Raw genomic sequence first — 72,089 nt, forward strand, 5'->3', positions numbered from 1 at the left:
GTGATTTGGACCAATAATACCATTGACTAGAACAAATAATTCCTGTGATATTGAGGTGTTTGTGTCGCTTATCTTAGCTGTCCAGCGACCACAGTGCACCTCTCTTTCTCTTTTCTTTGCATAGTGTGCTGTTTGGGGACAATTTTTTTTTAAGTGCCATCCTTTCTGACACTGCAGTGCCACTCCTAGATGGGCCAGGTGTTTGTGCCACCCTCTTGGGTCGCTTTGCTTAGTCATCCAGCGACCTTGCTGCAAATTTTAGGACTAAAAATAGTATTGTGAGGTGTGAGGTGTTCCGAATAGAATGGAAATGAGTGGAAATTGTGGTTATTGAGGTTAATAATACTATAGGATCAAAATTACCCCCAAATTCTATGATTTAAGGTGTTTTTGAGGGGTTTTTGAAAAAAAACCACCCGAATCCAAAAAAAAAATTTCAGGGAGGATTTGCCAAAACGCGTCCAAATCCAAAATACTGCCGCGGAACCGAATCCAAAACCAAAACCCGAAAAATTTCCGGTGCACACCTCTAATATATATATATATATATATATATATATATATATATATATGAGGTGGAAATCAGTTTCAAGCCTCTATACTATAGAAAATAATACATACTGTATCAGCAGACCCTAAAAGTAAGCAGCATACAGGCATATTAAATTACCCTCAGGTTTACCCCACAGCTAGTTGCCAGCAAATGACTCCTCTATGCTGGGAAAGGTTATTCAATTAAATAGCCTTTTACCCGAGCACAAAATTGGGAATTACCGTGCGGAAACCCACTGATTTAGTGTAAACTGTGAAATAAATGGGTTTTCCTGGCTGTTAACCCTCGATTGTGCCATTTTCTCGTGGACTTCACCTCTCAATTGGTCCAGCGCGGCAATTAACCGCGTGGTATGCCTAATAAAGTGAGAATCACCTGTGTGTAAGTGCTAAACATTGCATAAGGAATACTCATATTACAAAAACAAACTGTGCAAATGTGGTAAAGCTGACATTTTTCCAGCACTAACTTTGTTTTTGTAAAGAAGGTGCAATCCCCATGAGCAATTCGTATACTGCTCCCACTACCATCTAAATGGCAGCAGAGGTACTAGATGCATATGAAAGCAGGAATATTTATGCTTCCACACAACACGTCATTGCCTACAGTTGTATCGACATGCCCTCACTGGACATATGTGATAATGCCCCATTAAAGCCCTGACTTAGGGCCTAATTCAGACCTGATCGTAGATGTGCGAAGAAACGCACATCTATGATCAAAATCTTAGGCATGCGGGGGAACACCCAGCACAGGGCTAGTCCGCCCCGCATGTCAGGCACTACCACCCCCTGCAGATGTGTGAATGCATCGCACAGCGACGATGCTTTCACACCTGCCGAGTAGCTCCCTGCCTATGCAGCCTAGCTGTTTTTGACCACAGCGGCTGCGTGTGATGTCACACAGTCGCCGCAGCCCACCCCCAAGTGGTCTGGACACGCCTGCATTGTATGGACCATGCCCCATAACGCCGCCGCAACACCGTCCCAACGCCACCAACACGCCCATGACCGCACCGCGACCGCCTCTGCCTGTCAATCATGCAGAGGGGATCGCACAAGTGAGATGCATTTGCCTCTCACTGTGTGCGCAAGCGCAGTGTGAATGTTGTGCGTGCGCACACGGCATTGGGCTTCACCCTGCGATCGCTGACGCTGCAGTGACCAGGTCTGAATTAGGCCCTTAGTCATAAGTGGAGATACACATTAAAAGCATACATGGCTAGATCACCTGCAGTTACATGTGCATGGCTCCAGAGCACGCACAGCGTGAGAACACACAAGATACACTATGCAGACGGACCTGTGTTAAACTCTGCATTGTCCCCACTATGTCACATAGCTATATTCTAGGGGGTAGCTTTACTAAAGCTTCTACAACAGAAAAGTGGTAACCCATCAGATTGCAGCTATCATTCCTCTATTGCATTCTACAAAATTATAGAATCTGATTGGTCACTATGGGCAACACCACTACTCGCCTGTTTCAGAAGCTTTAGTAAATCTACCACTAGAAATTCACCCGTTTGCAAATTGCCATTTTTTATTACATTTGGTGAGAACTACCTAGAAAGAGTCCAGGAAGTAAAGCTCATATTGTATCTCAGCTGCCACAAGCAGATCACAGCTGGTACTTCTGTTACATTATGTCTTCTGGTTGCATAACTACAGGATTATGGGTGTGAGTTTTGTGATACATTGATGCTGTCTACTTGGACATTTTGCAGTGTAGTTTCTGAAAAGTATTGTTTGCCTGTGAGCAGGGGTGTAGCGAGGGTGGCTCCGGTGGAGCACAAGCTCTGGGCACCGGAAAAGTTAGAGGGCGCGCTGCCATCTGACTCTCCCCTCTCCTCACCCGCTAAACCGCATGCCACTTTACAGACAGCCGCAGAGCAGTAGCAAAAGAAGCAGAGGGGCGCACACTGACTCAGACTCAGAGACTAGGTGGGGAACAGGGCAGGTCAGAGGCGACAGCAGGAGACACTGACAGCTAGCACATGCTGGAACTCTGCCGCCCTCTTTACATGTCTCATAGTCTGCTTGTAACTGTGAAGCAGGGTTAAGTCTGTCCTGCTACACCACTCTCTGCAGCACCTCTTTCTGCCCCAGCTGCTGCAGCACCTCTGTCTATGTCCCGGCTGCTGCAGCATCAATCCCTGCCATGGCTGTTGCAGCACCGCTCTCTGCCCCGGCTGCTACAGCATCTCTCTGTGTTGTGTAACAAGTATAAGGGGCTCTACTGTGTTGTGTAACGTGTAAAAGGGGCTCTACTGTGTGATGTAATGTGTATAAGAGGCTCTACTGTGTGGCATAAAGTGTATAAGAGGGGTACTACTGTGTGGTGTAATGTGAATAATGGACACTACTGTGCGGTGTAATGTGAATATCAGACAAAACTGTGCTGTGTAATCTCATTTGGTACTATTCTGTGGCCACGCCCCTTCCCCATGAAGCCACACTCTTATATTTTTAGGCGTCCCTATGATAATCATAGGGGTGCCAAAGAAAACTTTCACCCTGAGCTCAACAAAATCTAGAACCGGCCCTGCCACCAATTTAGGATTTTTTAATATTTCTTCTTTTCAAATGTAACATTCACCCAATTTAGTAAAGGGGAGGGGGTCCCGTAACATACCCTTGCTCCAGGCACCATGGCACCTAGCTACATCTCTGCCTGTGAGAAGCTGCCTTCTTAGACCACTGAAGTAAAGACTGAAGTAAATGTATATGCAACTTCCAGAGTGCCACACATTCGATGTCATTTTCAGAGTTAACCCACGAGATTTACTATCCTGCGCTTTTCTCCCATCCCTGGATGATTTTTCTGTTGTGCCTAGTGAAGCATGTCCTCCAACATTTTACACATGAAAAACCGGTACAAATTAGGAAAAGGGGAGTGGCCACACCCCCTTTCCTATACTTTCATTGTTAATTTGGGGAGTCAAGAATCGGTACAAAGCCCTTTTTGGCAGATGCAGACCATAAAAAAAGGTACTGATTCCTGCCAAAAAGGTACAGTTGGAGTGTATGGTGAAGCTGCCTGATGATTATACTGATCACAAGGCAATAATGTATATAGGGGCACCTAGTTTTAAAGAGTGGACTATTAACAATCTCTTCCAGGGTTGGACTGGCCTATAGGTGTACAAAGAAACCCCCGGTGGGCCCCTCGAACCACCACCACCATCCCAGCCAGCAGCTCATATCATGACAATAGTAGCAGTAGTATATCACACAATTTTATTAGGATTGTGGCCAGAACATGCAGTATAAGGGATGGAATGGAGCTGCTGTGCATGCCTACTGGCAGCAGCTTATATTGCCAAGTCTGTGGTGTACGAACAGGAGCAATCAATTGGTGCACCGGACCAAAAAGCTCAGACAGCAACTGCCAGTAAGAAGAGACAAGCATCTTACCATGAAATGGGATAATGTGGTAAATGTAATAGGGTCCAGGTTGCCGAAGGTCTGGGATTTCTTCCGAGAATACATGTATTTTTAAAGCGGCAATCATTTACAAGGCAAACCGAGGTTGGTTTTGCCTTGTAAAGGATTGCCGCTGTAAAAACAATGCCATTCTCAGATGAAGTCCTGGACCTCCTGTAACTCAGACCCTATTACACAGGTTCTCAAACTCGGTCCTCAGAAGCCCACACAGTGTATGTTTTGCAGGTAAGCCAGCAGGTGCACAGGTGTATTAATTACTCACTGACATTTTAAAAGGTCCACAGGTGGAGCTAATTATTTCACTTGTGATTCTGTGAGGAGACCTGCAAAACATGCACTGTGTGGGGTCCTGAGGACCGAGTTTGAGAACCTGTGCCCTATTACATTTACCCTAATATGTGCTTAGAAAGCTAAATTCTGTCTATTGCTGGTTATGTTATGTATGCATATTTATTATGGGGTATTTAACCTTTTCTTGAACACTTATGCCATTTATATGAGCTAAAAAATGTAGACTTTATCCATTACCGGATATACTATATCTATGGTGATAATTATTAATAATGTGATGCATACACTACCCATTTTATAAGGGGACTGATGTATATTTATAAGTACAGGGACACTGCTAAGTTCTTCTGCTGCCTCCCCCCCCCCCCCCCCCCCCCCACACACACACACACTGGGGGAGATTCAATTGTTTGAAAAGTCCATTGGATGTCTGTTTTCTCCTATCTCATAGGCAGGAAAAAGCAGACACGAAACCGACTTTTCAAACATTTGAATTCACCCCACAGAGTCCTGTCCCCACACTCACTACAGATGACACACACATGCAGAGTCCTGTCCCTGCTGGCTGCTACTCACCCCTGTCACTGTGCACTTCGGGTACCCATTTTCCTTCTCCCCTGCCATGCTACTAGGCTTTGGTCTTCTTTCACTTCATGGATTGGTCACATGACCAATCCGAGCTGTCCATCAGAGTTCAAACACACCCCAACCGTGAGGCATGCCTACCATTTCTCTATTCTATGCGGTATGATTGGACGCAGTGTAGCCCAGACACGCTGTACAGGCAGTGTCTGACAGTGTGAGAGATGAGGATGAGGTGCCGCTGCTTCACCTCTGTCTCTCCCTGCAGCTGAAGGATCCCTACAAATCTGGCCAGTTTTATCTATAAAAATGATTTACATACACTCCAACATTTTGCACATAAAAATCGAAACAAATTAGAAACGGGGGCGTGATCACAGGTAAAGGGGCGTGACCATGCCCCCTTTCCTATACTTTCAATGGAAGTTTGGAGAGTCAAAAATCGGTACAGACCATAAAGAAAAAAGGTACTGTACCTGGCAAAAAGGTACAGTTGGAGGGTATGGATTTCATTAATACAAAGAAGATGCTTATAAGTTATAAATATATCCAATAATTTTTATAGTGAGAACTCGGAGTATGATAGGGAGCATGACAGGTAAGGTTCTGCCTCCCCTGATTGCACGTCCCTGGTACACTGCACTTGTATGAGACAGACTATAGCTTGCTTATACCCCTTTCACACCAGCAGCTTTGAACGTGGGTTACTGGCACATGAGTGCGCATAACCTGTGTTCCTGTGCAGTGTGAAAGGTACCAGGGGCAATATACCTGGTTGAGCGACCCGGTATTTCAACCCTGCTAGTGAGCAGGGTTATAATCGCATTCAACCCGGCTCGCTGAGCGGTGTGAACGGGAGCCGGGTCATTGCGACCCGTTTCCCGTTCACAGTGTGTGGACAGGCGGCGCTTGGAGATCATGTGATCTCCCAGCACTGCCCACGCCGGGTCACCGTCGACGTCACCAACCCTCAATATGCCGGGTTGCAGTCTACGGTGTGAAAGGGGTATTGAGGCGGGTCACACACTGGGAGCTCCCGTGTCAGACTCCCGTGTGCGACCCGCCTTCAGACGGTGTGAAATTGGTATTAGTGATAATTATGCTGTCTTCAAGGGCATGCCACATTCATTCTAAAATTTACCATTTAGAAATTTACTCTAGAAATCCTGGGTTGGTCCATGCACCCAGTGACTGCACACAAAGCAAAATATAAGGGGCTTTTTGGGCAATAGCTTTATCAATATTTATTCACATTTCAGAAAAAACAGTTTTAACATTTTATTTTCATAACTAGCTACTATATAACTAGCCACTAGCTACTGCACTAGGAAAATATGTTTTAGAAATGTATGCAAGTTCAGATTTAAAACACAGAATTAGCGATGCAAATATGGGATAAGGATTAATTACATTTAAAGAGTTATTCAAGTAAAATAACTTACTTGTCCCCAGGGGCAATTAATAGATGAAGGAACAGATTGCAATTTCATTTGCCGATCAGTTTGTTTGCTCTCATATTTTCTTTTTATTTACAAATCAACCAGGTGTCTTGGTGACATTAGTGACAAGCTTCAAAATGTTGTGTCAATTATTGAAATGCTCTAAACATAAAATGTCATGTTCCACATCATATACCAAAGTTAATCCACATTATTCTTTTTGATTAAGTAAATAAAAAAAAATGTAAATAGTTTATATCATGGATTTTTCCTTGTAGGAAATATTAGTATAGGACTGGCGATTATCCTGAAAACAGTATAAAACATTTTCCAGGAATCAGCAAGCAATAACATTTAATTAAATATGTTTTTTTAACCTCTAGTCTTCAAGTACAAACAACAGGTCATGTTTAAAGCATTGCCTTATACCAGTAGTTTTCAATCTCGGTCCATAGGGCCCCAAATAGTTCCCGGTTTCCAGGTTACCTAGCAGGTGCACAGGTGTTTTCATTACATTACATTAAATGTGTCTCACTGACACATTTTAAAAGATCTACAGCTAGAGCTAATTATTTCACTGGTGATTCTGTGAGAAGTACTGAGAAATCATTTGGTGTCATGAGGCAGGGCCGTCAGTAGGTGTGGGCAGACGGTGCATTGCACACAGCCCATTTGTCCTGTGGGCGCACCATCTGCATCCACCCCTGTTGACCAGCTGTTATGTGAGGGGAGCTGCAGCGCTGGGGAGGCAGAGACAGTGAGTCTTACATTTGTGTTTTAACTTTTCAGTGCTGCCTCTTGTTGTGCCAGCGCTGCAGACATGACAGGCAGCGCTGGGCAGGTTCCCCTGTGTTCCCTCACCTCCTCTCCACAGCAGCGGTGCCGGCTCCAATACTCACTTCCACAGTCACCGGGCGAGCCGCGCACACGTAGGATGCCCAGCGCTGCATACAAAACGGGTAGGGTGGAGGGGTGGTGCTTGTTTTTTAACTTTCCAGGGCTACTTCTTGCTGTGCCAGCGCTGGGCAGGTGCCCGGTGACTGTAGAAGTAAGTATTGGAGCCAGCGCGCTGCTACTGTGCAGCGCTGGCATAACAAGAGGGAGCACTGAAAAGTTAAAACACAAATGTAAGACTCACTGACTCTGCCTCCCCACTGACTCTGCCTCCTTTTTTGGGGGGAGAGTACTTATATGAGGGCCCAGGAATCCCTTCATCGAACACAGCCAGCTGCGTCTGCATGTTGCGCTGCAACCAGGGCCGTCTTTTCGTATGGGCTCAATGGGCTCTTGCCCAAGGGCCCCAGGAGTGTAAGGGCCCTAGGCTGATAGCTGAGGGTCCCCTCTTTCCAGGGGTAGCAGATTTTTGAAAATCGGCCCTGGGGAACCGGAGATATCCGACTTGAAAGCAGTGGTCCCCATCCAAGTCTGTTAATTCCTCTTACCAGACAGATATCTAGGGTTCTGTCTGATTTAGAGTTTTTCTGAGGGTATAATCCTAAAGCTGTAGCTCTCTCCTTTTGGTGGACACTGGTAGCTTTTCTCTACTATGCCCAGAACAAGAGATATCAGCCTTCAAGCAGCTGGTCACCGCTCCAGCTCCACACGCCTAATATGCAGTTTTAGATTTTCATTGGTGAATTGCTCTGGTTCCTGAACTCTGATCCCCTAGTCCCCAGTAATTTCTAAAAGGTGGTACTGTCTAGTTTTTAATCCCATTCAAAGCTAGGAAATACATTTTCAGGAACTTGAGATATCTGCTGTCAAGCACGCTGCCCTCCCACCGGTAAATGATGAATATTAAGCCCACTCCACTATCCACCCCTCCCCTAGGTATTAAACACCCCCTACCACCCTGGAAGTCATGTACTAGGGCTTCTTCATTCAGTCCAATGCCCCCTTCTACAGTTTAGCCCCATCTGTACAGTAAAGGAGTAATTAGCAAAAATGACTGCTCCAGGTCCTACATGCTGAGTGGAAGATAGAACACCCCCTACTGCCCGTGGGACATCAAAGCTGCCGCTGATAGCACCCCCCACCCCTACTGCTGGAGGATGGGTAGGGGGCCCAGTGCATTGCTGTGCCGTGGGGCCTACACTGCTCTTAAGACGGTCCTGGCTGCAACACATGGATGTAATGTGTGACAGGGGTTTTACCTGGCGTCATGTGTAAAATGAGACTCTGCCTGCCGTAATGTGTAAAGGGGGGCCCTACTTGGCGTTAGTGTGTTAGTGGCAATACTGTACAGCGTAATTTGAATAATGGACACTACTGTGCAGTGTTATATGAATTGGTATTATTTTGTGGCCAAGTCCCTTCCCCAAGAAGCCATGCCCCTATATTTTTGTTAGACGCCGCAACCCTGTTTTGAATATGATGGGGGAACCAATTCTGTTTTTTTGCACACAGCGCTATAATGTCTGGTTACGGCACTTTCATGAGGACCGAATTTGAGAACATATGCCTTATACCATCAGTTCAGGCCACTGGCGTTTCTATAATGGGTGCAGTGTGTGCAGTGGGGGGCCCACACCGCACACACTGCACCCATTTCTCCTATACTTACCTTTCCGGAGTCCATAGCTGACCATGTGTGGGCCCCCTCCTCTCCTGTAGCCGTCGTGCCGCTGCTAGTGCACTGACCACTAGAGACTCTGGTACAGTGCCAGAGTCTACAGCGCAGGACTCCGAAAAAATGGCGCGTTGGCCCATTTTTCAGAGTCCTGCACGTGCCAGAGTCTACAGAGCTCAGAGCGCTAGCAGCAGCGCGACTGCTACGGGAGAGGAGGGGGCCCACAAATGGAGTCTGAACACGGGTCTCCTCCTCTCTAGAGACGCCCCTGGTTCAGGCCCAACATCTCCTTACAGCAGGGGTTCTCAAACTCGGTCCTCAAAGCACCCTTACAGTCCAGGATTTAGGTATATCCATGATTCAGCATGGGTGGTATTCAGTATGCTGGTGCCGGAATCCTGACACCCTGCATACCGACAACTATTCTCTCTCTTGGAGGTCCACGACCCCTCTGGATGGAGAATAAATAGCGTGCGTGCCACCGTGCCCACAAGGGGCTCATTTGCGCTCGCCCAGCTGTCGGGTATGCCGGCGGTCAGGATCCCAGCGCCGGTATGCTGTCCGCTGGGATCCCGGCCACCGACATACCATACTACACCCATTCAGCACAGATGATTAAATCAAATTGATGTCACCTGTGGCCAAGCTTGAATATACTTAAAACCTGGACCATTAGGGTGCCTTGAGCAATGTCGGACTTGGGCATGAAGGGCACACCAGGGGAATGCCGTGTTATGGGCCCATGCATAGATGCTTCGCTAACCATTGAGAGTGCATGGTCTGGGCCCTTTGATAAATATATATATATAGGGAATACTGCTAGTGCAGTCTGACCCTCGCCTTGAGAACAGCAATTGGAACCTCTGCCTTGCAGACATGGGCTGAAACTGACAGCGTGGGACTCCACAGACAGCCAGCATCCATTGTGGACAGTTGCTGTAAATATGAAACCATTTATAGTGTCCACCGAAGGCCTATTCTAATCTGCTCAGTGACATTCAAATACGAAAAAATAAAAACTTCAAAGAGTAAATAAATAAAAAATACTAATTTCTATAACTCAACTACAGTCCTTAAGTACTCCCAGAGGTTAGGTTTTCTGGGTTTCTTTCACCAAGCACAGGTGGGTTGATCTAACTTGCAGGGTCAGTAATTATCCCACCTGCTTCCACAAACAGAAATCCACAACTCCCAGCAACCCTTGGGAGCTGTAGTTCATTTTCAGTTTCTTCCCTGTAGTGCATTGCGGTGCCGGACACCGGCGCCAGCTCCTGCCTGCTGAGCAATCCTACACCTTCCATCCCAGGCAGCTCGGCACAGCAGGTATTGCCAGACACTACCGCTTAAGGGATTCCATCAATTGGCCGAGTGTGGCACCGTCGGGCTGCGCCCCCTGCTCGGCTGGTGTCCCTGGCGAGTGCCATCCTGGCCAATGGGTAGATATGCCCATGCGCTGAGGTTCCCAAACGTGGTCCTCAAGCACCCTAATCGTCCAGGGTTTACTGATAACCAAGCTTGGGTACAGGTGATTTAATTAGTTTCTAAATCAATTTGATTTAACTATGTGTGCTCAGCTATGGATAGCCTTAAAACCGGAACTGCTAGGGTACCTTGAGGACCGCATTTGGGAACCTCTGCTTTAACAAATAATAAAAAGTGTCCTTTAACCAGCACCACGCAAAAATGTTAAAATGTGTCTCAGCCAAGGCATGACGCCACATACTATTGTCATTAAAAGATTAATCAAGCACAAGTGAATTTAGTCGGTTTATCTGGTCATTAGAACAATGTGTATCTCTCAAAATATGACCTGTTGGGGACCCAGGACAACACATGGAAGAATTGCAGTCTTAGGGCCTTATTCAGCTTTGTAAGCCAACCAAAAAAGCACACAATTGGGTAGAGCCATGTTGCACTGCAGGTGGGGCACATGTAACGTGCAGAGAGATTTGGGCATACTTGCCTACCTGACCCTCGCCATGAGGGAGAAAATGCTCTGTTCCTGGACTTTCCTGGTAATGTATGATTGCCATCACCTGTGGTGAGCTAGTTAATTGATAAGAAAGGTATTTTACCACAGGTGATGGCAATCATACATTACCAGGAAAGTCCAGGAACATAGCATTTTCTCCCTCATAGAGAGGGTCAGGTAGGCAAGTATGGATTTGGGTGAAGTGTTCAAACTGAAATCTAAATTGCAGTGTATAAATAAAGCTGTCTAACATTTGTAGCATACTTGCCTACCTCATACCTCCCAACATGACCCTCTCCAGGACTCCAGGACAGGGGAGAAAATGCTCTGTTCCTGGACTTTCCTGGTAATGTATGATTGCCATCACCTGTGGTGAAACGCCTTTCTTATCAATTAACTAGCTCACCACAGGTGATGGCAATCATACATTACCAGGAAAGTCCAGGAACAGAGCATTTTCTCCCTCAGGGAGAGGGTCAGGTAGGCAAGTATGATTTGTAGGCTACATGCAAAAGCTGCCAGTATTTACCCAGGAGAGAAACAATATAACCCATGCAATTCTAAATCTCTCTGTGCATGTTACTACTGCCCAACCTGAAGTGCAACATGGTTTTGCCCATTTGCTTGTTCTTTGGTTTTCTACCACATCTGAATAACCCCCATACTGTATATAACAAATGTTTTCACTACAGCTATATATTCACATACCTCCCAACAAGAACCTCTTCAAGAGGGGCGAAATGCTCTGCTTCTGGATTTTTTTTTGTTAATTTATGATTGTCAGCACCTGTGTTGAACAGGTTAATGGATAAGAAAGGTGTTTCAGCACAGGTGATGACAATCATAAATTAAGAGGGAAGTCCAGGAGCAGAGCATTCTGTCCCTCCTGGAGATGGTCATGTTGGGAGGTATGTATTCATCACAATGCCCTTTAACCCATTTAATAATTGATCCATTACTACTTCATTGTACTATGCATTATGTAGGTACAGCTACTATGTGACTACAGGTATGATAGGCAGTGTGTTTCACCACAGCTACAGTAGTGTACTCGTGACCAGGTGAGAAAGATCTCATGCTTAGAAACTCAATTTTCTTATATGTCACCATTTAGCAAAAACTTATTTTTTCACACAATTCAAATAAGAACCATTTATTCACGTTTTGTATTTATTTTTTTATTTTTTAACAAATGAAAGAAATTACACTCTGTACTTGTATATAAATGAAGATATATATGGAATCCACCTTCATTGTCAAAGAACCAACCAAACATGCATTTATCCCTGTAAGAAGCCAAGAATATGAATGAGCAATTCAAAGAAGATATGAAAAGCTACAACAGAATCAACCCCCCAAAAGATTTATTCCCTACCCACATACACGTTAGATGCTGCAACATATTATTTGACTCCACAACCACCTCTTTCATCAACAGTGAACAACACGTGCATAGGAGAGGTGCTGCAGAACTAAGTGCTTCATTCAGACCTGATCATAGCAGCAAATCTGTTAGCAGATGGGCAAAACCATGTGCACTGCAAAGGGGGGGTAGCTTTAACATGTGCAGAGAGAGTTAGGTCCGGGTGGGGTGTGTTCAAACTGAAATCTAAATTGCAGTGTAAAAATAAACCAGGCAATATTTACCCTGCACAGAAACAATATAACCCACCAGAATCGAACACTCTCTCTGCACATGTTATATCTGCCCCCCCATCCCTGCAGTGCACATGGTTTTGCCCATCTGCTAACAAATTTGCTGCTACAATCAGGTCTGAATTAGGCCCTAAGTGCTGCCTCATCTAAGTCATATTTCTCCAGTCTAATCAGTGGTATCAGGGCCGGCTCCAGGCCTACTAGCACCCTGAGCGAGAAAATGTAAAAGCGCCCCCCCCTACCCCCCCCCATGCGCGCGCCGAAGGCGCGCGCGCTCCCGGAAAAGTGGGTGTGGCCTCTGGAAAAGTGGGCGTGGCCTCGTAACTTCATATCATCAAACTATAAACATATTTTCACACAATTAGCAGCCTTACACATAGCCACAGTAGTGTTCCTTACACACAATGTCTCCAGTATAGTGCCAGATACACATAATGTGCAGTGCCAGATAGACATGACATGCCCCCAGCAGTACCAGCTACACATGACATGCCCCCCAGCAGTGCCAGCTACACACGATAGTGTTCACTTTTTAGGGCATGGTGCTGATCACAGGGAGGGCACATTTTTAAGTTAGGAGGGCAAAATGATGTACATACTGCTTGTTGTTCCCATACCCATACGTCAAAGCATGGACAGTGCGCGCCGAAGGCGCGCAGCAAAAATTAAGGGGAGTTACTTCGTGGGGAAGGTACGTGGCCACATAATAGTGGCAATTTGCATTACACCACACAGTAGTGCAGCTAATACACACTGCACCAGGTAGAACCTCCTATACACTTTGCGCCAGGCACAGCACTGAGACACATTGCACCAGGGAGAGCACTGAGACACATTGCCTAGCCACAGACGCCTAGCGGGAACACTACATGACATGCTCCCCAGCAGTGCCAGCTACACGTGACATGCCCCCCAGCAGTGCCAGCTACACGCGACATGCCCCCCCCAGCAGTGCCAGCTACACGCGACATGCCCCCCCCAGCAGTGCCAGCTACATAAATGGCCACACAGTGCCAGATATGCCCCCACAGTGCCAGATACATTAATGCCCCCACAGTGCAGATATACCCCCACAGCGCCAGATACATAAATGCCCCCACAGTGCAGATATGCCCCCACAGTGCCAGATACATCAATGCCCCCACAGTGCAGATATACCCCCACAGTGCCAGATACATAAATGCCCCCACAGTGCCAGATACATAAAATGCCCCCACAGTGCAGATATGCCCCCACAGTGCCAGATACATTAATGCCCCCACAGTGCAGATATGCCCCCACAGTGCCAGATACATTAATGCCCCCACAGTGCAGATATGCCCCCTCAGTGCCAGATACATAAATGCCCCCACAGTGCAGATATGCCCCCACAGTGCCAGATACATTAATGCCCCCACAGTGCAGATATACCCCCACAGTGCAGATATGCCCCCACAGTGCCAGATATATAAATGCCCCCACAGTGCCAGATATATAAATGCCCCCACAGTGACAGATATGCCCCCACAGTGCCAGATACATTAATGCCCCCACAGTGCAGATATGCCCCCACAGTGCCAGATACATTAATGCCCCCACAGTGCAGATATACCCCCACAGTGCAGATATGCCCCCACAGTGCCAGATATATAAATGCCCCCACAGTGCCAGATATATAAATGCCCCCACAGTGCAGATATGCCCCCTCAGTGCCAGATACATAAATGCCCCCACAGTGCAGATATGCCCCCACAGTGCCAGATACATTAATGCCCCCACAGTGCAGATATACCCCCACAGTGCAGATATGCCCCCACAGTGCCAGATATATAAATGCCCCCACAGTGCCAGATACATAAAATGCCCCCACAGTGCAGATATGCCCCCACAGTGCCAGATACATTAATGCCCCCACAGTGCAGATATACCCCCACAGTGCAGATATGCCCCCACAGTGCCAGATATATAAATGCCCCCACAGTGCCAGATATATAAATGCCCCCACAGTGCAGATATGCCCCCTCAGTGCCAGATACATAAATGCCCCCACAGTGCAGATATGCCCCCACAGTGCCAGATACATTAATGCCCCCACAGTGCAGATATACCCCCACAGTGCAGATATGCCCCCACAGTGCCAGATATATAAATGCCCCCACAGTGCCAGATACATAAAATGCCCCCACAGTGCAGATATGCCCCCACAGTGCCAGATACATTAATGCCCCCACAGTGCAGATATACCCCCACAGTGCAGATATGCCCCCACAGTGCCAGATATATAAATGCCCCCACAGTGCCAGATATATAAATGCCCCCACAGTGACAGATATGCCCCCACACTGTGGGTGGCTGTGACTAAGCAGAACTGGTCTGGACTGGTCTCTGTGTGACTCACGTGTTAAGCAGCTGCAGCAGGAGGAAGGGAAGGCGGCGGCCAGGCAGTCTGCAGCAGCGTCCCGCCTCCAGGCTATCAGTGGCTGCCTGTGCCGATGACTCATCTCTGAGGGGGAGTACTGTGGTCTGTGGGCGGTCCGCAGACGGCAGAGGCAGAGACTAAGCTGTAAGGTCTGATGATCGATTCGGCTATGTGCGCTGTGCGGCGGCGCCCGGCGTCTGACGTCAGACGCCGGAGCCGCTGCCGCCGTATAGCGTCAGCGCGGACAGCCTGTGTTACTGTGTAGTTTACATTCAGTCCGCGACCCGCCCACAGGCAGCACTCCCACCTCATGATGACGAGTCATCGGTACGGGGCAGCAGGGCGGCACGCACACACCACACACAGTCAGCCGCGGCCGTCCTCTGCTACTCGAGGCTACTACTATACTACCACTATTAGGAGGCGGGCGGGCCGGGAATGGATAAAGGGACGGATCGCTGTGTGCTGCAGTCACAGGTGCTCCAGCCAGGTTCCAATATGGCGGCGCAAGCATGCGGCGCCCATTAAGGGTGGCGCCCTGCGCGGCCGCTCTATTGGAACATGCCTGGAGCCGGCCCTGAGTGGTATGATGGTTATCCATGATTGACGGCAGTCAACGGTAGAAGACAGATGCAGAATAAGGCACAGTAGGACTGTGATAAATGCTCAGCGGATGTCTCTCAATTCTTTCTATCTTAAATCATCAAAGAAGGTGATTTGCGGTGCTTTGCTAATGATGTCCACTATACTTATATATTGTGCCACTGGTGACCCAGTGAAATTATGGATGCCAAATCCAGAGCACCCAGTGTCTGCAGGCACATGACTATATGGTTACATTTTATTTATTAAACTTATGGTTGACAGGTGACAGATGATAAAGCTGGGTACACACTTGGAGATGTAAAGCTATAAACGTACACAGTCTATGCAGGTATGTCTCATTAGGTCGACCACACTTAGGTCGACCACTATTGGTCGACATGAGTTTAAAAAAAATTGGTGTCGTTTTCTTCGTAAAGTGACTGGGAACCCCAATTAGTGCACCGTGTTCACTCGGCACAGGTTACCGTTCCCAATTGTAGTCCACGTGGATCATAAAGTATGAAAAAGTTCAAAAAATGAAAGAAATTCGAAAAACTCCTTTTGACCTTTTTCCATGTCGACCTAGGGGTATATTCAATTGAAGTCGAAAGCTGCAGTCTGTCGAAAAGATGTCAGTTTTTGACTTTTTTAGGTCAGAAGGGGTTCCGACCTATTCAATCTAACCCCAAATTTTTCAACAAGTCGAGGAATTCGACATGTTGAAAAGCACGTGGATCGGCAGAATAGCTAACACACAACGTGCTTGTGTCAAAAACTGGGCCAAAACCTGTCGAACATCTCAATTTGATTTTAAAAAAAGTCAAAGAGAGATGGGGAGCGCAGCAGCGGAGACAGGGAGCGCAGCAGCAGAGACGGGGAGTGCAGCGCCGGAGATGGGCAGATCAGCGCCGGAGGATGTGTCACAGCCACCGCTCACAGCAGCGTCCACCCTGCTCCAGCAAGCGAGACCTCGCTTGCTGGAGCTGGGTGGACGCTGCCGTGAGCGGCGGCTGTTATGTGGGGAGAGGCAGATGCGGGGGTGGGGTGGGGGGAGAGCCGTGGGCAGACGGGGGAGAGCAGTGCTACAGCAGTCGAATTGAGATTGCATTGAATAGCCCAGGTCGGATTCATTCCGACAAATGAATGTCGGAATGGATCCGACTTCAATTGAATATACCCCCTAGTGACCATGTCGACCTAGTGATCATGTCTACCACTAGTGGTCGACCTAATGACCGTATACTCGCTAGAGAGCGATGTTGTGCAGGTATAAATTAATGACTAAATCCTCATAGCATCACAAGTGGTGTCAAACCAAGCATACAATGGATAGGGGAGGACCACTCGCAAAGATGCAGACAACATTGCATATGGGTGACTAATATACATGTTTTTCTCTGTTTATGTCATTTGTGAGCAGTTACATATTACGTGCGTTCAAAACTTTATCAGCCCCTCTATGTCTAATTTGTCAATCCTCCTTTTTAAATGTACCGTATCTCTGATTGAAAATAATAGTATGCATTTCACCCTAAATATAATATTAAACAATTTGTAATCAGGTATCAAATAGGTATGAATTCAACTACTTCTTAAATGCTGTTTTGTTTTGTCACCCGGGGCAAGGCAGTAATTCAGCAGGAATAGGTAGTGGGCACAGCGGTAGGAGTCGGTCACCAGGGTAGCATGCAGAGTGGAAGAAGTCATCGCCCAGGCAGCGGGCACAGTGGGAGGGAATGGTCATTAGGGCATCATGCACAGCAGGGGGAGCCATCACCCGTGCAGCGGGAGGAGCTGGTCACCCGGGCAGCAAGCACATAAGGAGGAGCTGAGGCTTCGGTCCTCTCTCTGCAGCCGCAAGACTTCTGGGATGTAATCTCATTGTACTTCGGTGTGCTGCTATGTGCAAGTGGTAGCGTGTTTGGTTTGTTGTGGTGCTCCAGCGAGTAGAGGCCCAACTGGTCTTCATCGGTGACAGGTGACAAGCTGAATTATGTCCCATCAAATCCAGAACCTGGGGCATGTGCCCAAACCCCCAATCCCCAGTTATGGCCCTGCTGTTGTGTTGTTCAGTTCTGCATGTAACAAACACTGCAGCTGCATGCAATATTTGCTTACATGTAAACTGACTCTTTCACTTAAAATGGCATCTGTTGGGCATGTTGAAAGATTTCTGATGCTGGACAGAGAAATCATTGCAGATCAGGCTGATAATTGCACATTGTATCGATTTCTAGTCTAATTTATCACGATCAGTCATACAGTTTGCACATGGGTGCCTTTGCACTAACAATAGTGATTATTTAACAGAATTAACTTGTGATTTAAATCTTGCAAAGTCTCTATTATTATCTACTCCTCTATTTCCACTAACACTAGTTAGTCTTTGATGTTGACTTCTGAACATCTTGAGGTTCACTAAATGCAATGTTTGTAAATTCCTCATCGTAACTCTTAAGTGGTTTGACAATATTTGATCTAGCAATTTTTTTTTTCTGTGGTTGAACTTCCATGTTGGATGTTTCAGGTTCAGATGCACTGTAGCTCCAGTTACTGACTGACATGCAGAACAAGTATGTGTCATGTACTAAAGTCCAGTTTTTCTGGAACTTGTGCTGTTTTTTTGAATATAGCAGGCTTAATGTAATAGGGTGTGAGTTCTAAACAACTGCGAGTACGGTCTACAGTGTGTGTGTGTGTGTGTGTGTGTGTGTGTTGTCTTTTTTAAATATTTATTTTATAGGAGGACAACAGATAGCAGATGGATGTTAATGCCCCACACGCTGGTACTTGTGCTTCTCCAAGTATCTGTGTGCGGGGAAGGCTTTCTGGGACCTGTAGTCTCCCTGTAAAAGACAATATTATTCCAGCATTAAACTGACTGAAAGCTATCAACCTGGCGCCCACCGCCCATGGGTGCCAGTGGTAGCCCTGGGCTTCAGGCCAGCCATTGGGTGCCCTAGAGAGTGGGGACCCCTTTATTGGCCTGATTAGTGGGTGGTGATGAATGCTTTGGCCGGGGGTACCAATATAAGTATATCCATCTTGCTGTTGTATTACACCCCTGCTAGAAAAAGGGCCCCTACGTATTTTTTCCACTGCATTTCCAGGAGACCAGTGATGGTTGTGTAAAATACAGGGTATCCCCACGCCATTTTCCCCCTATATTTTCACAACCAGGACTGGCTCCAATAACTCTCTTTTATTTTTTAATTTTTTTAGCAAAACATGCACCTTATTCACAGTTAGTGTACATGCAATTAGCAATTGTGCAGAGTTGCTGGAACAGTGGTAAGAAGGCAGGTAATGCAGGATCTCTCTGGAACTACGGGGGAGACTTTCGTCTCCCGCTACGTCACTCTACATTGTAACAAGATGGTGCTGCACATGCGCATCACTTTCTATGTCAGCCATCTTGGTTAGGGAATGAAGCTTCCCTGGAGAAAACATCTTGGGGTATATGCATCAACCCTCTCCTATAACAATAGCATAAACAGCAAGGCCAAACAATAAAATGCAAGAAAAAAAAGTTAACATGTGTTAATAAATTAAAGAAAATGATCAAACTTTCAAATTATAGAAAATTACTTTTATTTTAAAATGTATCTTTAAAGTTGCTAAATAAAGTAACTAGTCAATTTTTTGTAAAGCAACACAACACAGTTTTCACATTTCCACTTGTGTTTTCATGTAGCCTACCTCTCAGCTTTATAAGGCTGCAAGTTCTTGTTTACAGAGGTACAGAGAGCCAAAGGTCACCAATAAATGAACATCAGACCAAGATCCATCAATATCTGAGCATACTTGGACAGCATCTCTTGTCCATTCTGTTCATATATCACTAGTGAATAATATATAGGCTGTATTATCAGTTGTTCTGAGCTTCAGGCAATTTATATATTAGGATTTAATTTGGTGTCTTCTCCAAGGACAAGATTATGCTATAAATGTGGGAGGTCAGACGCAGATATAATACACTGTTTTTGGCATTGCCCACAGGTACAGGCATTATGGCTCAGTCTCAGGATTATATGCACTTAAGATTTAGTGCCTATTTATCAAGTACTTCATGTAGAACCTATAGTTTCCTCTTGATTTAAGTACAGGTCGGGTATCCGTTATCCGGACACCCGTTAACCGAAATATTCAGAAAACCAGAATATTTTAGTCCTGTAGTGACATCATGACGCGTCCGGCGTCATGACGTCACTGGAGTCTGCGGCCGTGATTGGCCGCAGACAGGTGGGGTAGTGGCTTTGCAGCCATTCCCTTACCGCTGCTGACTCCCAGTACCCGCCGCTGACCCCTTGGACTCCCCCACTGATGCGCCGGATCCCCGGGAGCCACCACCGTCGTGCTGGACCAACAGCGGTCCCCCCTGCCGACTCGCCGGACCCCCAGAACCCATCCAGATAACAGGTAATCTGTTATCCGGAAAAATCCCATATCCAGAATGATCCTGGTCCCGAGCATTCTGGATATGGGACACTCAACTTGTATCAGGACTATTTAACATTAGTCTTATTCATGAGATAACAGAGATAGCTCCTGCAAAAGGCTAATCAATGCTGCAGACTGTAGTCCCCATTATTCTCAATAGGGATTGCAGTCTGGTCCTTATTTACCATTATTCTTAATGGGACTGCGGCCATGGTCCCATGGGCTAATGGCTTATTCACATGGCCTTCGCAGGTTTGTGCCTATGAATCTCACACCCTCTGTCTGATCTGCTATTTTAAAAAAATGAAAGCACAGAACCAAAAAAGTAGAAGTAATTATGACACCAAGTTCTTTATCTGAGCTGCTGACTTGACAAGAGTTTATTGATAAATAACTACTAAAATCATTGTGGCAATGGGATGTTGTTATGTGACCAGGGGTCAGGAGACCGCCTGTCACTATACCGACGCCGGGATCCAGACCAATTAACAGCCCACAGGGCCATAACTACACATATGCCAGGTGTGCCTGGCACACAACGCAGTCGCCCTGAGGGCACAACTGGCCGCATCCCCGTTCCAAGGGGACTTTAGTCAGTGGCATTGTAATGACTCAAACTGACTCATTACATGCCACCTGAGCGAGAAGAGGAGCAGCAGCTCCAGGGACAGTGGAGAAGGAGGAGGAGGGAAGGGGACTCGGGAGATACAGCAGCGCACTGTAATTGGTGGCGGCGCCGATGCAGCTGTCCCTCTTCTTCCACATTGGCTGGCCGCCGCCGTTGTGTATGCAGGGATGCGCTTCCCTCATCCCAGCATTCGCAGTGGCGGCGGCCAGCCAATGTGGAAGGAGAGGGACAGCTGCAGCGGCGCCACCACCAATTACAGTGTGCTGCTGCGGCTCCTGAGTCCCCCTCCCTCCTCCTCCTTTTCCCCTGCCCGGGATCTGCCTGACTGCCTGCACCAAGGAGACTGTCTGCCGTAATATGTAAAAAGGGGGACTGTCTGGCGTAATGTGTAAAAAGGGGGACTCTGACTGCCGTAATGTGTAAAAAGGGGGACTGTCTGCCGTAATGTGTACAAAGGGGGACTCTGCCCTAATGTGTAAAAGGTGGATTCTGTCTGCTGTAATGTGTAAAAAGGGGGACTGTCTGACGTAATGTGTCAAAGGTGGACTCTGTCTGCTGTAATGTGTACTAGGGAGGGGCCTTAGACTGCACACCTATAGCTGCCAGTAATATGAGGTGCTACCTACTGAGACTTGTAGTTCTACAGAAAAAAAGGGGGGTGTTGTAGGTGCACTGTCACTAGCATTACTGATATCATACAGCTTAGCATATAACAAATAGTGGAGTTTAGTTATGTATTGTTCAATGCAGGTAGCTGTAGCCCACGGCAAGGGACTCCACTCTTCTGCAGTACCTAACACTATAGGGGTTCAAACCTAGGACATGGGACCCCCCAAAAACACCACAGCCAAGCGACCCCAGGGCATCACAGGGAATGATTATGTGTAGTGTGAAGGATTAAGGAATAGGTGAGAAAAAAGGTGTTATGGGGTGAATTAATATAAGTGAAAAAGGTGTGACATGTATAATAAACAGTGAAGGTGGCAAATTAAATATAGTGCTGCGATGCCCTGTTGTTGACCAGCCACGGCAGTCCAGGAGGACACCCCCTAGCAAACTAAAAGTGTTTTATATGGACACACCGGAAGGAGTGCGACACCTTCTTTCTAAGACTTGCACCCGCCCACACCTGACCCTCATTTATTTATTTTTTTGAATCAATAGTTTTTATTGAAAAGATAAACATTTTTATGGGGTACAGAACGAAGAAAAAAGGGGGGGTGATACATCAACACAGTGTAAGGGTCGGTATGGTAGGGATGTAGAAGAAAGAGGGAGGGGGGGGGGAGAATAGGGGTCCAGACTAGAATTGGAGAGTGTTACATCGGAGCCTTGTATACATAATACATCAGAGAACAGAGAAGTTGGGACATATAGAAAAACTATACATTGCAGTAAGGTAGTAGTGGCCTAATCCTGTTGAGCAGAAGTTATAGGTACGCTTTAGAAGATGGTATTGGGGGGAGACCTAGTAGGGGTCGACTCTTAACAGGGAGGGGAAGGTGTAACTGCCTAGGTAATGGGGGGTGTGATGATAGGTGTTGTATTTTAGATCCCGAATGGGCTAAGTGGGGGTGAGGTGGATTTATGAAGATACTGAGACCCTTCAATCGAGGAAATAAAGGTTTGCCACGCGAGCCAGCGCGTTTTGAGGGAAGAGAAGTTTGGGGAGGAGGAAGCTGAATCTGTCTCCATATGGAAATGGTGGTTTATCTTATGTATAACTCTTAGCAGGGTAGGGGGAGTGGATTGTTTCCACATTTGGGCTAGGTTTGCTCGAGCGGCTATCAGGATGTGGCCCAGGACATATCTGGCAGGTGGCGTTATTGAAGCGGGGACGACTTGTAATAATGCTAGAGTTGGGTCTGGAGCTAGGTGGGTGGACAGAACTTTGTTTATTAGCTCAAATACATCTAACCAGTATTTAGTGATCTTTGGGCACGACCAGAATATGTGGAAGACATGTCCTACCGAGCCGCATAGTCTCCAGCATTTATTACTGTGAGAGGGCCAGAATTTATGTATTCGGTCCGGGGTTTGGTATAGTCTGTTCACTAGTTTAATATGCATTTCAGTGTGGTTTAGGCACTGGGACATGGAGTGCGAGGTTAAAAAGATTTCACGCCAGTCGTTTGGAGATAGGGTTTTTCCTAGGTCCTGTTCCCATTTCTTTTGGGCGTTTGACTTGGAAGGAGAGGTAGGGGTAATCCGAAGTTTATACCAGTATGTGATGTCGCCTTTGGAATCTGGTAAGGAGAGACGAGAAAAGAGAGTATGTGAGGATGTGTGGAGCGTTGCGTAGGTAGGAGGAATCGTCTTCCACCAGTGTGCTACTTGCACATAGTGGAAGAGTTCTGTAGCTGGAAGAGAGTAATGTGACTGGAGAGTAGAAAAAGATTTTAGAGAAAGTCCATCGAGGAGGTCTCCTAGGGATAATACTCCTGCGCGTCTCCATTTGGATAGGTTGAGATGTGGAATCATCGATGCTAATGTGGTGATGGATATCTGGGAAATATGGGAAATGGGCGATGTTAGGGAGGTCGATAGGGAGTCCCAGGTTTGTAAAGCAGCTTGCGTGGAGGGAAGGAGGGACGGTTGCGTAGGTCGGAGCGATTTTGGGATACGGAAAAGGTCAGCTAGGGGGATTGGGTTTGATCGAATTTGCTCCAGCTCCATCCAACCACTGTGCAATTGGGTTGAGAAATAGTATTTAATGGGGGCTAGGAGGGAGGCTTCTTGGTATAGAAGAATATTAGGTATATTAAGACCCCCAAACGCTCTTGGCAAGGTCATTCTTGAAAGAGCCATTAAGGGTGGTTTTGCAGACCAGATATACTTAGTCATGATAGAGGAACAAGTTTGGATGGCTTTCTCTGGGAAGGGGTATGGTATAGTTCGGAAGAGATACATTAGTTTAGGGAGTAGGGACATTTTAAATGCCGCCATTCGTCCCAGCCAAGAGACCTCATAGGATGACCAGGCTTTCGTAAGTGCTTCCAATGACTTCATCAAGGGGGTTAAGTTGGCAGAGAAGGCGTCTGTAGTGGAGATAGGGATGTTGATACCCAGGTATTTAATTGTATGAGTTCGCCAGTTATATGGAAAGGTAGTTTGGAGTGCTGGGGTGGAGTGAGATAAATTGAAGGGGAGGGCGTCCGTTTTAGTAGTGTTTAGTTTATAGTAAGAAGCGAGGCTGAAGGCTTCTAGGACAGAGTGTAAGACTGGAAGAGTTGTAGTGGGGTTGGAGATAAATAGGAGGACATCGTCTGCAAAGAGGCTCAGTTTATGGAGGGATGAACCGAACTGAATCGCCGGAATGTTGGGATTGTCTCTTATTTTAGCTGCTAGGGGTTCAATTGATAGGACGAAGATCAGGGGGGATAGGGGACAGCCTTGCCTGGTGCCATTTGTAATAGGGAAAGGGTCGGATAGGAAGCCTCCATTGAACACCCGGGCCGTGGGGAAGCTGTATAACGCTAAAATAGAGGAAAGAATACGATCCCTAAATCCGAATCTAAGGAGGGTTTGGCGCATGTATGTCCAGTTTAATCTGTCAAAAGCCTTCTCTGCGTCTAACGAAAGCAAGAGAAGGCCCTGGTCTTCAGATAGGGAGTCTATCAGGTTGAAGACCCGACGTGTGTTGTCAGACGCTTGTCTCCCAGGGACGAAGCCAGTCTGATCCGGGTGTATCAGTGAGGGTAGGAATTTGTTAATGCGTGTTGCAATCATTTTGGCGTATAGTTTGATGTCGCAGTTTAGTAGCGCTATTGGTCGGTAGTTGTGTACGTGGGCGGGGTCTTTGCCGGGCTTAGGAATAGTAACAATACGCGCTTCTAAGAGTTCTGGGGGAAGGGAGCCTCGATCTGAGAATGTATTGTATAGCGAGGTCAGGAGGGGAGAAAGGACGTCATGGAAAGTAGTATAGAAGTCAGAGACAAAGCCGTCTGGGCCGGGGGCTTTATTCCTGGGTGTGGATCTAATAGTTGTAGAGATTTCATCCGCCGACCAAGGGGCATTCAGAGAAGAGAGCTGGTCCTGCGTAAGAGTAGGGAGGGAAAGGTCATCTAGGAAGGACGAGATAGACGGAGGGGAGGGTTGTGGGGTGGACGGGTCAGTTGCTAAGTTGTATAATTTGGCGTAATAGCTTGCAAATTGGTTCGTTATATCTTTTGGGTTCAAGATCTTTTGTTTGGTGGGAGAATAAATACATTTAATTCTATTTCTGGCTTGCTGAACGCGGAGTTTGCGCGCAAGCATTTTGCCAGTTTTATTTCCTAGCAGGTAAAACTTGTGGCGCATTCTATTCAAGGCCGCTTGGGTGCGTGCGAGGAGTAGCTTTTGTAGTTGTCCTCGGACATTAGAGATCTCAGTTTTAAGTGTTTTGGAGGGATGGGCCCTATTCTTAGTCTCAAGGTCTAACAGGTCAGCCTCCAGAGTCTTCTGCTTTTGAAGGGCTTGTTTTTTGAGAGTGGCTCCGGCCTGAATGGCGGCTCCACGGGTGACGGCTTTAAAAGCACACCAGTGATTGATAGGAGAGGTATCTTGGGGAGAATTAGTGGTTAAATAGGAGTCAATAGAGTCAGAGATTTTTTTTTAGACAAAGGGTTATTTAGTAGGTAGGGATAAAGGCGCCATTGTCGGGGAGGGTTGTAGTTGCCCTGAAGGTTCCATTTCCAGAGAACTGGGGCGTGGTCCGACCATGTGATTGGTAAGATATCTACGTTATTAGTTCTCTGGAGAGACCATTTATCACATAGAATCAGGTCTATTCTGGAGTAGGAGTTATGGACAAGGGAGTGAAATGTGTATTCTCGACCTGAGGGGAATTGTGTCCTCCAGACATCGTATAAATCGAATTCTGCAAGCAGGTTGCGGAAGGCTAGGGAGGGGCCAGAGATAGTGGTTGGAACAGGCTGGGGGAATTGGCGGGACTTGTCCAATTTAGGGTCTAGAACAAGGTTAAAGTCCCCCAAAACTACCAAAGATCCCCTTAGAGCATTCCGTATATTGAGGAATAATTTTCGCAAAAAGGGGACCTGGTTAGAGTTAGGAGCGTATAGGGATACCAGGGTAACCGGTTTGTCATTGAGGAGGCCAGTTATGATAATATATCGGCCATTTTTGTCTGAAAGTTGAGAGTGTAGGGAAAAGGAGACATTTTTGTTAAAAAGGATGGCTACTCCGTTTCTTTTGGATGGGCCATTAGCATAGTACCCCACTGGGAAATGGCTGTCTTTAAAGAGGGGGGGATTAACAGAAGAGAAGTGGGTTTCTTGTAAAGCTACGACATCAGCTTTTTGCTGGTGGAAGAAGGAGAGGGCCAGCCTACGTTTGTTGGGAGAGTTCAGTCCCTTGACATTGAGAGATATAAGGTTCAACATTGAAAGTCTATATTAGACATGAGAAAGAGGGGTCTATGGAGATCTATTGGAGCGTATCTGCTCCGAGTGCTAATAGGCACTGGTAGCCAGGGATATGATTCAAGTCTGGAGCTTGAGGAGGAGGGGAGCATGCGGGAAGTGGATGGGTCGGGTTTAAAACAGGAGAGGAAGAGGTAAACAACGAAAAGAAAAGGTCCGGTATATTGGACCTGCATGACTACTGCAGGGGAAGGGAAAAAAAATTCTGGGGAATGCAGTAGTGCAGAAAAAGGTGAAGGCGGGCTGGATTAACCTGCGCCGCCACTCCAAAACAACTTCTGAGAAAGTAACCTTAGGGCATAGGCATCTATTGAAGGCTTCTCTAATTAGGAAACATATGCACCCTAGGGCATAGGCAGGTAATTAGTATGTGTCAGTAAATAACTGGGCAAAGTGTCGCCCCTTAAGATATAACAACAGTTGAACAACATGTGAGGGAGTAACCCCGTAACTTATAGACCTGGAAAACAAACTTATAATAAGGCACAACATTGCATTTGTAGAAAAGAGCATAATGAGGATATTTTCAACTCCCCACACTAGGGGGGGAGGAGGTCTACAGCCTCCGTGACTCGGAGGTTTTGGTGCATGGATTCCGAAAAGACCCAGCTCGGCAGTCCAGTGATTCAGGTGTTCGTCCAATCATGGCTGACGTTAGCAGCACGAGACGATGAAGACGGCTTCGAGAAGGAAATGTCCCAGTCCATCAATAATTTCACACCTGCATCTAGGGAGGAAATTATGTAGGTCGAGTCTTCATACGAGACTATCAGTTTAACTGGGAATCCCCAGCGGTAGTGGATGTCGTGGGATCTCAAAGCAAGGGTGATAGGGGTGAAAGCACGTCTCTTTGCTATGGTAGCGGCAGAGAAATCTTGGAACAACTGAAGTCCCCCCAGAGTGTCTGAATTTTTGGATTCTCTAGCGGCCCTCATAATGCGTTCCTTAACTGGGAAGAAATGGACTCGAAGGAGGGTGTCTTTAGGGAGGTCGGATGAGACAGTTCGGGGTCTGGGGAGGCGGTGAATGCGGTCAATCAGGAGTTCCGAAGGATCCGCCTTTGGGAGGAGTTTCTTGAATAGGACAGTGGCGTAGGCTTCCAGTTCAGAGTTGGTGACTGAGTCTGGGATGCCTCGAATTTTGATGTTGTTCCGCCTTGATCTGTCCTCCATATCTGCCAATTTAGATTTGAATTGGTCTAGATCTTGTTGTTGGCGATCGTGAGATGAGAGTAGGTCGTTGTGAAAGGTAACCAATTCCTCCATCTTGCGTTCCAAATGATCCGTCCTATCTCCTAGAGATATCAGCTCAGTTTTGACCTCACGGATGGCAGAGGTCAGATCTTTAGAGAGTTCAGACTTGAAGGCGGAAAGTATCTGGCAGAGGGATCTCACGGTTAGGGGGGCATCCGACTCGCAGTCTACTCCCGAAATTGAGAGAGCTGTGGACAGGACACTAGATCCCAAGGGGTCCAGTGTGGCGGAGGGGGAAGGAGCATTTTGTAGCGGGGGGATTTGGAGAGATTTTCGCGAGGGGTAGGCGACTTTCGGGGGAATTGTCTCCTTTTTTTTTTGTAGGAGCCATTTCTCGTCAGTAGCAGCGCACTTAGAGTACTCGGAGAGACGTGCTTCAGGGGAGGGTCCAATCGGCTGGTAATAGTGAAACAGGGGTGCTCAGTCACATTGATGGATTGTCACAACTGAGGGCCTGAGCTGACGGGAGGCAGCCTCAGTTGTAGGGGCTGAGATGTACCGGAACCTGGGAGGTTGTATCAGACCCCTGGACATGTAAGTAACATGAATAATAACTGCCCGAAGGCGTGACCACGACAACTTAGATAAAAGTCAATGATGTTTATTATGACAACTCCGCATCACAGCAGCAATAAAAGAAAACGTAAAAGTCAGCAAAGAATAAATACAGTTCCTGAGTACTACAGCATGGCAGGAGCCACAGGGCACTGGTAGTGTGAGATAGTTCTTATGATCTTCTAGATGGAAAGTCCTTACCAGGCCCGGCTGTAGCAATGGAGATAACCCAGGATTATACCAGCTGGTGTTCCAGGAAGAGCTGGGTTGCTGAAGGTAAAACAGCTGCTGTGGATACTGGCTGGAACCAGACTGTTGTTAGCACGGAGTGGATACTGGCTGGAACCAGTTAAATAATAAATGAACTTTGGGAGCGATGAAATGTGAACTGAAATGTAGAACTTGAGAGCGGAGAAATAATAATTCCGGTGGAGAGTGGTAAAGTGTAGAAAGGACACCGGCCCTTTAAGGGAAGCTGTACTCTGCTGGAAGCTGAGGCTGGAAGCAGGTAGTGTTGTAGCTGGAAACAGATGAATCCACAATGGATTGGAGAGTCAGGCTACACCGCAGGTGGAATGCTGGTGCGGGTCTCTATGGTGGAAGTCTTGAGACAGGAGCTGGAACCTGGAAGACAATCATAGAAGAGAGACAAACAGGAACTAGGTTTGACAACCAAAGCACTGACGTCTTCCTTGCTCAGGTACAGCTTACTTATACCTGCAGCAAGGAAGGGGTCGGCTAGGCAATTATGCAAATCAACAACACAGACAGCAGATTGGTGGAAATGATCAGATGACAGAATCCAAGATGGCTGCGCCCATGCAGACACTTGGAGGGAAGTTTGGTTTGTAATCCATGTGGTCTGGGAAACAGTAATGGCGGCGCCGGCCACCGGAGACAGGAGACGCCAGGCTGATAGATGCACATTTAACCACGCGGGCACAGCGGAGGCCGCGGCTGATGAAAAGACCACTCTGTATGTGGAAACTCAGGAACAGCGTAATCCGGTCCTGGAACGCTGAGCCCGCCTTAGGAGGCATCTGAAGGGTAAGTAATGGCGTCCAGATACCCGGATCGTGACATGGATATTTCGTGTTATTTAGACAAGCATGAGTGGCGACAGACAGGTTAGAGAGCGCTCACATTGTGGAGGTCACTGAGGTCATAAAGCCGGAGGGTGTGATTGCAGGAACAGATCTGAGCTGGGCGGGATGACAATCAGGCCTGTTAATCCAGCGGAGTAAGGGATCTGGTTTTGTCCCGAGGGTGGTGCGGCAAGAGTAGTGGGAGTGCTTCTGGTCTCCGATCTCGTGGTGTTTGGGGTGGTCTGAGTGTTGGGTGCGGGGTATAATAATCGCCGCACGCAGCCGCTAGAGCTATTCCGTCTGCCTTTCTCTGGAGTAGGTGCTGGCTTCAGGAGATAAGAGAACAGGCAGGGTTATAGAGATAAAGTATAGTGGCTGAGTTGACTATACCAGTATTCGCCACAAGAGGGAGCCTTAGTTACAGCCAGCACCAGTCAGGGAGTGAGATGTGTGCTTTGCCAGTCCCAAGATGGCCGCCGCTTATCAGTGAGAGTTAGGCCCACCGAAGGACTCCCGGTCGTCGATCCCCGCCAGCGGGGGAAGAGATCTTGCTAGCAGTGTTGTGTGAGACGGGGGAGGAAGGGCAGGCGCCTGGAGAGGTCGGGAATCGGCCAGGTAAAGTCTAGAGGCCGGGCGGCACCAACCGCAAGATGGCTGCCAGCCAGACACTTCTCGGCCCTTACCTCCAGCCGATCGTCCGGTCCCTGGTCTCCTGCGAGGATCAGCGCCCGGTGGGTGAGTCCCCCAGTGCCAGGGAGAGCCTTTCAGGTGGGTGGGAGAGTCTGCAGGGTCGCCGAACCGGGTCCCAGGAAACGCCGGCACAGCTCCAAAATCGAGGCCCCGGCTTCTGGGGCGGAGGTAGGCCGCAATCCGCAGGGGGCAACGCAGGGCCCCCCCGATTCCGCAGCTTCTTCCTCCAGGTGCTGGGTGTAGTGGTGGGGCTTAGGGGACTAGTCCCTTGTCGGTGGGCCTCCAAATCTGGTCAAAAAGTGGGTTTTAATACAGTGCCAGCCAGAGCTCAGCAGAGACCCGACCTTCCTCTATGCTAGCCAGGCCACGCCCCCGACCCTCATTTATTTTAACTAGGGTAGCTAGCATGACTGCCCTTGTGAATATGACACAATTCTAGGTAAATCTAATTGTTCTGTACAATAGGTCAGCAATGGGGTGGCTCCTGGGGTGTGGGGCCTCCTGGACTGCCGTGGCTGGGCAACAACAGGGAATCGCAGCATTACATTTAATTTGGCACTTTCACTGTTTGTTTATTATACATGTCACACCTTTTGATGTATACTAATTCACCCCATAACACCTTTTTTCTCACCTATTCCTTAATCCTTCTCACTACACATAATCATTCCCTGTGATGCACCTGGGGTCGATTGGCTGTGGTGTTTTTTGGGGGGTCCCGTGCCCTAGGTTTGAACCCCTATAGTGTTAGGTACTGCAGCAGAGTGGAGTCCTTTGCCGTGAGACTGCAGCTACATGCATTGATCAATACATTACTAAACTCCACTATTTATTATATGCTAAGATGTATGATATCAGTAATGCTAGAGACAGTGCACCTACAACAACCCCCTTTTTTCTGCTGTAATGTGTAAAAAAGGGGACGCTTTCTGCCATAATGTGTAAAAAGGCAGACTCTGTCTGCCGTAATGTGCAAAAAGGGGACGCTACCTGCCGCAATGTGTAAAAGGGGTTCTACCTGGTGTAGTAGCGCTACTGTGCGGCGTAATTTGAATAATGGAGACTACTGTGCATCGTAATATGAATTTGTATTATTTTGTGGCCACTCCCTTTCCCCATGAAGCCACGCCCTTATATTTTTGACGCACGGATATGGCGCGCACTGCCCCTATTTCACATAAGGTGGGGCGGCGATGCCATTTCTTGCACACAGCGCTAAAACGTCTAGGTACGGCACTGACAGCCCGACAGTCTACATGCCAACTCCCAGAGACTATTGCCACTTGTTGGTGTCCACAACACCCATATAGCGGGAATGGAACCTGTGGCGAGCATAGCGAGCCACCGATCCCACTGTGTGACGAGCGCAGTGAGCCCGCAAAGGGCTCTGTTGTGATCGCCCCCCTCTGCACCGGCATTCTGCCATGGTCAGTATGCTGGCTCCGGAATCCCGGGCACCGGCAAATCATTAGCAACACGTGGCAATAAGGAATGATAATCAATGGGTGCCTGTTTCTCAGTGCTGACAAATAAGCAGAAGTTTAGAGTGAGTACCAGTTTCTCCATGGGTCCTGAATGCATTCATGTGGCCCATATGGCAATGTACCTGCACCAAACTCACAATTTATATTTTTGTTACACAACTGGTTTCAAATATTTTTATAAGTAAAGCTGGAGTCATGTATAAGGGACCAGCGGCGTAACTACCATTGGTGCAGGAGGATGCGGCTGCTAAGGGGCCCAGGATGCCTGCAGGGCCTGTAGCTCCCCTGCACCCTGTCACGCTGCAGCACAGTGCAGGTCATGGAAGTGAGATTGGTTTGATGTGGTGCTGACTTTTGCTGAGACGTCTTTTGGAGGAGGCAAGGGCATCCTAGCAGGGCATGCAGCAGCTAACTGGGCCATGAGTACCGATCTCCCCTCTCATCATGGGGCCCCACAAGTGCGCATTTGGCTGCTTTCGTGTGTGCTGCTGGTGGGGGGTGAGGGGGTTGGTGCCGGCCGTCACTTCTGCTGTTTTGTGGGAGGGGAGGGGTATTCTGGCACTGCTGATGCTCTCTGGATGGGTTTTGTGAGGGGCAGGAGGGGCCTACAATATAGTCCTCCTAGCCTCATATTTATACTGTACTCTCCTATATATACAGTATGTGTGTATCTATATATATATATATATATATATATATCTATATATATATATATATATATATATACTATTGCGTCACAGTCTTCTTGAAGGGTTCTCCTATGTCCTATCAATAATCTTTTTAATTTGTACGAGTCCATTCAAATGTGTATTTTTTTGTAAAGTGTAGTAGATGTGTTAAAAACAATATTACAGTATTAGGAGTTTTTTTCCCTGTTGGGAGTTTTTATTGGTTTTATGGTTCCCGGCCGCATGAATAACTTTGAGGACCTCGCTCCATTATATGACATTCCAAATAAGAAATGAGTGTTCTCTCAGAGCTTCCTCTAGTAAGAGTGTTAGGGGTATATGCAATTGCGGTCGAATTCCCGAAATTGTCGAATTTCGGGTCATTTTCGACCAAAAAAAAAATTCGCCTATGCAATTCAGTGCTTTCCGACCAAAAAAACGGACTTTCAAAATTCGACTTTTTGAAATTCGAATTTTTGCAAATTCGACTTTTCTGCAATGATATAAGTGCTGCAATTCGACCAAAGCATATTCAATTCAAGTTTGGAAATTCGACAGCAGTGCTTTTAGACAGCAAATTCGTCATTTTCAATCCGCCACACTTTGGAGGGTGAAAACAAATAAAAAAATTTTAAACATGGTTTTTTTTTTGTGGTTTTTTTTTTTGGGAATAGCAGATCTATTTATATTAGAAGGGATTAGGTACTTTTCTTTTTTTTTTTTGGAGGCACAAATATTATTTATATATTTTTTTAAATATTATTATTATTATTTTTTTTTTATTATTGCTGGAACGGTAAAATCCTAAAAAAAAATGGCGTGGGGTCCCCCCTCCAAAGCATAACCAGCCTCGGGCTCTTCGAGCTGGTCCTGGTTCTAAAAATGCGGGGAAAAAATTGACAGGGGATCCCCCGTATTTTTAAAACCAGCACCGGGCTCTGCGCCTGGTGCTGGTGCCAAAAATACGGGGGACAAAAAGCGTAGGGGTCCCCCGTATTTTTAACACCAGCATCGGGCTCCACTAGCTGGACAGATAATGCCACAGCCGGGGGTCACTTTTATGCCGTGCCCTGCGGCCGTGGCATTAAATATCCAACTAGTCACCCCTGGCCGGGGTACCCTGGGGGAGTGGGGACCCCTTCAATCAAGGGGTCCCCCCCCCCAGCCACCCAAGGGCCAGGGGTGAAGCCCGAGGCTGTCCCACCCATCCAATGGGCTGCGGATGGGGGGGCTGATAGCCTTTTGTGATCATGAAAAGAATATTGTTTTTTCCAGCAGTACTACAAGTCCCAGCAAGCCTCCCCCGCAAGCTGGTACTTGGAGAACCACAAGTACCAGCATGCGGGAGAAAAACGGGCCCGCTGGTACCTGTAGTACTACTGGAAAAAAAATACCCAAATAAAAACAGGACACACACACCGTGAAAGTAAAACTTTATTTCATACGTCGACACACACATACATACCTATGTTCACACGCCGACATCGGTCCTCTTCTCCATGTAGAATCCAGGGGTACCTGAAAATAAAAGATCAATATACTCACCTCAACCAGGCTCCAGAGATAAATCCACGTACTTGGAGAAAAAAACAAACCGAACACCCGCTCCATGCCGGACTGAAAGGGGTCCCATGCTGACACATGGGACCCCTATCCCCGAATGCAGAGAGACCTGTCAGTGACAGCTGTCACAGAAAGGTCTCTATAGCCAATCAGGAAGCGCAACTTCGTTGCGCTCATCTGATTGGCTCTGTGCGTCTGAGCAGACAGCGCATCGCACAGCCCAGTCCATTATATTCAAGGGGGTATATGCAATTGCGGTCGAATTCCCGAAATTGTCGAATTTCGGGTCATTTTCGACCATAAAAAAAAATCGCCTATGCAATTCAGTGCTTTCCGACCAAAAAATGGACTTTCAAAATTCGACTTTTTGAAATTCGAATTTTTGCAAATTCGACTTTTCTGCAATGATACAAGTGCTGCAATTCGACCAAAGCATATTCAATTCAAGTTTGGAAATTCGACAGCAGTGCTTTAAGACAGCAAATTCGTCATTTTCAATCCGCCACACTTTGGAGGGTGAAAACAAATAAAAAAAATTTAAACATGTTTTTTTTTGTGTTTTTTTTGGGGGGGAATAGCAGATCTATTTATATTAGAAGGGATTAGGTACTTTTTTTTTTTTTTTGGAGGCACAAATATTATTTATATATTTTTTAAAATATTTTTTTTTATTTTTTATGCTGGAACAGTGAAATCCTAAAAAAAAATGGCGTGGGGTCCCCCCTCCAAAGCATAACCAGCCTCGGGCTCTTCGAGCTGGTCCTGGTTCTAAAAATGCGGGGGAAAAATTGACAGGGGATCCCCCGTATTTTTAAAACCAGCACCGGGCTCTGCGCCTGGTGCTGGTGCCAAAAATACGGGGGACAAAAAGAGTAGGGGTCCCCCGTATTTTTAACACCAGCATCGGGCTCCACTAGCTGGACAGATAATGCCACAGCCGGGGGTCACTTTTATGCCGTGCCCTGCGGCCGTGGCATTAAATATCCAACTAGTCACCCCTGGCCGGGGTACCCTGGGGGAGTGGGGACCCCTTCAATCAAGGGGTCCCCCCCCCCAGCCACCCAAGGGCCAGGGGTGAAGCCCGAGGCTGTCCCCCCCATCCAATGGGCTGCGGATGGGGGGGGCTGATAGCCTTTTGTGATAATAAAAAGATATTGTTTTTTCCAGTAGTACTACAAGTCCCAGCAAGCCTCCCCCGCAAGCTGGTACTTGGAGAACCACAAGTACCAGCATGCGGGAGAAAAACGGGCCCGCTGGTACCTGTAGTACTACTGGGAAAAAAATACCCAAATAAAAACAGGACACACACACCGTCGACAGTAAAACTTTATTTCATACGTCGACACACACATACTTACCTATGTTCACACGCCGACATCGGTCCTCTTCTCCATGTAGAATCCACGGATACCTGAAAAGAAAAGATCAATATACTCACCTCAGCCATGGTCCAGAGATAAATCCACGTAATTGGCAAAAAAACAAACCGAACACCCGCTCCATGCCGGACTGAAAGGGGTCCCATGCTGACACATGGGACACCTTTCCACGAATGAGACCTGTCAGTGACAGCTGTCACAGAAAGGTCTCTAAGCCAATCAGGAAGCGCAACTTCGTTGCGCTCACCTGATTGGCTGTGCGCTGTCTGTACTGTGACAGCACATCGCAAAGCCGCTCCATTACTTTCAATGGTGGGAACTTAGCGGCTAGCGGTAAGGTCACCCGCCGGTCAGCGTCTGACCGGCGGGTGACCCCACCGCTACCCGCAAAGTTCCCACCATTGAAAGTAATGGAGCGGCTTTGCGATGTGCTGTCACAGTACAGACAGCGCACAGCCAATCAGGTGAGCGCCACGGAAGTAGCGCTTCCTGATTGGCTGAAGGGACTTCAGTGACAGGAGTCACGTGATGTCCCGGCATTCGGGAGAAAGGGGTCTGATGTGAAAGCATTGGACCCCTTTCTAGTCCGGTATGGAGCGGGTATTTGCGTTTTCTTTTTTTTTTACAAGTACGTGGATTTATCTCTCTGGACGTGGATTTATCTCTGGACGCTGGAAGGTGAGTATCATTTTTTCACAGGTACCCTCGGATCGTCGTAGACCGTGGCAGTCGGCGTGTCAACATAGGTAAGTATGTGTGTGTCGGTAGTGTGTAATAAAGTTTTACTGTCACGGTGTGTGTGTCCTGTTTTTTTTGGGGTATTTTTTCCCCAGTAGTACTACAGGTACCAGCGGGCCCGTTTTTCTCCCGCATGCTGGTACTTGTGGTTCTCCAAGTACCAGCTTGCGGGGGAGGCTTGCTGGGACTTGTAGTACTACTGGAAAAAACAATATCTTTTTATTATCACAAAAGGCTATCAGCCCCCCCATCCGCAGCCCATTGGATGGGGGGGGACAGCCTCGGGCTTCACCCCTGGCCCTTGGGTGGCTGGGGGGGGGGACCCCTTGATTGAAGGGGTCCCCACTCCCCCAGGGTACCCCGGCCAGGGGTGACTAGTTGGATATTTAATGCCACGGCCGCAGGGCACGGCATAAAAGTGACCCCCGGCTGTGGCATTATCTGTCCAGCTAGTGGAGCCCGATGCTGGTGTTAAAAATACGGGGGACCCCTACTCTTTTTGTCCCCCATATTTTTGGCACCAGCACCAGGTGCAGAGCCCGGTGCTGGTTTTAAAAATACGGGGGATCCCTGGCCAATTTTTCCCCGGATTTTTAGAACCAGGACCAGCTCGATGAGCCCGAGGCTGGTTATGCTTTGGAGGGGGGACCCCACGCCATTTTTTTTTTCGGGTTTTTCCCGTTTTTTACCGTTTTTTAAAATCGCGGCAAAATCCGCCAAATCGGCCGATTTTCGCCCGCGACTCTGGCGAATCCGTTTTTCATTGAATATGGTGAATTCCGGAAGCCACCTTCCGGAATTCACCTGGCGAATTTAGTCGAATTAAAAAACGGCGAAAAATTGCCGCGATTCGCCGTGAATTGCATATACCCCAATGGTGGGAACTTAGCGGCTAGCGGTGAGGTCACCCGCCGGTCAGCGGCTGACCGGCGGGTGACCCCCCCGCTAGCCGCTAAGTTCCCACCATTGAAAGTAATGGAGCGGCTTTGCGATGCGCTGTCACATCACAGACAGCGCACAGCCAATCAGATGAGCGCCACGGAAGTAGCGCTTCCTGATTGGCTGAAGGGACTTCAGTGACAGGAGTCACGTGATGTCCCGGCATTCGGGAGAAAGGGGTCTGATGTGAAAGCATTGGACCCCTTTCTAGTCCGGTATGGATCGTTGTTCGTTTTTTTGTTTTGCCAAGTACGTGGATTATCTCTGGACCTGGATGTACCTCTGGACGCTGGAAGGTGAGTATAATTTTTTCACAGGTACCTCGGATCGTCGGAGACCGTGGCAGTCGGCGTGTCAACATAGGTAAGTATGTGTGTGTCGGCGTATGAAATAAAGTTTTACTTTCACGGTGTGTGTGTCCTGTTTTTATTTGGGTATTTTTTTTCCAGTAGTACTACAGGTACCAGCGGGCCCGTTTTTCTCCCGCATGCTGGTACTTGTGGTTCTCCAAGTACCAGCTTGTGGGGGAGGCTTGCTGGGACTTGTAGTACTAATGGAAAAAACAATATCTTTTTATTATCACAAAAGGCTATCAGCCCCCCCATCCGCAGCCCATTGGATGGGGGGGGACAGCCTCGGGCTTCACCCCTGGCCCTTGGGTGGCTGGGGGGGGGACCCCTTGATTGTAGGGGTCCCCACTCCCCCAGGGTACCCCGGCCAGGGGTGACTAGTTGGGTAGTTAATGCCACGGCCGCAGGGCACGGCATAAAAGTGACCCCCGGCTGTGGCATTATCTGTCCAGCTAGTGGAGCCCGATGCTGGTGTTAAAAATACGGGGGACCCCTACTCTTTTTGTCCCCCGTATTTTTGGCACCAGCACCAGGCGCAGAGCCCGGTGCTGGTTTTAAAAATACGGGGGATCCCTGCCCAATTTTTCCCCTGCATTTTTAGAACCAGGACCAGCTCGAAGAGCCCGAGGCTGGTTATGCTTTGGAGGGGGGACCCCACGCCATTTTTTTTTCGGGTTTTTCCCGTTTTTTCCCGTTTTTTAAAATCGCGGCAAAATCCGCCAAATCGGCCGATTTTCGCCCGCGACTCTGGCGAATCCGTTTTTCATTGAATATGGGCCCTCATTCCGAGTTGATCGGTCGCAAGGCGAATTTAGCAGAGTTACACACGCTAAGCCGCCGCCTACTGGGAGTGAATCTTAGCTTCTTAAAATTGCGACCGATGTATTCGCAATAATGCGATTACTAACTACTTAGCAGTTTCAGAGTAGCTCCAGACTTACTCTGCCTGTGCGATCATTTCAGTGCTTGTCGTTCCTGGTTGACGTCACAAACACACCCAGCGTTCGCCCAGGCACTCCCACCGTTTCTCCGGCCACTCCTGCGATTTTTCCGGAAACGGTAGCGTTTTCAGCCACACGCCCCTGAAACGCCGTGTTTCCGCCCAGTAACACCCATTTCCTGTCAATCACATTACGTTCGCCGGAGCGAAGAAAAAGCCGTGAGTAAAAATACTTTCTTCATAGTAAAGTTACTTGTCGCAGTCGCAGTGCGAACATTGCGCATGCGTACTAAGCGGATTTTCACTGCGATGCGATGAAAAATACCGAGCGAACAACTCGGAATGAGGGCCCTGGTGAATTCCGGAAGCCACCTTCCGGGATTCACCTGTCGAATTGAGTCGAATTAAAAAACGGCGAAAATTGCCGCGAATTCGACCGCAATTGCATATACCCCTTACTCTCTTATGAATATATATTTTTTAGTGCACGGTTAATAAGTGTATTGTTGCAAGGTGTTACAACCCCGTTTTTTTGCAAGTTTTGTTTGCACGCAGTTTGCACAATAAGCACTTTTTCAATTTTTATGCATGAAAGCACAAAGTCCCTTTATAACTTGAAGGGCAGTTTTACTGATACGTTGTTTCCATCCCATATCCATGTGTAGACATAGGGCAGATATAAAAAAAAGGCCCCTAACAGCACATGATGTAAAGACGAAAAAAAGGTGCACTGAGGTTGCTGTAGGCCTAAGCTAAGCGACACCACCACCTGGCCCATCTAGTAGTCTCACGCAGTGGCTGAATGTCAAGAGTGGGCCGCAATTGTTCGGTCCACTGGCAGCATCTCCAGCATGCTCCAGTCACTTAAAAATAAAAATTCAACTTGTGGACTTATACAGCAGTATCCCAGGACTAGTACAGCAGTACCCCTGGACTCATATGGCAGTGTCACACAGGATGGCACTTTTCAAAAACTAGGCCCCAAACAGCACATCATGCAAAGATGTAGAAGAGGTGCAATGAGATAGCTGTATGACTAAGCCAAGCGACACAAACAATTCCAACTGAAATTATATGTCCAATTCACTGGAATTATTTGGCAAGATCACTGTAATTAATAATTATAAATCACTGATATTAATTTGTAAAATCACTGTAATGCTATGTCCAAATCACTGAAATTAATTGGCAAAATCTCGCTATCACCTGCCTAGTGAAGTGGAATCTATATGGGATTTGGTACCGGGGACACAATAACTTCATCAATTGTCTAAATCCCACTACACTAATGGTGGATAACGGGCGCACATCTAACAGCACACTGATTATACTGAGCACTGATTATACTGAGCACTGATGATACTACGGAGAACTGACACTGAGCAACCCAAGACACTGTACTAGTATTAGTGAGCAGCACAAAATCCCTCTGGAATTGTCACCCCTCAGATACCACTGTGACTGGAATGATGATGACCTATGCACAGTGAAAGGACACTACCACAGCACCCTACAGCAGCAAGATGCAGCACAAGACACTGGACTATTAGTAATGTACTGTAGTATACTGAGCACCACACAATGCAGCACAAGACAATGAGCAGTGATACTGAGCACTGAAGAGGATACTAGAACTGGCACTGGGCAGCGAGAACAGCACTGGACTATTGTACTGTAGTATACTGGTCACCACAATGCAGCACAAGACAAGGAGTAGTGATACTGAGCACTGATGAGGATACTAGAACTGACACTGGGCAGCGAGAACAGCACTGGACTATTGTACTGTAGTATACTGGTCACCACAATGCAGCACAAGACAAGGAGTAGTTATAATGAGCACTGATGATACTAGAACTGACACTGGGCAGCGAGAACAGCACTGGACTATTGTACTTTAGTATACTGGTCACCACAATGCAGCACAAGACAATGAGTAGTGATCCTGAGCACTGATGAGGATACTAGAACTGACACTGGGCAGTGAGAACAGCACTGGACTATTGTACTGTAGTATACTGGTCACCACAATGCAGCACAAGACAATGAGAAGTGATACTGAGCACTGATGAGGATACGAGAACTGACACTGGGCAGCGAGAACAGCACTGGACTACTTTTCTGCAGTATACTGGTCACCACAATGCAGCACAAGACAATGAGTAGTGATACTGAGCACTGATGAGGATACTAGAACTGACACTGGGTAGTGAGAACAGCACTGGACTATTGTACTGTAGTATACTGGTCACCACAATGCAGCACAAGACAATGAGTAGTGATACTGAGCACTGATGAGGATACTAGAACTGACACTGGGCAGCGAGAACAGCACTGGACTATTGTACTGTAGTATACTGGTCACCACAATGCAGCACAAGACAATGTGTAGTGATACTGAGCACTGATGAGGATACGAGAACTGACACTGGGCAGCGAGAACAGCACTGGACTACTTTTCTGTAGTATACTGGTCACCACACAATGCAGCACAAGACAATGAGTAGTGATATTGAGCACTGATGAGGATACTAGAACTGACACTGGGCAGCGAGAACAGCACTGGACTATTGTACTGTAGTATACTGGTCACCACAATGCAGCACAAGACAATGTGTAGTGATACTGAGCACTGAGGAGGATACTAGAACTGACACTGGGCAGCGAGAACAGCACTGGACAATTATACTGTAGTATATTGGACACCACAATGCAGCACAAGACAATGAGTAGTGATACTGAGCACTGATGAGGATACTAGAACTGACACTGGGCAGCGAGAACAGCACTGGACTATTGTACTGTAGTATACTGGTCACCACAATGCAGCACAAGACAATGAGTAGTGATACTGAGCACTGATGAGGATACTAGAACTGACACTGGGCAGCTAGAACAGCACTGGACTATTGTACTGTAGTATACTGGTCACCACAATGCAGCACAAGACAATGTGTAGTGATACTTAGCACTGATGAGGATACTAGAACTGACACTGGGCAGCGAGAACAGCACTGGACTATTGTACTGTAGTATACTGGTCACCACAATGCAGCACAAGACAATGTGTAGTGATACTGAGCACTGATGAGGATACTAGAACTGACACTGGGCAGCGAGAACAGCACTGGACTATTGTACTGTAGTATACTGGTCACCACAATGCAGCACAAGACAATGAGTAGTGATACTGAGCACTGATGAGGATACTAGAACTGACACTGGGCAGCGAGAACAGCACTGGACTATTGCACTGTAGTATACTGGTCACCACAATGCAGCACAAGACAATGTGTAGTGATACTGAGCACTGATGAGGATACGAGAACTGACACTGGGCAGCGAGAACAGCACTGGACTACTTTTCTGTAGTATACTGGTCACCACACAATGCAGCACAAGACAATGAGTAGTGATATTGAGCACTGATGAGGATACTAGAACTGACACTGGGCAGCGAGAACAGCACTGGACTATTGTACTGTAGTATACTGGTCACCACAATGCAGCACAAGACCATGTGTAGTGATACTGAGCACTGAGGAGGATACTAGAACTGACACTGGGCAGCGAGAACAGCACTGGACAATTATACTGTAGTATATTGGACACCACAATGCAGCACAAGACAATGAGTAGTGATACTGAGCACTGATGAGGATACTAGAACTGACACTGGGCAGCGAGAACAGCACTGGACTATTGTACTGTAGTATACTGGTCACCACAATGCAGCACAAGACAATGAGTAGTGATACTGAGCACTGATGAGGATACTAGAACTGACACTGGGCAGCTAGAACAGCACTGGACTATTGTACTGTAGTATACTGGTCACCACAATGCAGCACAAGACAATGTGTAGTGATACTTAGCACTGATGAGGATACTAGAACTGACACTGGGCAGCGAGAACAGCACTGGACTATTGTACTGTAGTATACTGGTCACCACAATGCAGCACAAGACAATGTGTAGTGATACTGAGCACTGAGGAGGATACTAGAACTGACACTGGGCAGCGAGAACAGCACTGGACAATTATACTGTAGTATATTGGACACCACAATGCAGCACAAGACAATGAGTAGTGATACTGAGCACTGATGAGGATACTAGAACTGACACTGGGCAGCGAGAACAGCACTGGACTATTGTACTGTAGTATACTGGTCACCACAATGCAGCACAAGACAATGAGTAGTGATACTGAGCACTGATGAGGATACTAGAACTGACACTGGGCAGCTAGAACAGCACTGGACTATTGTACTGTAGTATACTGGTCACCACAATGCAGCACAAGACAATGTGTAGTGATACTTAGCACTGATGAGGATACTAGAACTGACACTGGGCAGCGAGAACAGCACTGGACTATTGTACTGTAGTATACTGGTCACCACAATGCAGCACAAGACAATGTGTAGTGATACTGAGCACTGATGAGGATACTAGAACTGACACTGGGCAGCGAGAACAGCACTGGACTATTGTACTGTAGTATACTGGTCACCACAATGCAGCACAAGACAATGAGTAGTGATACTGAGCACTGATGAGGATACTAGAACTGACACTGGGCAGCGAGAACAGCACTGGACTATTGTACTGTAGTATACTGGTCACCTCAATGCAGCACAGATACTGAGCACTGATATTGAGCTTTCCACTCAGAGAACGTAGCCACGTCCTCTCGCTCTCTCGACATGCACGAGTGAAAATGGCGGCGACGCGCGGCTCTTTATATGGAATCCGAATCTCGCGAGAATCCGACAGTGGGATGATGACGTTTTGCCTCGTTCGGGTTTTCCGAGTCAGGCGGGAAGAACCGAGGCTGCCTCGGATCCGTTTATACCACGTGATCTTGGATAACCGAACCCGCTCATCTCTAGTATTGACACACAATGTCTGAACCACTGTCGAAGGAGGAGCAACACCACGAAAAGTCCTTTAACGATATTGCTACACATCTATACTTTTCACCTATCCGGTACTCATATATTGATTGTCACTGTCGAATAAGACACGGGAAAACCCCCCCTTTTTTTCTATGCACTGAAGGTGCAGTTGATTTATTACTGATGAAGATTTGAACTTTCTCTTATTGGAAATGGGACTACCTTGAAATATGGCTGCAGCCACAGTATAATAAATATAAATATAATGTAGATTATATATATATATATATATATATATATATATATACTGTATATAAACTGCTGTAGTTCCCGGCACTCCTGGTCCTTCCTATTCCTATAGCTTGGGTGCCTTCCGTATTGTAATTGACATGTGGGACAAAAACGGCGTCACTCCAGGTCTTGTGCAAAAATTTAAAGTGTATTGAAAATATACACATCACATAGAAACTCCAATGTTTCGGGTCTTCACGCCTTGACAAAGGGGCTACGGGCCCCGAAACGTTGGAGTTTCCAATGTGATGTGTATATTTTCAATACACTTTAAATTTTTTGCACAAGACCTGGAGTGACGCCGTTTTTCCCCCACATATATATATATATATATATATATATATATACTGTAGATAATTTTCCGGCACGCCAATGGTAGTAGTTCAATGTGCTGTGGTGCCCTCCTAGTCAGCTTGGCTTGAGATGACAATATATAATAGAGGAAGATTGGCGGCACTCATGCAGACTTGTTCAAAAAAAGGAAAAAGTGTCCCTTTATGGCCTACATGTTTTGGGGATACTCCCCATCTTCAGGGCCTGACACTTTTTCCTATTTTTGAACAAGTCTGCATAAGTGCCGCCAATCTTCCTCTATTTATATATATATATATATATATATATATATATAGAACATCCATAAAAGCGGCACTTGGAGACTTAGTTAAAGTGATGAAAAAAAGTGCTTTTATTGTAGCATCATCGATGATGCTACAATAAAAGCACTTTTTTTCATCACTTTAACTAAGTCTCCAAGTGCCGCTTTTATGGATGTTCTGTATACGGGAGTATGCACTCTCGTCTAAGAAGGCACGGGAGCAGCTTTTACTTGACGGAGGGAACACACAGGAGTGCCGGGTAACGTGGTTTTGTATATATATATATATACATACATACATACATACATACATACATACATACATACACACATACACACATACATACATACATACATACATACATACATACATACATACATACATAGTAAAATAGTTTTTGAGGTTGAAAAAAGACAATTTGTCCATAGAGTTCAACCTATTTGTGGTCTCCTATGCTGTATCATTTGTAGGACTAAGTTGCTAATGTTGGCCACTGTGTTTATTCCTCTTTCTTTTCTTTTTTTTTATAACTATAGTGCGTGACTACGCACCATAACCCTGTATATCCTTATCCATTAGGTACTTATCTAGCCCATTCTTAAAAGTGTTGATCGAGTCTGCCATTACTACTCTCTCAGGCAGGGAATTCCAAACACGTATTGTCCTTACTTTGAAGAAACCTTTACATATCTGTGTACGAAATCTCCTCTCCTCTAACCTAAGTGGGTGTCCACGTGTCCTCTGTGTTGATATTACCAAAAACAGATCCTCTGCAAGCTCTGTGTATTGTCCCCTTATATATTTGTAAATGTTGATCATGTCCCTTCTTAGTCTCCTCTTTTCCAGTGTAAACATGCCAAGCATAGCAAGCCGTTCCTCGTAATCCAGCATCTCCATCCCCTTACTTAGTTTGGTCGCCTGCCTCTGAACCTTTTCTAGTTCCAGGATATCCTTTTTGTAGTATGGTGCCCAAAATTGTGCACAGTATTCATGATGTGGCCTCTCCAGGAATTTATATAATGGGAGTATAACACTCTCATCCCTTGCATCAATTCCCCGCTTTATACATGCTAATACCTTGTTAGCCTTCTTTGCTGCAATTATACTTTGGGTACTGCTGCTTAGTTTGCTATCTATGTGAACATCTAAGTTTTTTTTCAGTACAGAATCACCTAATTTTACCCCATTTAGTATGTAGGTGTTATTTTTGTTCTTGCTACCAAAGTGCATTACCTTACACTTGTCTGTATTGAAGCTCATTCTCCATTTTGCTGCCCATGCTTCCAGTTTGACTAAGTCGTTCTGAAGAGACTCAGCATCTCCCTCCGTATTTATAACCTTACACAATTTGGTATCGTCTGCAAAAATTGACACCATGCTCTCCAGATCTATTGCTACATCATTAATAAAAATGTTGAACAATAGTGGTCCAAGTACAGACCCTTGTGGAACACCACTTAGTTCTTCAGTCCAATTTGAAAAAGTCCCATTTACCACAACGCACTGTTCCCTATTATCTAACCAATTTCTGACCCAAGTGCATATTGTGCTCCCTAGCCCTAGTTTTTGTAAATTTTGTTTAAGTCTCATGTGCGGTACTGTGTCGAAAGCTTTAGCAAAGTCTAAAAAGATGACATCGTCCTCCTTACTCTGATCAAGGTTCACACTAACTGTTTCATAAAAGCCTAGTAAGTTTGTTTAACATGATCTATACTTCACAAATCCATGTTGGTTCCTATTAATAATCTTATTGGCTTCAATGAACTTCTGTATACTGTCCCTTAGAATACCTTCCAATACTTGATGTACACTGACCTCCTATACTATCTCATATGTGTATGTATGTTTGTAAAAAAAAGAAGCATATATATGTGTATATATGTACACACACACACACACACACACACACACACACACACACACACACACACACACACACACTCTGCTACCCTCTCTGCAACCCTTCCCCGACGCTCTTATGGAGCACTGGGGATTTCTTTCAGAATTTTGCTATGGGGCCCACAAATGTGTAGTAATGCCCCGGTAAGGGACCATGGTAAATTTTAGCATTTTGTATCTTTCTTTAAATATTTTCCGCTTATCAAACCCACTGTATATATATATTACAACTGTTCACCTATCAAATTGACATGCATGTGACATAATCAGCTTGGCACTGTAATGCATTCAGGTTGGCAATTCCTACGTTTGTTCTAAATTCTTGCTATAGTTAATAATGTCAGTGCATGCTGTATAAATAACCACAGCATAGTAACTGCAGTTGTCTCCTCACTAAAGTTCTTCAAAAAACATGACGGGCTAATAACCAAGTCTGAAGGTTAATCGCTAGACTAGAGCTACATTAACGGCTGCCTCTGTCACAGCACACAGCTCAGCTTTGCAGACAAGCACCCTGTACTTCTAAGCTGCTCGCTAGAAGCAAGTAATGCCTTATCACCCTTCTGCGGATTCACAGAATGGTTACTAGATTATTTACTGAATGTGTTTATGCCTTAGTATCATCTTCGCTCAGCACGGCACTCCAGCACTGATAATAGGAATGTTTACAAGCTCCACTAGTCAACAGCCGACGAACACCTAATAAGCTGTAACAGTAGGAAAGCAAAGGCCGTGTCAAAGATAATGCCAAGGAGTTGGAAAATGCAATTTACATTATTAAACTTAATAGTTTCACACATCCTAATTTTGGCATCTGTGCAACAAGAAAAAAAAAAAACAATTACAAAATAGCTAAGGATGCCGTACACAAGCAACAGATAAAATCCCAGCTGTTCCAATTTGCTATTCTGTGTCAACACTTTCCCATTTATGTTAACTGCAAAACATGCAGGTGTTAATTTGTAAATAAAACATTTTTGCTTCATATCACTTCACTATGGGAATATTAAACACAGTGATGACAGTAATCTTACATTACAGTATATTAAGCTAAATTCCATCATTTTATAATGTTTTTCTACATTAACTTGTGCCAGTTTGTGATTTGATGATCATTCTGCTTATGGAGCTGAATGGCTTATCCTGGGGTTTGTGTTTTTCTTTTCTATGTAGGATCTCTGTAACCAATTACATTATGCTCTGCTCCCACTGATTCACTTGGACTCATTGCTTAAGTTCCACTTTCTGGTACTTTAACAGTAGATTCGTCTTTACCTCCCTCCATCACTCCATTGGCCTTTGTGACATAGTTCTTCACTGGTTCACTTAAACCTGTTGAAATCATTTTGTTTCTCTACCTCTAGTGTGTCCTCCCCATCTCTTACAATATCTGCTGGAATGCCACAAGGCTCTGTTCTTGGACCTCTACTTTTCTTACTGAATGCTTCTTGTGAGGAACTCATTTCTTTTTATTAAGTACCAGTGGCGACTCCAGAGCTGGGGCTGCAGCGCAGTTAAAATTTCAAATAGGGGAGCCACACCATCTGCCAGTGAGTCAGTGTGGGGTGACAGTTGGTGGCAGTAGGTGTGGCTCCCCTATTAAAAATGTGGACAATGCTGCAGCATCACCTCTGGAGCCGCCACTGTTCAGTACCACCTCTGCATTGACTACAGTCAAACCTACCACTTTCCATGACCTTTGACCTTCTGTAGAAACCTTGAAAAAGTTACGTGAACGCAACAAAATGCGTCGGTGAGACTTGCTGTTGTGTGCTCACTCCCAACAACTGACCTATTGGAAGATCGAGACATGGACCAAATCCCTTGTTGCTACACACCTTTGGACCCTGTTAAAGGAGAGATCCCTTCACACTGGATTTTTCTTCTACATCACCAATCAAGGGAAAGCTATTTGCGGACGCTGATCCGCTTAAACGCCTTGAGAGACGCTGGTGGTAACTATCATTTACGGTTGTGATCTACACGGGCCTATTGGGACCAAGGGGACTGCTTATTGAAAATAAGAATTTACTTACCGATAATTCTATTTCTCGGAGTCCGTAGTGGATGCTGGGGTTCCTGAAAGGACCATGGGGAATAGCGGCTCCGCAGGAGACAGGGCACAAAAGTAAAGCTTTCCGATCAGGTGGTGTGCACTGGCTCCTCCCCCTATGACCCTCCTCCAAGCCAGTTAGGTACTGTGCCCGGACGAGCGTACACAATAAGGGAGGAATTTTGAATCCCGGGTAAGACTCATACCAGCCACACCAATCACACCGTACAACTTGTGATCTAAACCCAGTTAACAGTATGATAACAGCGGAGCCTCTGAAAAGATGGCTCACAACAATAATAACCCGATTTTTGTAACTATGTACAAGTATTGCAGATAATCCGCACTTGGGATGGGCGCCCAGCATCCACTACGGACTCCGAGAAATAGAATTATCGGTAAGTAAATTCTTATTTTCTCTATCGTCCTAGTGGATGCTGGGGTTCCTGAAAGGACCATGGGGATTATACCAAAGCTCCCAAACGGGCGGGAGAGTGCGGATGACTCTGCAGCACCGAATGAGAGAACTCCAGGTCCTCCTTAGCCAGGGTATCAAATTTGTAGGATTTTACAAACGTGTTTGCCCCTGACTAAATAACCGCTCGGCAAAGTTGTAAAGCCGAGACCCCTCGGGCAGCCGCCCAAGATGAGCCCACCTTCCTTGTGGAATGGGCATTTACATATTTTGGCTGTGGCAGGCCTGCCACAGAATGTGCAAGCTGAATTGTATTACACATCCAACTAGCAATAGTCTGCTTAAAAGCAAGAGCACCCAGTTTGTTGGGTGCATACAGGATAACAGCAAGTCAGTTTTCCTGTCTCCAGCCGTCCTGGAACCTATATTTTCAGGGCCCTGACAACATCTAGCAACTTGGAGTCCTCCAAGTCCCTAGTAGGTGCAAGGCACCACAATAAGCTGGTTCAGGTGAAACACTGACACCACCTTAGGGAGAGAACTGGGGACGAGTCCGCAGCTCTGCCCTGTCCGAATGGACAAACAAATATGGGCTTTTTTGAGAAAAAAAAAAACCACCAATTTGACACTCGCCTGGTCCAGGCCAGGGCCAAGAACATGGTCACTTTTCATGTGAGATGCTTCAAATCCACAGATTTGACTGGTTTTAAACCAATGTGATTTGAAGAATCCCAGAACTACGTTGAGATCCCACAGTGCCACTGGAGGCACAAAAGAGGGTTGTATATGCAATACTCCCTTGACAAAGTTCTGGACTTCAGGAACTGAAGCCAATTCTTTCTGGAAGAAAATTGACAGGGCCGAAATTTGAACCTTAATGGACCCCAATTTGAGGCCCATAGACACTCCTGTTTGCAGGAAATGCAGGAATCGACCGAGTTGAAATTTCTTTGTGGGGCCTTCCTGGCCTCACACCACGCAACATATTTTCGCCACATGTGGTGATAATGTTGTGCGGTCACCTCCTTTCTGGCTTTGACCAGGGTAGGAATGACCTCTTCCGGAATGCCTTTTTCCCTTAGGATCCGGCGTTCCACCGCCATGCCAACAAACGCAGCTGCGGTAAGTCTTGGAACAGACATGGTACTTGCTGAAGCAAGTCCCTTCTTAGCGGCAGAGGCCATAAGACCTCTGTAAACATCTCTTGAAGTTCCGGGTACCAAGTCCTTCTTGGCCAATCCGGAGCCATGAGTATAGTTCTTACTCCTCTACGTCTTATAATTCTCAGCACCTTAGGTATGAGAAGCAGAGGAGGGAACACATACACCGACTGGTACACCCACGGTGTTACCAGAACGTCCACAGCTATTGCCTGAGGGTCTCTTGACCTGGCGCAATACCTGTCCCGTTTTTTGTTCAGACGGGACGCCATCATGTCCACCTTTGGTATTTCCCAACGGTTTACAATCATGTGGAAAAAACTTCCCGATGAAGTTTCCACTCTCCCGGGTGGAGGTCGTGTCCATTCCCGGGATGAAACACTGCTGACAGTGCTATCACATGATTTTCCGCCCAGCGAAAAGTCCTTGCAGTTTTTGCCATTGCCCTCCTGCTTCTTGTGTCGCCCTGTCTGTTTACGTGGGCGACTGCCGTGATGTTTTTCCCACTGGATCAATACCGGCTGACCTTGAAGCAGAGGTCTTGCTAAGCTTAGAGCATTATAAATTTACCCTTAGCTCCAGTATATTTATGTGGAGAAAAGTCTCCAGACTTGATCACACTCCCTGGAAATTTTTTCCTTGTGTGACTGCTCCCCAGCCTCTCGGGCTGGGCTCCGTGGTCACCAGCATCCAATCCTGAATGCCGAATCTGCGGCCCTCTAGAAGATGAGCACTCTATAACCACCACAGGAGAGACACCCTTGTCCTTGGATATAGGGTTATCCGCTGATGCATCTGAAGATGCGATCCGGACCATTTGTCCAGCAGATCCCACTGAAAAGTTCTTGCGTGAAATCTGCCGAATGGAATTGCTTCGTAGGAAGCCACCATTTTCTACCAGGACCCTTGTGCAATGATGCACTGTTTTTAGGAGGTTCCTGACTAGCTCGGATAACTCCCTGGCTTTCTCTTTCGGGAGAAACACCTTTTTCTGGACTGTGTCCAGAATCATCCCTAGGCACAGCAGACGTGTCGTCGGGATCAGCTGCGATTTTGGAATATTTAGAATCCACCCGTGCTGTTGTAGCAGTATCCGAGATAGTGCTACTCCTACCTCCAACTGTTCCCTGGACTATGCCCTTATCAGGAGATCGTCCAAGTAAGGGATAATTAAGACGCCTTTTCTTCGAAGAAGAATCATCATTTCGGCCATTACCTTAGTAAAGACCCGGGGTGCCGTGGACAATCCAAACGGCAGCGTCTGAAACTGATAGTGACAGTTCTGCACCACGAACCTGAGGTACCCTTAGTGAGAAGGGCAAATTTGGGACATAGAGGTAAGCATCCCTGATGTCCCGGGACACTATATAGTCCCCTTCTTCCTGTTCGTTATCACTGCTCTGAGTGACTCCATCTTGATTTGAACCTTTGTAAGTGTTCAAAAAATTTTTAGATTTAGAATAAGTCTCACCTAGCCTTCTGGCTTCAGTACCACAATATAGTGTGGAATAATACCCCTTTTCTTGTAGTAGGAGGGGTAATTTAATTATCACCTGCTGGGAATACAGCTTGTGAATTTTTTCCCATACTGCCTCCTTGTCGGAGGGAGACCTTGGTAAAGCAGACTTCAGGAGCCTGCGAAGGGGAAACGTCTCGACATTCCAATCTGTACCCCTGGGATACTACTTGTAGGATCCAGGGGTCCTGTACGGTCTCAGCGCCATGCTGAGAACTTGTCAGAAGCGGTGGAACGCTTCTGTTCCTGGGAATGGGCTGCCTGCTGCAGTCTTCTTCCCTTTCCTCTATCCCTGGGCAGATATGATCTTATAGGGACGAAAGGACTGAGGCTGAAAAGACGGTGTCTTTTTCTGCAGAGATGTGACTTAGGGTAAAAACGGTGGATTTTCCAGCAGTTGCCGTGGCCACCAGGTCCGATGGACCGACCCCAAATAACTCCTCTTCCTTTATACGGCAATACACCTTTGTGCCGTTTGGAATCTGCATCACCTGACCACTGTCGTGTCCATAACATCTTCTGGCAGTTATGGACATCGCATTTACTCTTGATGCCAGAGTGCAAATATCCCTCTGTGCATCTCGCATATATAGAAATGCATCCTTTAAATGCTCTATAGTCAATAAAATACTGTCCCTGTCAAGGGTATCAATATTTTTAGTCAGGGAATCCGACCAAGCCACCCCAGCTCTGCACATCCAGGCTGAGGCGATCGCTGGTCGCAGTATAACACCAGTATGTGTGTATATACTTTTTATGATATTTTCCAGCCTCCTGTCAGCTGGTCCTTGAGGACGGCCCTATCTATAGACGGTACCGCCACTTGTTTTGATAAGCGTGTGAGCGCCTTATCCACCCTAAGGGGTGTTTCCCAACGCGCCCTAACTTCTGGCGGGAAAGGGTATACCGCCCATAATTTTCTATCGGGGGGAACCCACGCATCATCACACACTTTATTTAATTTATCTGATTCAGGAAAAACTATGGTAGTTTTTTCACATCCCACATAATACCCTCTTTTGTGGTACTTGTAGTATCAGAAATATGTAACACCTCCTTCATTGCCTTTAACGTGTGGCCCTAATAAGGAATACGTTTGTTTATTCACCGTCGACACTGGATTCAGTGTCCCTGTCTGTGTCTGTGTCGACCGACTAAAGTAAACGGGCGTTTTAAAACCCCCGACGGTGTTTTTGAGACGTCTGGACCGGTACTAATTGTTTGTCGGCCGTCTCATGTCGTCAACCGACCTTGCAGCGTGTTGACATTATCACGTAATTCCCTAAATAAGCCATCCATTCCGGTGTCGACTCCCTAGAGAGTGACATCACCATTACAGGCAATTGCTCCGCCTCCTCACCAACATCGTCCTCCTACATGTCGACACACACGTACCGACACACAGCACACACACAGGGAATGCTCTGATAGAGGACAGGACCCACTAGCCCTTTGGAGAGACAGAGGGAGAGTTTGCCAGCACACACCAAAAACGCTATAATTATATAGGGACAACCTTATATAAGTGTTTTCCCTTATAGCATCTTTTTTATATATTTCTAACGCCAAATTAGTGCCCCCCCTCTCTGTTTTAACCCTGTTTCTGTAGTGCAGTGCAGGGGAGAGCCTGGGAGCCTTCCCTCCAGCCTTTCTGTGAGGGAAAATGGCGCTGTGTGCTGAGGAGATAGGCCCCGCCCCTTTTTCGGCGGCCTCGTCTCCCGCTCTTAACGGATTCTGGCAGGGGTTAAATATCTCCATATAGCCTCCGGAGGCTATATGTGAGGTATTTTTAGCCAAAATAGGTTTTCATTTGCCTCCCAGGGCGCCCCCCTCCCAGCGCCCTGCACCCTCAGTGACTGCCGTGTGAAGTGTGCTGAGAGGAAAATGGCGCACAGCTGCAGTGCTGTGCGCTACCTTTAGAAGACTGAGGAGTCTTCTGCCGCCGATTCTGGACCTCTTCTTATTTCAGCATCTGCAAGGGGGCCGGCGGCAAGGCTCCGGTGACCATCCAGGCTGTACCTGTGATCGTCCCTCTGGAGCTGATGTCCAGTAGCCAAGAAGCCAATCCATCCTGCACGCAGGTGAGTTCACTTCTTCTCCCCTAAGTCCCTCGTTGCAGTGATCCTGTTGCCAGCAGGACTCACTGTAAAATAAAAAACCTAAGCTAAACTTTTCTAAGCAGCTCTTTAGGAGAGCCACCTAGATTGCAACCTTCTCGGCCGGGCACAAAAATCTAACTGGCTTGGAGGAGGGTCATAGGGGGAGGAGCCAGTGCACACCACCTGATCGGAAAGCTTTACTTTTGTGCCCTGTCTCCTGCGGAGCCGCTATTCCCCATGGTCCTTTCAGGAACCCCAGCATCCACTAGGACGATAGAGAAACAGGTTTATTGAACTTCTCATAATTTGAAATTGGGAGGAGCACTTCTTACTTCATATACCAAATTTTAAAACATTTTTTATAATGTGTATGTTATATAAATTTTTTATATTCTGCTCATTACGATTTTATGAAATTGTGTTATTGTTGTGACCTACCTCTCTCATTTGTGACCTATAAGCACTATTTATTTTTCTGTGCTCTTACTCTATTTGGGGCCTGACCAACCCCTTTGTGTTTAGCTACTGTGTTGAACCTCCCCATCCAGCGCCAGGAGTTAATTACCCTAGGGTAGTTTCTCTTTTTTGCATCTGTATTAAGAATATGACCGCTGGCCGCGGCTCAGCCTCTGCCTCCGATGCGCAGGCAGGCAGCTGACCTGGCCCCCTGATCCACACTACAACCACCCGGGCCCCATCTCACACCGGGCCCAAGACTGGAGTATCCGTCGTCCCCCCTTGATGGCGGGCCTGCATACCTCCCCCTATATGCTTACCACAGCCATTACAGGGTTTACCACAAACATTACAGCCAGTACAGGGCTTCCCACAGACATTACAGCCTGTTTATCAGCTCAGCCTATAGCAGCCCAGCCTGCCCATCCTCCATGGTTGGATATATTTTCAAACTCAGTGCAGAGTCTTGCTGCTTCATCTACATCTGCATTTCAGAATATGTTACAGGGCCAGGTAGCAACACCAGCACCTACGGCCATTAAACTAGGGATGAGCACAGGGGCATTTTTCGGGTTTTGGATCTGGATCTCCTTCGTGTTTTGGATCTGGACTGGTTTTGCCAAAACTACCCTTGCGGGTTTTGCTTTGGATTAGAGATGAGCAGGTTTGGATTTACTCGATTCTTAATGCCAGAACTATCGCAAGTTCTTTTTTTTTGGATTTTTCTTATTGGCTAACCAAAACACGTGACACAGCTAAAATACAGTAACAGAATTTGGGGGTGTTTTGTTCCTACAGTATTATTAACCTCAATAACATTAATTTCCACTCATTTCCAGACTATTCTGAACATCCCGTAGCTCACAATATTGTTTTTATCCAGTTAAGGCCAAAAGGTTGCACCAAGGTAGCTGGAATGAGCAGCAGCAACCCTTGGAAGTATATACCGGGAGGACAAAATATTTAAAAAAAGAATGTATTTTTAAAAAAATGACGCATTAGGCAAGGCTCAAGATTTCAGTTCACAAAAAGATGATTAAGGCAAAGAAGAATAAAAAAAGACAATATTTTAGATTTAATTTATTTAATTTATTTTAATTTCAATTTATTTTAGTTTCATTTATTTAATTTATTTAGAATTAAATTCTTCATTTACTCCAACATATATCTTTGATATGCAGAAAGTTCACTATATGAGTTTGGAGAGTTTATTTACATTCATTTAATTTCAATTTATCTAATTTATAATTATTATTAATCATATTAATTTTAATTAATTACAATGTGGTGATAAGAAGAGATGTGAAAATAGGACAATAAGTTATAATAAGAATATGAGCTACAGACACCAAACCCTGAAATGGACAAAGCACGCCTGGATGTATTCTGGGAGGATACAGCACAAAATATTTTTAAAAATATGTCTTTTATTTTGGGTGGAACACCCCTAGATGGACGGAGCAGCTGCAGTCCTTGGATGTATACTGCGATGACACAGCACAAAATATTAATTTAAATCAAAATATTTATATTATTTTTTATATCACACACTGTGGTTACAGTGTCGCACAAATGAGTCAAAAATATGTAGAAGTATGTTTTATATCACACACCGGCGGTTACAGTGCCGCACAAATGAATCAGAAATATATATAATAATTACACACTGTGGTTGACTACATCAACAGCGTCGCACAATGTGTTTATGAGTAGGAAATAATATACTGCGGTCTGACCGGCAGTGTCACAGTACTTATAAAAATAAAATAAAAATTGTATAGTATACTGGGGTACAGCACAAACAAAAACATTTTTTTATTTTTTTTGTAATTATAATTTTAGGCTTTGGGTCATTCCATGAAAATGGTCTTTTATGTAACGTTTCTTACCAGTTTTCATGACAAGCTTTGCATCAAAATGCAAGCATATCATGTACCACACAAACAACATTTACTTTGCACAAAATATTCAAAACACATGCTCAAAAAAAATCAAAAAAATCTCATACGTCTTAGAGGATGCTGGGGACGACATCAAGACCATGGGGTATAGACGGGATCCGCAGGAGACATGGGCACTCCAAAGACTTTTCATTGGGTGTGAACTGGCTCCTCCCTCTATGCCCCTCCTCCAGACCTCAGTTTTAGAAATGTGCCCAGGTCGACTGGATGCACTCTGAGGAGCTCTACTGAGTTTCTCTGAAAACACTTATGTTAGGTTTTTTTATTTTCAGGGAGATCTGCTGGCATCAGACTCCCTGCATCGTGGGACTGAGGGGGCAGAAGTAGAACCAACTTCCTCAGAGTTTCATGGCTCTGTTTCTGGCTGACAGGACACCATTAGCTCCTGAAGGGAACTGAACGCTAGCCGTGTCTAGATGCTCACTCCCACAGCACGCCGTCACCCCCCTCACAGAGCCAGAAGTCAGAAGACAGGTGAGTATGAGAAGAATGATCTTCAATCAAGTAAGTGACGGCTGAGGTGCGGCGTGGCTGACGGGAGCGCAGCGCGCCATTGCTGCCCACACACACAGGCACTGCAGGGTGCAGAGCGTGGGGGGGGGGGCGCCCTGGGCAGCAAGAAAAATACCTCAAACTGGCTAAAAGGGGCATAAGATGCCGCTGGCACAGCCCTACCCCCGCCAGTATAAATATTGTCATGGATACTGAGGGGCGGAGCTTCTTCCTCAGGCAGCCAGCACACTACTCAGCACCATTTTCTCTCTCTCCTCAGGCTGCAGAGAACACGCTGGTCCTCTCCTCCACTTCTGACAAGTACAGGGTGCTATAAGGGGGGGGGGGGGCACAAAGCGATTGTGGTGCATTTGATAGTGTATATTACTATTTAAAAGCGCTTTTGGGCTATGGACATACTGTGTTCACAGGCAATACTGGCGCTGGGTTTGTGAACTGGCTGCTCCTATCCTGTGTCCCTCTGACAGATTTTACTGTGGGTCTGTCCCCAAAGTAAGTCCCAGTGTGTCTGTGAGTGTGGTGTACACGTGTGAGGCATGTCTGAGGCAGGGAGTTCCTCCCCGGAGGAAGCCATTTTAGGGACACAGAGTTGTAATGTGGTGGCGCTACCGGCACACCAAGAGCCTGCATGGGTGAAAGAGCTACGTGACAGTATGCATCTGATTAACCGTAGATTAGATAAGTCTGAATCTAAGGCTGCATGCTGGAGAAAATCTGTGGAAGATGTGATTTTTCAGGATGCTGTTATTCCTTATGCGGGCGGCCCCTCTGGGTCACATAAGAGACCATTTGCAAATGTTGTAAACACTGATACCGACACGGATTCTGATTCTTGTGTCGACAATAGTGAATCCAGAGAGATAGGGGGTAATTCCAAGTTGATCGCAGCAGGAAATTTTTTAGCAGTTGGGCAAAACCATGTGCACTGCAGGGGGGCAGATATAACATTTGCAGAGAGAGTTAGATTTGGGTGGGTTATTTTGTTTCTGTGCAGGGTAAATACTGGCTGCTTTATTTTTATACTGCAATTTAGATTGCAGATTGAACTCACCACACCCAAATCTATCTCTCTCTGCACATGTTATATCTGCCCCCCCCTGCAGTGCACATGGTTTTGCCCAACTGCTAAAAAATTTCCTGCTGCGATCAACTTGGAATTACCCCCATAGATCATAAATTGGCAAAAAGTATACAATATATGATTGTGGCTATAAGGGACGTGTTGGAGGTTACAGAAAGCACTCCTGTACCTCAGGAGAAAGCTTATTTATGTAAGGAAAATAAATCCAAAGTCACGTTCCCTCCTTCACACAAACTAAATGCTCTGTTTGAAGGGATGTGGGTGAATCCTTATAAAAAAAATTGTATTCCCAAAAGGATTCACATAGCTTATCCTTTCCCAGTTGAAGACAGGAAAAAATGGGAGTCACCCCCTGTGTTAGACAGTTCCAGGTTGACAAAGAAGGTAATTCTCCCTGCTCCTGGCACGGCTTCTCTTAAAGAGCCGGCAGACCGCAAAATGGAAACAACATTGAAATCCATTTATGTTACCAATGGTACACTGCTCAGCCCCACTATTGCCTGCGCATGGGTGAGTTGCGCTATTGAAAAATGGTCAGAAAGCGTGTCATCAGAAATTGACACGATTGATAAAGATGAGATACTCCTTAAGTTAGGGAATATCAAGGATGCTGCTGCCTACATGCTGGAAGCAATGAAGGATATTGGACTCTTGAGCTCACAAGCTGCTACCATGGCAGTATTGGCTAGGCGGGCGTTATGGATTCGCCAGTGGAACGCGGATGCAGATTCCAAAAGAAACATGGAGGCTCTCCCATATAAAGGTGAGGCCTTATTTGGCGATGGCCTGGATTCGTTAGTCTCGGCGGCTACCGCAGGTAAGTCAATATTTTTGCCCTCTGCGCCTGCACCGGCAAAAAAGACCTATCACCCGCAAATGCAGTCCTTTCGGCCCAATAAATACAAAAAGGTAAGAGGTTCCCCCTTCTTTGCAGGTAGGGGAAGGGGAAAGAAGCCCACACCGGATCCAGGTTCCCAAGAGTAGAAGTCTACCCCTAATTCTGCCAAATCCCCAGCATGACGCTGGAACTCCCTTCCGTGAGGCCGCTCGGGTGGGGGCACGTCTCAAACTCTTCAGCCAGGATTGGATTCTGTCTGGCCTGGATCCCCGGTTGTTGCAAATAGTATCCCAGGGATACAAACTAGAGTTTCAAGACGTTCCTCCATGCCGATTTTTCAAATCGACCTTGCCAGCTTCTCCGCCAGAGAGAGAAGCAGTAACAGCGGCAATCCAAAAATTATGTCAAGACCAGGTTATAGTCCTGGTACTGTTGTCACAATAAGGGCAGGGTTTTTATTCAAGCCTCTTTGTTGTTCCGAAGCCAGACGGCTCGGTCAGACCGATCCTAAATCTAAAAGATCTGAATTTCTTCCTGAAAAGGTTCAAGTTCAAGATGGAATCACTTCGGGCGGTGATTGCCAGTCTGGAGGAGGGGGACTACTTAGTGTCGGTGGACATGAAGGATGCTTACCTGCATGTTCCCATTTATCCTCCTCACCAGGCTTATCTGAGATTCGCGATTCATGATTGCCATTACCATTTCCAAACATTTCCTTTCGGTCTCTCTACGGCGGAGATGATGCTCCTCCTTCATCAGAAAGGAGTCAATATAATCCCTTATCTGGATGACCTCCTGATAAAGGCGAGATCCAGGGAGCAGTTATTACAAAACATATCCCTCTCCCTGTCAATACTCCAACAACACGGGTGGATCATAAATTACCCAAAGTCACAGTTGGAACCGACGACAAGGTTGTCTTTCCTCGGGATGATTCTGGACACAGAAGTTCAGAGAGTATTTCTTCCACTGGAAAAGGCTCTGGAAATCCAGAAAATGGTAAAACAGATATTGAAACCATCAAGTGTGTCGATCCATCAGTGCATTCGGTTGTTGGGGAAGATGGTGGCTGCCTACGAGGCCATACAGATTGGCAGGTTCCATGCCAGAGTATTCCAGTGGGACCTGTTGGACAAGTGGTCGGGGTCACACCTACACATGCACAGAAAGATAATCCTGTCGTCAAAAACCAGGATTTCGCTCCTGTGGTGGTTGCACAGCTCTCACCTGCTAGAGGGACGCAGGTTCGGGATTCAGGACTGGGTCCTAGTAACCACAGATGCAAGTCTCCGAGGCTGGGAAGCAGTCTCTCAGGGAGAAAACTTCCAGGGACGTTTGACGGCATGGCTGTTGAGCGCCGTATCCTAGCCAGGAAGGGTATTCCTAAGGAGGTCATCACCACCCTTATTCAGGCCAGAAAAGTCAAACACCGTATTTGGAGAAAATATGTGTCTTGGTGTGAATCCAAGAAAGCTCCTACGGAAAAGTTTCACTTAGGACGTTTTCTCCATTTTTTGCAGGATGGTGTTGAGATGGGCCTAAGATTGGGATCAATCAAGGTCCAGATTTTGGCCTTGTCAGTGTTCTTCCAAAAACAATTGGCCTCTCTTCCAGAGGTTCAGACCTTCGTGAAAGGGGTTCTGCACATCCAGCCTCCATTTGTGCCTCCAGTGGCACCATGGGACCTTAAAGTGGTATTGCAGTTCCTTCAATCGGATTGGTTTGAGCCTCTACAAAAGATAGAGTTAAAGTTTCTCACTTGGAAAGTGGTGATGCTTTTGGCATTGGCATCCTCAAGGCGGGTGTCGGAATTGGGGGCCTTGTCTCACAAGAGCCCTTACCTGATTTTCCATGAAGATAGGGCAGAGTTGCGAACTCGCCAACATTTTCTTCCAAAGGTGGTTTCTACTTTTCACATAAACCAACCTATTGTGGTGCCAGTAGTTACTGATACATTCACTGATTCAAAGTCTCTAGATGTGGTTAGAGCTTTGAAAATCTATGTTGCTAGAACAGCTCGTATAAGGAAAACAGAGGCTCTGTTTGTCCTGTATGATCACAACAAGATTGTCTCTCCTGCTTCCAAGCAGACTATTGCACGTTGGATTAGAAATACGATTCAGCAAGCTCATACTACGGCTGGATTGCCGTTACCGACGTCGGTAAAGGCCCACTCCACTAGGAAGGTGGGCTCATCCTGGGCGGCTGCCAGGGGGTCTCGGCTACTTGGTCAGGGTCAAACACATTTGCTAAGTTCTACAAGTTTGACACCTTGGCCGATGAGGACCTAAAGTTTGGTCAATCGGTGCTGCAGGGTCATCAGCACTCTCCCGCCCGTACTGGAGCTTTGGTATAGACCCCATGGTCTGATGTCGTCCCCAGCATCTTCTAGGACGTATGAGAAAATAGGATTTTGATAACCTACCGGTAAATCCTTTTCTCCTAGTCCGTAGAGGATGCTGGACGCCCGTCCCAGTGCGTACTTTACCTGCAGTTTAGTTATTACAGTTACACAAGTTGTGTTATCTTGGTTTCAGCATGTTGCTGCAATTAGTTCATGCCTGTTGGCGTGTTTTATGTTGAATACCATGTGTGCGGCATGGTTGAGGGTGTGAGTTTGTAGATATCTCACCACTAGTTAAGTAATTCCTTTCCTCGAAATGTCAGTCTCCCTGGGCACAGTTCCTACAACTGAGGTCTGGAGGAGGGGCATAGAGGGAGGAGCCAGTTCACACCCAATGAAAAGTCTTTGGAGTGCCCATGTCTCCTGCGGATCCCGTCTGTACCCCATGGTCTTGATGTCGTCCCCAGCATCCTCTACGGACTAGGATAAAAGGATTTACCGGTAGGTTATCAAAATCCTATTTTCACATGAAATATATTTCAAAATGTAACGTTTGTTACCATGGCTTTTATTATTTTAATTTTACACTGGGGCGGAGCCCCTGGATGGACGGACAGATCACCCTTTCAGATACAGCAGACAGAGCACCCCTTTCAAATACATAATAGAAATATATAAAGGCTATGGCCTGGGTAGCTAAAGCAATTGAAAACTGGGCTGGGCACTTAAAAACAGTTTTCAATCTGATGCTACCACAAAACAGGTGACACTGTTAGCCAACATCAGTGATGCTGCATATTACATTGGAGAGGCTGCTTTGGATACTGCTCTCCTATCCTCTAAAGCTTTGTCTGCTTCTGTGGGAGGACATCGCATTGTTTAGCTGCGTTCCTGGAAAGCTGATTCAAATGCTAAGATAGCCTTAGAAGCACTCCAGTACACAGGCAAATTTCTTTTTGGACCAGAATTGGACAAAATTGTCAACAATCTGACAACTTCCAAAATAGCGTGCCTGCCTTCAACTTCCTCTACACGGCCTCGGACTTCGTCCTTTCAGTCCTTCCGAGTCCAAAGCAAGACAAAAGTTCAATCTTTCCCTAGACAGTCTAACCCCACAAGGGGCTCATTGCCTAAGCCTAAACAGACCTGGGCGACTAGATGTCCAACTACAAAATTCCCCCCAAAAAACCTCTGCCTGAAGGGGCAGGCCACCCCCTGGGGAACCCCAGGGTGGGTGGGAGGATGACTTCTTCAGTTAACGCATGCGCGGCATCAGATCACAACAGAGCCTGGGTTCAAGTAGTGGTCTCTCACGGGTATGATCTCTCATTCCTGAAGCGTCCCCCTAGACAATGATTCTTCTCCGGTCCTCCGGCAGACCTTACCAAGGCCAAGGCACTATAGTCAGTAATTCAATCCTTACTGCAATCGGGGGTAGTTATTCCGGTTACCGTGTCCCAGCAGGGCCAGGGATTTTATTCTACTCTCTTTCTGGTTCAGAAGCCCAATGGGTCTTACCTTCCCATACTCAATCTGAAATTCCTAGTACCTCAGAATACCCAAGTTTGAATGGAAACACTTCGTTCCATAGTCCTGGCTTTGCAACTTGGGGATTTTATGGTTTCCCAGAATATACAGGATGCATGTGCCTATAGCACCCTGTTATCAACAGTATCTCAGATTTGCTGTTCTCCATCAGCATTTCCAATTCCAGGCTCTACCGTTTGGTATTTTTACAGCACCCAGTGTGTTTACTAAACTCATAGAAGTTATGGCAGCCCATCTGCGAAAATAAGGAGTATGTATACTCCCTTATCTGGATGACCTTCTGCTCCTAGCACACTCTTCAGAGGTCCTCCATCATCATCTTCAGGTGACAATCTAATTTCTGCAGTCACGGCTGGCTTATCAACTGGGCCAAGTCCTCTCTCATTCCATCTCAGAGGATGTCCCATCTATAGGCTTTGCTGGATGTTCAGGTACTGCGCATCTTTCTTCCGATGGACAAGATTGCAGCACTACAATTATGCATCTGCAACCTGCTTCACAGTCGCACGGTGTCCATCGACATAGTGATGCAGATTCTAGACTCTATGGTATCCAACTTCGACATGGTGGAATACGGACGATTCCACTCAAGGCCTCTCTAGCGTCTCATGCTGGCCAGATGGAATGGGATCCATCAGTATATCAAGTCTCAGATAATGGATCTGTCTCAGGCAGTCCAAGTGTCCCTCAGCTGGTGGTTACACCCCCCAATCTGGACAAGGGTCTCCCATTTTGGATTCCTCACTGGGTTCTCACAATGGATGCCAGTCTCGGCAGATGGGGAGCAGTCACGGGCAGTCACTCCTTTCAAGGGCGATGGTCCGCAACAGAGTAGTTTTTTCCAATAAATGTCCTAGAACTCTGGGCAGTTTCCCAGGTCCTTCAAATGGCTCAGGAAATTCTTTAAGGTTCTCCTGTGCAAACACAGTCAGACAACACCACGACTGTGGCTTATATCAATTGGCAAGGGGACACTCGTACTGCTGTGGCCATGCAGGAAGTAACCCAGATTATTGTCTAGGTGGATAATAATTTTCCTGCCATCACAACGATCTTCATTCCAGGAGTCCTCAACTGGGAAGCAGACTTCCTCAGTTGCCAGGACATGCACGCAGGCACCCAGACATCTTCCAGATTCTAGTGGAACACTAGGGTCTTTTGGATGTGGACCTCATGGCCTCCAGACACAATCACAAAGTACACGTGTACTGGGCCAGGACAAGAGATATGGACGCAGCCTTCTTGGATGCTCTCACAGTTCCATGGAACTTTCGTCTGGCCTATTTCTTCCCTCCAGTATCTCTTCTTCCCAGAGTACTAAGCAAATTCAAAGAGGAAGGCAGTAATATCATCCTAGTTGCTCTGGCATGGCCCATGCACCATTGGTTCACACATCTCAACTCTCTCTTTAGATGAGCACCTCCTGCTTACTCTTCGACCAGATCTTTTATCGCAAGGGCCCGTACTTCACCTGGACCTAGCTCGCTTGTCATTGATGGTGTGGCTCCTGAGTCATCCCTCCTAAGGGATAAAGGGTTTTCTGAGGTGGTCATTTAAACCCTACGGAATGCTCATAAGCCAGTATCAGCTCGCATTTATTACCGTATCTGGCACTCTTACTTTTAGTGGTGTTCTCATCATCACTATGATCCTCAGATATTTAAGGTTAAAAGACTACTAGCCTTTCTGCAGGCAGGCCTCACCTTGGGCCTACTCCTGGATTCTCTGAAGGTACAGGTTTCTGCTCGTCAGTTTGGTTTCAGAGAAAACTGGCTCTACTACCAGATGTCCGTGCATTCATGCAGGGAGTGCTTCGAATCCAACATCCCTTTGTGCCTCCAGTGGCTCCTTGGGATCTAGCCTTGGTTCTTCAGGTCTTACAATGCCCACCCTTTGAACCGTTAGATACAGCTTTTCTCTTGGCTATTGCTTCAGCCCGTAGACTTTCTGACCTGGGGGGCCCTTTCCTGTAGCTCCCCATTTTTTATTTTCCATCAGGATAGAGCGATCCTTCAAACCAAACAGGGATAGCTACCTGAGGTGGTCTCCAAGTTTCATATAAATTAGTCAATTGTGGTACTAGCCTTCCAAGTACCGGATCTGTCGTAAGAGGAAGTTTCACTGAATGTGGTCTGTGCTCTGAAAATATAGGTGGCACGTACTTGTTCCATTAGAAAGACAGATTCCTTTTTCATTCTCTATAGTTCCCACAAGCGGGGTGGCCACCCAATAAACAAACATTGGGATGTTGGCTCCGCATGACCATCTCACAGGCACAGATCTTCTAGTTCCTAGTACAGTCTCTGCTCATTCTACTCGCTCTGTGGGTCCTTCGTGGCGCATCTGCTGAACAACTATGCAAGGCCGCTATGTGGTCTTTTGCTCACATGTTTCTTAGGTTCTAAACCTTTTGAGACATTTGCCTCTCAGGATGCATCCTTTGGCCGCAATGTCCTCCTTTCAGCTTAGGAGCGCTCCCTCCCTATTACAACTGCTTTGGGACATCCCATCATTAACCCTGTAGAGACCATGGACCCTGAAGAAGAAAATAAGAGTTATGGTAAAATCTTACCTTTGTTAACTCTTTTTCTTCAAGGCCATGGGATCCACAGGGTGCCCATCCTCACGCACCTAGCTTCAATGGGTTACTCTTCTCTGTCACCAGTTCCCTTCTCCTACTAGTGAGAGTGTGTTTCCTGTGTGTACCATCCTTCCTTCTGTCTTCTACAGCTCCTGCTCGGGCTTGTTAACTAACTGAAGTGCCTGAGGCTGGGGGCGGGGTTTGAGGGGAGCCGGGCCCCACTTATTCCTGGGATGATCTGAAAGCTTTGCTGTTCGGTTCCAATCCATACCCATCATTAACATGGTGGATCACATGGACCTCGAAGAAAACGAGTTAACAAAGGTAAGATTTTACCATAACTCTTATTTTTAACAATTAGTGCACTGCCTTAAAACAATTTCTGATCTCCTTTCTTTCATTATCTAAGACACAGCAGCAGACACTATACAGATGTGTCCTCATACATCATTGTTGCAGTAGCGCCAAACAGCCCCAGTGCGAGCACAGAAATTTTGGGACACGCCCCTCAATCAATTCCTCTCAACACACACACACACACACACACACACACACACACACACACACACACACACACACACACATATATGATACGTTTATTAGGTCGACACAGCTTAGGCTGACAGTCATTAGGTCGACCACTGAAGGTCGACATGGTCATTAGGTCGACATGTACTAGGTCGACAGGTCAAAAGGTCGACATGAGTTTTTCACATTTTTATTTTTTAGATTTTTCCATACTTAAAAATCCACGTGGACTACGATTAGAATGGTAACCTTGCCCGAAGCATGGCGAGCGGACACGGTGCACTAATTGGGGTTCCCCACCACTTTCTGAAGAAAATGACACCAAAAACAGTCCAAAAACACATGTCGACCTTTTAACCTGTCGACCTAGTACATGTCGACCCAATTTCCATGTCGACCTCATGCATGTCGACCTAATGCCCATGTCGACCTTCAGTGGTTGACCTAATGACTGTCGACATATATATATATATATATATATATATATATACACACTGCTCAAAAAAATAAAGGGTACACTAAAATAACACATCCTAGATCTGAATGAATTAAATATTCTTATTAAATACTTTGTTCTTTACATAGTTGAATGTGCTGACATCAGAATCACACAAAAATTATCAATGGAAATCAAATTTATTAACCCATGGAGGTCTGGATTTTGAGTCACCCTCAAAATTAAAGTGGAAAAACACACTACAGGCTGATCCAACTTTGATGTAATGTCCTTAAAACAAGTCAAAATGAGGCTCAGTAGTGTGTGTGGCCTCCACGTGCCTGTATGACCTCCTTACAACACCTGGGCATGCTCCTGATGAGGTGGCGGATGGTCTTCTGAGGGCTCTCCTCCCAGACCTGGACTAAAGCATCCGCCAACTCCTGGACAGTCTGTGGTGCAATGTGGCGTTGGTGGATGGAGCGAGACATGATGTCCCAGATGTGCTCAATTGGATTCAGGTCTGGGGAACGGGCGGGCCAGTCCATAGCATCAATGCCTTTGTCTTGCAGGAACTGCTGACACACTCCAGTCACATGAGGTTTAGCATTGTCTTGCATTAGGAGGAACCCAGGGCCAACCGCACCAGCATATGGTCTCACAAGGGGTCTGAGGATCTCATCTCGGTACCTAATGGCAGTCAGGCTGTGCGGCCCCCCAAAGAAATGCCACCCCACACCATTACTGACCCACTGTCAAACCGGTCATGCTGGAGGATGTTGCAGGCAGCAGAACATTCTCCTTGGCGTCTCCAGACTCTGTCACGTCTGTCACATATGCTCAGTGAGAACCTGCTTCATCTGTGAAGAGCACAGGGCGACAGTGGCGAATTTGCCAATCTTGGTGTTCTCTGGCAAATGCCAAACGTCCTGCACGGTGTTGGGCTGTAAGCACAACCCCCACCTGTGGACGTCGGGCCCTCATACCACCCTCATGGAGTCTGTTTCTAATTGTTTGAGTAGACACATGCACATTTGTGGCTTGCTGGAGGTCATTTTGCAGGGCCTGGCAGTGCTCCTCCTGCTCCTCCTTGCACAAAGGCGGAGTTAGCGGTCCTGCTGCTGGGTTGTTGCCCTCCTACGGTCTCCTCCACGTCTCCTGATGTACTGGCCTGTCTCCTGGTAGCGCCTCAAATGCTCTGGACACTACGCTGACAGACACAGCAAACCTTCTTGCCACAGCTCGCATTGATGTGCCATCCTGGATGAGCTGCACTACCTGAGCCACTTGTGTGGGTTGTAGGGAGGTCATACAGGCACGTGGAGGCCACACACACTACTGAGCCTCATTTTGACTTGTTTTAAGGACATTACATCAAAGTTGGATCAGCCTGTAGTGTGTTTTTCCACTTTAATTTTGAGGGTGACTCCAAATCCAGACCTCCATGGGTTAATAAATTTGATTTCCATTGATAATTTTTGTGTGATTTTGTTGTCAGCACATTCAATTATGTAAAGAACAAAGTATTTAATAAGAATATTTCATTCATTCAGATCTAGGATGTGTTATTTTAGTGTTCCCTTTATTTTTTTGAGCAGTGTATATATATATATATATATATATATATATATATATATATTGATGGTGTGGACAGTTATTTTTTTTTTTCATTCCTTACTTAATTGGCGGGCGGAGCAGGCAATGTATAAAGTATTTACAGGCACTCCAGCACCATTTTTTTTTTAGCCCCTCTGCCTCTGGGCCTCTCTGAACCATGGAGCCCGGTATATCTGTTCCCTTTGACCCCCCCTGTCGCCAGGCAAGAACAGCCCCCCAGGTCCGGTGTGACTCTGCTAGGGTCCGAGCATCTTATTTGCGTCTTCTTTATAGAAAATGTATCTTAGTCACAACTTATTGCTGCTAGGATGTACCAGGAGGCTATGCTGATAAATTTGATATGCGACTTGTATATCTGTGTGACTTAAGGTGGGTACACACTGGCCGATATATCAGCCGTTCTCTTGAACGGCCGATATATCGCGGGTCCGTCCTACCGATATATTGGCGTTGTCGCTTTGTGTGTACGGGCGGTTGGCCGACCGACCATACACATGCTGCGGCAGCCGGTGGTGATTGACAGCTGAACTGGGCGGGCGTGTGTACACGCCTGCCCAGTCCATGACGTCAGCCCCCGATGGATCGGGCAGTGTGTATGCTCAACACACTGCCCGATCAGTCCACAGATATATCTGCCGATCAATTGATCAGCCGATATATCTACCAGTGTGTACCCACCTTAACTCTCTCAATCTGTATACGTAATGCTACAATATAACAGCTAGAGATGAGCGGGTTCGGTTTCTTTGAATCCGAACCCGCACGAACTTCACTTTTTTTTCCACGGGTCCGAGCGACTCGGATCTTCCCGCCTTGCTCGGTTAACCCGAGCGCGCCCGAACGTCATCATGACGCTGTCGGATTCTCGCGAGGCTCGGATTCTATCGCGAGACTCGGATTCTATATAAGGAGCCGCGCGTCGCCGCCATTTTCACTCGTGCATTGAGATTGATAGGGAGAGGACGTGTCTGGCGTCCTCTCCATTAGAATAGAGATAGATAGATTAGATAGAGAGAGATTGTGCAGAGTCGCAGACAGAGTTAGTTTACCACAGTCAGTGACCAGTGCAGTTGCTAGTTAACTTTTATTTAATATAATATATCCGTTCACTTCTCTCTGCTATATCCGTTCTCTGCCTGAAAAAAAAAACGATACACAGCACAGTCAGTCACACAGTGTGACTCAGTCTGTGTGCACTCAGCTCAGCCCAGTGTGCTGCACAGTCATCAATGTATAAATTAAAAGCTTATAATTAATTGTGGGGGAGACTGGGGAGCACTGCAGGTTGTTAGCAGGAGCCAGGAGTACAATTATATTAATTAACAGTGCACACTTTTGCTGCAGGAGTGGTGACCAGTGCCTGACCACCAGTATAGTATTGTTGTATACTACTAATATCTCTTTAAATATCAACCAGTCTATATTAGCAGCAGACACAGTACAGTGCGGTAGTTCACGGCTGTGGCTACCTCTGTGTCGGCACACGGCAGGCAGTCCGTCCGACCAGAATTGTATTATTTATTATTATATACCTACCACCTAACCGTGGTTTTTTTTTCATTCTTTATACCGTCATAGTGTCATCCTAATTGTTACGAGTATACTACTATCTCTTTATCAACCAGTGTACAGTGCGGTAGTTCACGGCTGTGGCTACCTCTGTGTCGGCACACGGCAGGCAGTCCGTCCGACCAGAATTGTATTATTTATTATTATATACCTACCACCTAACCGTGGTTTTTTTTTCATTCTTTATACCGTCATAGTGTCATCCTAATTGTTACGAGTATACTACTATCTCTTTATCAACCAGTGTACAGTGCGGTAGTTCACGGCTGTGGCTACCTCTGTGTCGGCACACGGCAGGCAGTCCGTCCGACCAGAATTGTATTATTTATTATTATATACCTACCACCTAACCGTGGTTTTTTTTTTCATTCTTTATACCGTCATAGTGTCATCCTAATTGTTACGAGTATACTACTATCTCTTTATCAACCAGTGTACAGTGCGGTAGTTCACGGCTGTGGCTACCTCTGTGTCGGCACACGGCAGGCAGTCCGTCCGACCAGAATTGTATTATTTATTATTATATACCTACCACCTAACCGTGGTTTTTTTTTCATTCTTTATACCGTCATAGTGTCATCCTAATTGTTACGAGTATACTACTATCTCTTTATCAACCAGTGTACAGTGCGGTAGTTCACGGCTGTGGCTACCTCTGTGTCGGCACACGGCAGGCAGTCCGTCCGACCAGAATTGTATTATTTATTATTATATACCTACCACCTAACCGTGGTTTTTTTTTCATTCTTTATACCGTCATAGTGTCATCCTAATTGTTACGAGTATACTACTATCTCTTTATCAACCAGTGTACAGTGCGGTAGTTCACGGCTGTGGCTACCTCTGTGTCGGCACACGGCAGGCAGTCCGTCCGACCAGAATTGTATTATTTATTATTATATACCTACCACCTAACCGTGGTTTTTTTTTCATTCTTTATACCGTCATAGTGTCATCCTAATTGTTACGAGTATACTACTATCTCTTTATCAACCAGTGTACAGTGCGGTAGTTCACGGCTGTGGCTACCTCTGTGTCGGCACACGGCAGGCAGTCCGTCCGACCAGAATTGTATTATTTATTATTATATACCTACCACCTAACCGTGGTTTTTTTTTCATTCTTTATACCGTCATAGTGTCATCCTAATTGTTACGAGTATACTACTATCTCTTTATCAACCAGTGTACAGTGCGGTAGTTCACGGCTGTGGCTACCTCTGTGTCGGCAGTCGGCAGGCAGTCCGTCCATCCATAATTGTATTATTATTATAATATATACCACCTAACCGTGGTTTTTTTTTCATTCTTTATACCGTCATAGTGTCATACTAGTTGTTACGAGTATACTACTATCTCTTTATCAACCAGTGTACAGTGCGGTAGTTCACGGCTGTGGCTACCTCTGTGTCGGCAGTCGGCAGGCAGTCCGTCCATCCATAATTGTATTATTATTATAATATATACCACCTAACCGTGGTTTTTTTTTCATTCTTTATACCGTCGTCATAGTGTCATACTAGTTGTTACGAGTATACTACTATCTCTTTATCAACCAGTGTACAGTGCGGTAGTTCACGGCTGTGGCTACCTCTGTGTCGGCAGTCGGCAGGCAGTCCGTCCATCCATAATTGTATTATTATTATAATATATACCACCTAACCGTGGTTTTTTTTTCATTCTTTATACCGTCGTCATAGTGTCATACTAGTTGTTACGAGTATACTACTATCTCTTTATCAACCAGTGTACAGTGCGGTAGTTCACGGCTGTGGCTACCTCTGTGTCGGCAGTCGGCAGGCAGTCCGTCCATCCATAATTGTATTATTATTATAATATATACCACCTAACCGTGGTTTTTTTTTCATTCTTTATACCGTCGTCATAGTGTCATACTAGTTGTTACGAGTATACTACTATCTATTTATCAACCAGTGTACAGTGCGGTAGTTCACGGCTGTGGCTACCTCTGTGTCGGCAGTCGGCAGGCAGTCCGTCCATCCATAATTGTATTATTATTATAATATATACCACCTAACCGTGGTTTTTTTTTCATTCTTTATACCGTCGTCATAGTGTCATACTAGTTGTTACGAGTATACTACTATCTCTTTATCAACCAGTGTACAGTGCGGTAGTTCACGGCTGTGGCTACCTCTGTGTCGGCAGTCGGCAGGCAGTCCGTCCATCCATAATTGTATTATTATTATAATATATACCACCTAACCGTGGTTTTTTTATACCACCTAACCGTGGCAGTCCGTCCATAATTGTATACTAGTATCCAATCCATCCATCTCCATTGTTTACCTGAGGTGCCTTTTAGTTCTGCCTATAAAATATGGAGAACAAAAAAGTTGAGGTTCCAAAATTAGGGAAAGATCAAGATCCACTTCCACCTCGTGCTGAAGCTGCTGCCACTAGTCATGGCCGAGACGATGAAATGCCAGCAACGTCGTCTGCCAAGGCCGATGCCCAATGTCATAGTACAGAGCATGTCAAATCCAAAACACCAAATATCAGAAAAAAAAGGACTCCAAAACCTAAAATAAAATTGTCGGAGGAGAAGCGTAAACTTGCCAATATGCCATTTACCACACGGAGTGGCAAGGAACGGCTGAGGCCCTGGCCTATGTTCATGGCTAGTGGTTCAGCTTCACATGAGGATGGAAGCACTCAGCCTCTCGCTAGAAAACTGAAAAGACTCAAGCTGGCAAAAGCACCGCAAAGAACTGTGCGTTCTTTGAAATCCCAAATCCACAAGGAGAGTCCAATTGTGTCGTTTGCGATGCCTGACCTTCCCAACACTGGACGTGAAGAGCATGCGCCTTCCACTATTTGCATGCCCCCTGCAAGTGCTGGAAGGAGCACCCGCAGTCCAGTTCCTGATAGTCAGATTGAAGATGTCAGTGTTGAAGTACACCAGGATGAGGAGGATATGGGTGTTGCTGGCGCTGGGGAGGAAATTGACCAGGAGGATTCTGATGGTGAGGTGGTTTGTTTAAGTCAGGCACCCGGGGAGACACCTGTTGTCCGTGGGAGGAATATGGCCGTTGACATGCCAGGTGAAAATACCAAAAAAATCAGCTCTTCGGTGTGGAGGTATTTCACCAGAAATGCGGACAACAGGTGTCAAGCCGTGTGTTCCCTTTGTCAAGCTGTAATAAGTAGGGGTAAGGACGTTAACCACCTCGGAACATCCTCCCTTATACGTCACCTGCAGCGCATTCATAATAAGTCAGTGACAAGTTCAAAAACTTTGGGTGACAGCGGAAGCAGTCCACTGACCAGTAAATCCCTTCCTCTTGTAACCAAGCTCACGCAAACCACCCCACCAACTCCCTCAGTGTCAATTTCCTCCTTCCCCAGGAATGCCAATAGTCCTGCAGGCCATGTCACTGGCAAGTCTGACGAGTCCTCTCCTGCCTGGGATTCCTCCGATGCATCCTTGCGTGTAACGCCTACTGCTGCTGGCGCTGCTGTTGTTGCCGCTGGGAGTCGATGGTCATCCCAGAGGGGAAGTCGTAAGCCCACTTGTACTACTTCCAGTAAGCAATTGACTGTTCAACAGTCCTTTGCGAGGAAGATGAAATATCACAGCAGTCATCCTACTGCAAAGCGGATAACTGAGGCCTTGGCATCCTGGGTGGTGAGAAACGTGGTTCCGGTATCCATCATTACTGCAGAGCCAACTAGAGACTTGTTGGAGGTACTGTGTCCCCGGTACCAAATACCATCTAGGTTCCATTTCTCTAGGCAGGCGATACCGAAAATGTACACAGACCTCAGAAAAAGAGTCACCAGTGTCCTAAAAAATGCAGCTGTACCCAATGTCCACTTAACCACGGACATGTGGACAAGTGGAGCAGGGCAGGGTCAGGACTATATGACTGTGACAGCCCACTGGGTAGATGTATGGACTCCCGCCGCAAGAACAGCAGCGGCGGCACCAGTAGCAGCATCTCGCAAACGCCAACTCTTTCCTAGGCAGGCTACGCTTTGTATCACCGCTTTCCAGAATACGCACACAGCTGAAAACCTCTTACGGCAACTGAGGAAGATCAT

Source organism: Pseudophryne corroboree, chromosome 5 (genome assembly GCF_028390025.1).
Source record: "Pseudophryne corroboree isolate aPseCor3 chromosome 5, aPseCor3.hap2, whole genome shotgun sequence".
In the NCBI taxonomy this organism is placed as follows: domain Eukaryota; kingdom Metazoa; phylum Chordata; class Amphibia; order Anura; family Myobatrachidae; genus Pseudophryne; species Pseudophryne corroboree.